This window comes from Bombus vancouverensis, chromosome 14, assembly GCF_051014615.1.
Source record: "Bombus vancouverensis nearcticus chromosome 14, iyBomVanc1_principal, whole genome shotgun sequence".
NCBI classification, from domain to species: Eukaryota; Metazoa; Arthropoda; class Insecta; order Hymenoptera; family Apidae; genus Bombus; species Bombus vancouverensis.
Window position 1 is genome coordinate 7,690,311 of NC_134924.1, and position 60,948 is coordinate 7,751,258.

The 60,948-nt window shown below is 41.1% G+C and overlaps 3 protein-coding genes across 6 annotated transcripts; all 3 read right to left on the bottom strand.

Annotated features, from left to right (window-relative positions):
* Positions 1–18,605: 18,605 nt before the first annotated feature.
* Srr (Serine racemase) lies at positions 18,606–22,884 on the bottom strand. Of its 2 annotated transcripts, none has more exons than XM_033329928.2 (6): positions 22,785–22,884; positions 21,861–21,980; positions 21,040–21,398; positions 20,573–20,735; positions 20,150–20,442; positions 18,606–19,927 (listed from the first exon to the last, which is right to left on the bottom strand). In XM_033329928.2, exons 1-6 carry the CDS (start codon positions 22,785–22,787, stop codon positions 19,570–19,572), a joined length of 1,296 nt encoding a protein of 431 aa, XP_033185819.2. In that variant the 5' UTR covers positions 22,788–22,884; the 3' UTR covers positions 18,606–19,569. The 2 variants fall into 2 exon arrangements, with proteins under 2 accessions (XP_033185819.2, XP_033185810.2); XM_033329919.2 differs by lacking the exon at positions 22,785–22,884 and adding an exon at positions 22,281–22,447.
* A 2,239-nt stretch (positions 22,885–25,123) lies between these two features.
* On the bottom strand, positions 25,124–53,153 carry LOC117154490 (uncharacterized). 3 transcript variants are annotated; one of them, XM_033329533.2, is made up of 9 exons: positions 52,875–53,153; positions 48,864–49,164; positions 48,032–48,126; positions 36,023–36,129; positions 35,455–35,732; positions 34,813–34,990; positions 32,070–32,239; positions 27,045–30,622; positions 25,124–26,546 (listed from the first exon to the last, which is right to left on the bottom strand). In XM_033329533.2, the coding sequence occupies exons 1-9, from the start codon at positions 52,919–52,921 to the stop codon at positions 25,352–25,354; spliced, it is 5,949 nt and encodes a 1,982-aa protein (XP_033185424.2). In that variant the 5' UTR covers positions 52,922–53,153; the 3' UTR covers positions 25,124–25,351. The 3 variants fall into 3 exon arrangements, with proteins under 3 accessions (XP_033185424.2, XP_076480368.1, XP_076480367.1); XM_076624253.1 differs by lacking the exons at positions 48,032–48,126; positions 48,864–49,164; positions 52,875–53,153 and adding an exon at positions 46,549–46,583; XM_076624252.1 differs by lacking the exons at positions 36,023–36,129; positions 48,864–49,164; positions 52,875–53,153 and having other exon boundaries at positions 48,032–48,122.
* A 749-nt stretch (positions 53,154–53,902) lies between these two features.
* On the bottom strand, positions 53,903–57,043 carry LOC117155857 (odorant receptor 13a). Its single transcript, XM_033332325.2, has 7 exons — positions 56,755–57,043; positions 55,855–56,163; positions 55,187–55,473; positions 54,658–54,757; positions 54,495–54,599; positions 54,215–54,364; positions 53,903–54,106 (listed from the first exon to the last, which is right to left on the bottom strand). The coding sequence occupies exons 1-7, from the start codon at positions 56,914–56,916 to the stop codon at positions 54,050–54,052; spliced, it is 1,170 nt and encodes a 389-aa protein (XP_033188216.1). The 5' UTR covers positions 56,917–57,043; the 3' UTR covers positions 53,903–54,049.
* Positions 57,044–60,948: the final 3,905 nt, after the last annotated feature.

Consider the following 60,948-nt stretch of genomic DNA (forward strand, 5'->3'; position numbering starts at 1 on the left):
ATTCAGTTTGGTTCACAAGGTTTGCTTTGATTTTCGGAAACCTCAATCTCCGTCCAGTTGACACGTGTCCCGTTCGATTCAACTCATTAAGATATTAACAGAAGTTTGAGCTGTTGAAAGATTTTCAACAAGATCATAATTTTATTATCTGGGGCGTGAAAGGTAGTATGGCGTATCTATGATTAGAATTACTAATTTTAAGAAAGCTGTCTGGAAGAGATTTAATTGTAAAAAGTTGAAAAAACGAAGCTGCATAGCAAACCATCTTCCAAGGAAACTACTTCTATCTAAAATGTAATATTTATTTTGAATAATCCTGTATACATCGTCGCCTCGGCGCCAGTGTTATTGCAAATGCTCATGAATTTGCATAATTCATCGCGTGATCGCTTTGACACGTCTACGAGCGAGATAATCGTGAATCTCAGATTTACAAAAGAAATCCTGCTCTTTTCAAAATATTTGCGCGGAATATTGATGTTTCATCGTGGCTTTGTGCGATTCATCATTTAACGACACTCTTAATCGGTCGATAATTATCCACCAACACGAAACTTCAACGTGATTTCGTGCTGGAAAGCAAACAACACACTCGGTATATAAATCAACGTTTTCAAGTAGACCAACTTTCGATTAGTTCGAAATGTACGAGTATCTGTTCTTCTAATTTTTTGGTTTTCTTCTCGAGAGGAAACATATTTAGTTCGAGAATTCTGTAGAAAATATCACGATATTCTACTATTGAAGTTTCGTTTACCTACCTAAGTTATATTTTGTTGGTTGTCAACGAGAAAATTAAACGTCACTGGGAACATTTTACGACAGTGTGGCGCGATATCGAGCCATCAACGCGTCATTACGCAGAGAAATAGAGCGAACAGATGGGCTTCCGGTTGTCTTCGTTCTCAGGTCGCTTCCGTGGCGAGCGCCATCTTCCACAGATCTCGTCGCTTCGCACATTATTTGTTCGCGTCTTCGACGTTTCGAAGCCGTTAAAAAGCGATTTCCCTTTGCGAACGATCCATTTCTGACGTTCCTGGTCCGTTGCATCGCAAACACGTGTCCCTATCCAAAAGGAACTGGTCCTTCCTTTCATTCCTAATCTACTATATATTCTCTTTGTACAACTGTTCTTGCTTCAATATCTCGAGGAAAAATATCTTCTCTAGCTTTTTAATAATTCATACTTTACGTGTCGTTTAACCAGGGCTGCGGTTCATTCGTTAAAATTTAATTGCAAAACCAATTTGGACGTCAAATATCACCAAGTATTACAAGAGAAATATTTGAATTTCGCTCTCCAGTCGATACGAATAATCAGAATATTCAGCCGATTTTTCTACTAAAGATTAAATTCAAACAAAATCGCCAGAAGCCGTTGAAAAAATAAAATTGAAACTAATTAAACGACGGGATGAATGCATGAAATTCCCTCTATAAAATTAATTTTCGTTAAATACATGAAGTTTTGAAGAAAGTACGTGTGGTTGAAGTTTTATTTAAAAGAACGTCATTTTATAACATTAAAAATGGTAGAAACGAATTCTAAAGAGCACAATGGTAACAATGGCCACCTTTAATGCTTAACCCAAACGTTCTACATATTTTAATCGTATAAAATTCTCTTTCACGAGAACTCTTATGCGCTCTTATGCGCTCTTCTGCCGTTTCTTTCGCCGATCCAACGCAAAAATTATGCAGAGGATTCACGTGTTCTAAACGTCTTTTCATTCTGGCTCTCGAAATGTTAATTCACAATTGAACGTCATCGTGCAGACTGCGAGAAACAAGCAGGCATAAAACGAACCCGACGCAGAGGCGGACGCGTTTATTTCGTCACGTAGCGAACGGGGAACGAGTCGCGAATTTCCCCGATCCGCCTGCTCGCATGCGGCTCGAGCTGCGTCTTTTGTCGTCGCGAAGAGCACCGGCGTTTCCCCGAGATTGAATCGTAATAAACCGGAACGTGACGAATTTTATGAAAGGGACGCACGCCGCGGCGTGTACCGGCGACGAACGCGCGCACAATGAGCCCAGCTCACGTACAAGTTCAAAGGAATTCTCCAACGAGCAATTAAGTCTTCGACAACGTTAACAACGTCCCAATTCGCGACACCAAAAAAAAAAAAAAAGGAAGACAAATCCAACCTGATGTTCGCCTCTCGTCGAACCTCGATCGTGGTTTCCGATTATTTTAATTCGTCGGTCCGATATTTTTCGGTTTCAGAATTATACGTACACGTATATGGTACGTTAATTGGAGTTTATACAAGGCAGTTATGATGGTTATAGAATAGATGATATAACTCAGATGTTATTTGAGACATGCGCTATGGAAGCGAAATTGGGAGATTTTATTGAATAATCCTTTCATGCTTTACGTAACTGAATTCGTTAAACGATAAATATACATACGAAAAAGTACTGGCGCGTAACCTCATTTGCCAATGAAACGTTTTTCAAACGAGTATCGTGTTTTTAAAATCGTATAAAAGTACTACTATATAATACGAGATTTAATCTACTTCGACCTAATTAGTTAATACGTAGATGTTGTAACAGATGTGGCAATTGTTATCGTAACCATGGTATTCATCGTCGGTGAAATTCTGATCTGAATTTTTACAAAAGAAGACTCAAAAAGGATGTGTTTCTACGATCAGAAACCGATAAAAATTTTTCTACATAACTTAAAAAAATTCAATCTTCAAAAGGCTAATCATTTGGTTTCTAGAAAAATATATTAATTACATCGATGCCATCAGGTGTTTAATCGAGTCGTCAAAACGGTCAGAGCTATGGAAGTCTATATTAACCGCTAACCATCCCGCCAGGATTAAAGCGGTACATTTGTCAAGCTTTAAATATTCCTCTGACCCCATCAGCATTCCCGTCAGACAAACAGGTTACTGTGCTCATCCGAGAACCGCTCCTCCTTCTTCCTCCCTTTCCAGTCAACGAGCGGAACGATTCCGAAAAACAAATAGCCGCGTTGGCTCGTTTGATTTACTCGCGTCAATTTGTTCCCGGCCTTATTAAACACGTGCACCCGCGTCCATCCTCTGGGAACGAGAACCGAAAAACCGGCCACCGAAACGACCGGGCAAATGATCCAGATGCAACAGAGAAAAGACACCGTCGCGTCGTAGTCGTCGTCGTCGTCAGACAGGATCTACGAACCGCTTTGATCGTGCCGCGAAACAGACGTTGCCATCCCCGACGTTAATCGAACGAATCAGCCAGTGAACGCCGCTGACACGACGATGCCGCACCGATCCTCGAACGCAGACAGAACATTTAACATGCGAGTAACCAGCACCGTGGCCAGAAATAAACGAGCTTAGAGAGGGCCCTGTCGACGGCTCGTCGTGTAACGCCGCCTCGCAATTAAATCGCCACGCGATTCCTCCCTCGGATCACGTGTTTACGAGGCTTCGCGGAAAATCGTCCATGCAACGGTGAAAGATTTATGGAGAGCCTCGACAGGGTTGACGACGTATCGGGAGCGTTATTAGCCGTTTAATGGAGATAGGTGCGATGCCGGTGAAACGCTGAATTACATTTCCCAGAACACAATGTCTGAATACTTATACGTACACATGTATGTGTAACGATCTTTTTGTTTGTTGAACTATAAATTTGGAGCATAAGTGTATCGCGACCGTTTGTGCTTTCATTTTAATATTTGTCTTTCCTTTTTTTTTTTAATAATAGTTGCCTTTTCTCTCTAATTTTAATACTATATTTAACAATTTCAACTGCCAGTGCGTCATCCTCTCGCGGTGCGGTATTTTGCTCTGTTCAAACTCTGACGGAACAGTGAACGGTGAATCGAAGCAAAAGAGAAAGAAAGAAAAGCTATGGAGAAAGCTGGGTAAGACGCATTAGCTGGGAAACAGTGGCGACGCTCTATCGTCTGGCGCGGCGCAGTTAAATAAACCCCGAGAAAATGCATTTCTCCGTGTGTCCCGGATAGTACCGGATGCGGCTGTCATCCCCGCAAGCTCGTGCATCATCTTCCAGAGACTCTGGATCACGCCTTCTCCTTTCCTCACCATCCTTACCACACTCCACCAGACTTTCTCCTTCCTTCTTCATCTTCTCCTCATTTTCTACTTTCTTCTTATTCTTAAATTTTCTTCTATCTTTTCCCTTCTTACTCTCCTACGTCCCTCTTTCCGGTAGAACGACAGGATTATTAATCCTCTGTTTCGAAGCAGATATTTTCGTTCTCCTGCGCAACGTTAATTTATTTATTTCAACCGGTATACCACCCTTGCATGTTGACTTATTGCTGAATCTGCTCGTCTTTCACACGTGGTCGCCATTAAAAATGTTTCCGTCTCGTTCCTCTGATATTAAACGATTCGCGTTTTCGATTTCAAAGTTTCTTTTAGAGAAAAGGAGAAAGAAGAAAGGTTGATGGTTAACAGGACACGGGTTAAAAATATTTCCAGCAGGTGTTAAATAATATTTTTAACAGGAAAGAGCGTGGCGTGTGCGAGGATCTAGCTGGTTGTTCGCTAGGTGGACGACTTTATCTACGCGTGACATTTATTAATAGCCTTTCTATCTTTAAAAGGAAAGATGACACGTCGTCGTGTCACCTCGACGCGCGAACTAACGAGACTAAAAGCTCGTAATTGATTCTCTTCCGGCGAGCGCGCGCTCGCGCGCGACACCCATCCTCGGCCGCGACATGGTCCCGGCAAAAAAGAAACTACCTATTAGCGACGTTCATCGGCTGCCATTAAATTATGGCCCGCTACTGTCCGGATAACGATGGCGTCGCTTCAAAGCCGTCGCGCAATTTTTTCCGTTGCCATGACCAGCCTGTCTGGCCATTTCCTTCCCGCTTTTTTCGACCATGCTCTTGCACTTTACGCACAATGAAAGTTCGTTGCACGAATCGAGACTGCGTGCAGAAATTCAAACGAATTTTGCTTTCGTTAGAAAGAGCTTGGATATTAATTTGCTAGAACTAAATTTTTCTTAATCTGTTATATCTGTTATATTGCTATCGATATGTAGATATCGTCGATATTTCAAGATTCTCAACTAAAAGGATAGATATGTACTGTCAATACGATATGGCCAATATTTATTCACAAACCGCATTTTCGTTGAGAACATTGAAATATTGACGATATTATTGATCTTGCGAAAGCAGCCGTAACAAACAATTCGTTTACTAGACTTCCAAGTTTTCAAATATTTTAATGACAGAGATATAGAACCCTACAAAATCATAAATAATATCCGCCTTTAGCGATCTTCGAAGTAAATGCTTACAAAAAATCCTCATCAAATAAAGTATATTCCGATAAATCGGATTTTTTCCTCGCAAGTCTTCGCTTCCCAAGTTTACCTGAAACCATCTAAGAATTCCACATACATATTTATAACACGATAATCTTCCTTCCGAAACCAAAATCCCAAAACAATATCCCATGATGATCAATCCTGCGCGTCGAAAACTTCCTTCCGTCATCGATTTCGCATTACAAGCACAGCAGTTCTCCTTCCAAGAGGGAATTGCAGCGTCTCAGGCGTCGCGTACGCGACTCCGTGATTAAATCTCATTCAATAACAGAAACTCATGGTAGAACTCGACGAAAGTTTCGCGCTTCCTCGCAAGATCTAGCAGAGAGGAAGCAGGAGGAGGAGGAGAGGTGTCGTTGATCGCGCTCGCAAAATCGACGCGTCACCGTCCCTCCGCCGGAAGCAGCAGACGTAACTGTCCCTTCGGGGACGTTAATGTCATCTCCATAATCACCGTAGAGCCGAGTGACAGGAACGTGATGCGGAAGCTCGAAAGCCGGTCGCTCAGCCGACCCATTACTAGTCGCGCCATCAATCCCTGCGATTAGGCTAATAATTTCTCTCGGTCGCTACCCCTCTCGATGGTAGGAGAACACGTCCCGTTTCCGGGCCAGACCGCGGTGTTAACCACGGAAAGGACACCGTGAATTATAACGCGTCCGTGTTCCGTCGTGTTCGATTCCCCGGCGAATTATTTGCGTATTAAGGACGCCTAAACGATCCTCGATCGTCTGCTTGTTCTTCGTGTAAACCTTCTGTTTGCAGGAAGAAGAGTTGGTATCCCTGAATGTAAGTGGAAACGGATTGCTCTTAAATATCTATAAGTTGATTTCTATGGATGGCGCTGCAAGTAAGTGAAGTTAGTTCTTCGAGTTTCTTCGCGATTCATTTGTATCTCATATATAATATAGAAACTGGGAGAAATTTGTAGCGTGGATCTGTAGCGGCACGCGAGCAGGACAATTCAAATCCTGTTGTTGTTTTGTTTCGGAGTATCATGCCCGTTAGTAATGCAAGGAGTAATGAACGCCGAGCAAAACAATGTTGCCGCTACTTTCAACCGTCAAACACAGTCGAGTTCAAATTTTCCGACTGTGCCCCCGACCAGTATAAATAAACAAACGAAATGACGAGCATGAAGTTCATCGATCGTATTCGGACGCATAAGACGTATATACGGAGTTTCTCTTTAAAGCGTATTTATTTCGTGAGATTTATCATACCTGGACGTGTGCTTTGTGTTGAATTAATTTCTATAGACAAAATATATATTTAATAAATTGCTCACAAAACAGTTAGTCTATTATTTCGTGATATCCGAAAAGATCAATCCACCACAGATCAAATCGTATGGATATCTACGCTGCGATTGTTGTATTGTAATTACGTCACGTTCCTGAGGAACGTTCATCCTTGAGAAAACAGAAAATATCTCATAGAATAATTTCTAAAGTAACTAGGAGAAATTACCGAATTCGACTCTTCGAATGACAGAAGCATCCCACGATGTTTCTCGTGAAATCGTTCACAAGAGGATTTTGTCCGTAAACGAAAGAAAGGGGAAGTCTAATTAAGGCGGAGGTCAAGATTCACGTTGACTAATAGCGCGATTAGCGTTCGCGAACGTCGTCAACTGCCCGGTAGCGAGGAGATTCCACGACGTATCGTTGAGCTGGACGCAATTCCTCGTTAAAGATAATACCTTCTGAGCCGACAATTGCGCTCGCACGAAGACGTAAGAACGGATTGTGAGACTGGCATTCCTCTTAATTAGGATCGCGGCTGGTGCCGGCCTGCGAACGGTGAGATACAGTCCTCGCGGACTGGTTTGTTAAATAATCGCCCAGTCTTTCGTAAACGTGTCGCTCAAGGCTGTTCACCATCGTTTCGCTATCCCCTTCGAGTTTTCCATGTAATCGACCTTCACACTAATTCACTGGAAAATCCTGATAAAATTGAATTTGTATAAGATCCACGATGTTCCTGCGATTGTAACTTGTACGTTATATTTTATATGTACTTTGTACGATGTTTACATATTAACAGCCCCAATTGTGGTTATGTATTGTTTGTTCGGTTTTAAGATTAAAGGTAATTTTATTCTTCGTCTTATTTTACTTATATTGTTTATGAATATTTTTCTTTGGGATAAAGCAATAGTTACAGTTACAATTTTCGTAAATCTCTCGCTGTGAAATTCTTTCGTAAGAGGATTTGTTTATTGATTTGTCGTGTCGCGCGAGTACTCGAAGGAAGTAGCTGGAGCTCGATCGAAACAGTCGCCGGAAACGTACACGTGCGATGTCCTTCGGCTCTCGTAACCATCCACTTTGCAACTCTCGAGAGTGTCGACCGAGATTGGATGGCTATCGTTGCCATTTGCAAGGTCGATTGCACCAGTCATTTGGAAAGTCGAATGGTTCTTCCGATGTATGCCGTCCAACATTCGGTGCCCCTCAAACCGAACATCGGATCGACGTTTCTCTCCAACATTTCTGCATATTTCAGTATCACGACATCTCCGGACTTGTCGCGCGGATCTGTTGAATTATTATCAACCATAGCGTCACTCATGAAACTAGGCAAACGTTTTCTACCTTCTCCGATGGAGAACAATTGCAATACTAGTTATAAAATGATGCTCTTGTTTTGCTAGTTTGGACACAGTTCAGATATAGTTCTGTATTATTTATTTAGTTTTTCGTTCGCCTATTCACGTTTGATTCATTTATTCGTTGTATAACACGGAACGTGTTAAATCTTTTGGGAATAGTACAATTTTTGTATTGTTACTACTTCAGAATTATTGTACCGTGCTACGAAAACCGTATTACCACTGTGAATATTGTAAATGTAAATATTCCTATGAAAAAGTGGTAAAACTATTCTTCCAATTATTAAAAATGCAAAATATACAAGATACAAAAGGGAGAGACCGAATATAATTATTTCTTGAGCCAGTAATATTAAAGCCTGTTCTCTATACTAGAAGAGATAATGTTAAAGGTATTTTCGTTCCATTAAATTCTTCTCGAAATTATTCATCTAAGGTACCATGGCACCGTCAACGAGGCCACTCGCAATATCTTAGCATTCGTCTTTCTAAATATTCCAGGATATCCCTTGAAAAACCAAAGCTTGCTCTCTTGAGTCGCAGCTTTTCTTCTTACACACAGCGTTGCAACAAAGGGATCGTAAGAACAAACGAATGTAGGTCGAGCGGAGACCAAAGAGGCCGTCTTCGGAAATTCGAAATACCTTTTTCGAGGTATCGATCGGCCGTTTCAGCCGTTCAAGTAGACGTTTTTCCGGTCGCGTTTCGTCGTCTGAGTCGTTTCAAACCGAGCGTGATTGTTTTCTGCGAATCGTACGACCTCGATCGCGGACAGACACACCTGGCCGCGTGGATTGCTCAAACCAAGTGGTAACAACGCCGCTCATTAACGGATGCCAGCCGGTCTTTGGACCAACGACGTTTTGTCTCCGTGTTTTCCTACCACGTCCCTTCCGTCATACACGACTTATAAACAGGACTGCATCGATCATCCAGTCTAACAAGCCTGTATTCTGGTATTATTACCTAGACAGTTGTGTTACGGATTCTCAAGCTTTCATAAGCTATATATGAAAAAAGTATTTCGATATTCGGAAGCATAGAGATTTCTCTATTAAAGTTTAGCTTTATCCACAATCTTCCCCAATCGAAGGTTTTATCACTGGTATTACCTTCCTCCTGAGTTCCTCATATTGTATCCTAATCGCTAAAAAACTGCACACTATGCGGATGTCCACACAACTTCTCAATCTGAGAAACGAGGTTCTCAGCATTTAATAAAGCATTTCGCTCGATAAAGTATCAACCATAATTATATCTGTAATTATATCTATCAACAGAATCCCATCGTGAAATAGAATTCAACCGATTAATATATCTTCTCAGAGATATGAAAGAATTATTTAGGTTGAAAGAATCACGAAAACAGCTCTGCGGAAGCAAACGAGCGAAACGATTTACCATCCGAACAGGACACCTGCAAGCAGTTAAAACCACCGGCTATCCGTCTCTTGACGAGCCACCATCGAACCAGGCCGTTTGTATCGGTGTTGTTGACATAGAATAGTGACAACAACGACGCCGACAACGATGATGACGAGGGAACGAGGTCCGACGACACGTAACCAACGGTCACAGTGGCCGCGGAAACCAGGATGGCCATGGTGGAATGCTAACGTCCGCATTAATACAAATTCCGTGTAATTAGTAGCAGCTTGGGTACAGGGGACGTTATTCTAATGTGCTCGCCGGAGTCACGTCGCGAATCCCGTCGTTTACTTTCGACACCCTCGTCAGCTTCGTCACACGTGCCTTTGCCTGCTCCCTCCACTGACACGTCACGTTTTCCAAATATTTTTCGGCTTATAAAAATTCCCCGCTACTGGAAATTATTGTGGCAAAGTAGAAGAATCTGCTGAGTTCTACTTAAATAGAAAAATTGTGATCGAAAAAGTATTAGGTCCACAGTGATCTCAAAATTTTATAGAGTCTGAAAAATGTTACACGCTACGTAAATTCGTACTGGTGAAGTCCCTTCTAATAATACGTACGTGCAAAAACGAAACACAGCACTACGGGAAAACATACCCTAAAAACAATCTTCGGCTCTACAAGCATCCGTCTTTAAAAACGTCCATCTTAATCTCTAAGTCGAGAGGAAGGATGAAAAGCGAGCTCCTGGAAAGGATGAGCGAAACTCGTGCACGGAGTGTATCACGGGTCGAGGTCAGTTTCGAAAGACACGGTTTCTCAAAGGTGTTTCATTTCTCTACGTTCGAGGTCCGCGATGTAACAAGAAGAAATAGGGAGGATGAAAGGATGTTCGAGGGAAAGTTTTGATTGAAAGACTGGGTCACCGAAGGGACAAGTCTGACAAGGGCAGACTTTTGTCAACGAGTATCTCGGAAAATTGAACGAGTCGTAAAAAAGCTTGCTCGATGGAACTGCATCGTCCGCGACTTACATTTTCCGAATACGATACCCGGTTTGTTTTTTTCCTCCTCGACTGTCATACGACCCGTTTCCTCGAGATTTTCGTCGTGGAAAACAGTAAAGCTAACTCGGATGTGTGTGTGTATATGTAAGTTTTTAAGCAAAGAGAAAAGAATAGACAAAAAGTAACAACGACGAGAGGAGAATCTTTCTCTTGATTCTTCGCGTTTCGCGTTTCGCGTTTTTCCCCACGGTGCGGTGCCCGTTTCCTCTTCGAGGAACTCGACGCGATCTCGTGTTCGTTCTTTTGGCGCCAGACTGGAATAAATGAATGATATGTGAGACGATTGCGAGCGGCGGTCTCGAGGATACCAGCCAACCCGTTTAACAAGCCCCGGATGCCTGGACTTTTCTTTCGCGAGGCAAGTTCGTTGCCTGGTGTATAGTCGCGGTGTATACTAACTTCTGCTTAAGATCGCTGTATTCAACATTGAGAATTCGTTCAGCGACCAACCGTGACTGCTTGAAATATAATTCTTATAAAGATAATGTAAACGGTGCTACGGAAAGCGATTGAATTGTTCGGAAATAGTTCATTAGTTTGTGAAAGATTGTGACTCGACACAGAGAGGGACAAGCGCTCGAAGGAAGGGAGAAATTCGTGCAACGAGAGGCTAGAAAACGGTGATCTCGACGAAAGCAATTTCCAGGAGGCATTAATACGTTGCAGATAAGATTGGCAATTCCTTGGATCTTGGTGGTGGTGGCGGCCATTACGCCCGGCGCGATATCATAAAACAGAAGCGATTTTCAATAACGACCGGCGATAATATTGGTAGACAACGAGTGTCTCGTCTTGTTCCCTTCCAGCCTTTTCCTTCCTTTTCCTTTTCTTTTCTCCATTCTTTTTCTCCTGCTTCTTCCTCTTTGCCGCTAATTTTCAGCAGCCTCTTCTTTCGATTAAGCGTCGCCTTTTCTCGAACAAACGTTCGAGATTTCTCAAAGAGATCAGGCCAGAATCGAGAGTAAATAATGTCGTATAAATGCAAATTGGTAGCCATCGAGTCGTGCTAACAAGGAAATATAATCGCCCTGTTCTCCCGTCGTTTAATTGTTCCGTACGATCCGTAGACATCGTTGTCCATCGGCCTCTTCTTCTTTGAGAAAGTGTTTCCTCTTTGTTCGATGCTGGCCGTTGACCTTGAGACAAGTCAGCTCTCGCGTAATTAGGAAAGATCGATAGGGGACCATTCGAAAATTTAATCTCGAGCGGGTTGATCAATGCCTGGCCAACGTTGAAAGAACTTACTAATTATGCCGCGCCTAAAGCCTGGCTGACTCCCTCTGAAACCGAGGATAAATGAAGATTTAGAGCGGACGGGGCGAGCGAAAACAAACTGGCACCAGCTCTTCCTTCCCCGTTACAAATTGCGCTTCATTTGACGGACTTAGCGCCGGTGAATTGCGATCCCTCGCCTAAGATTCTTTTCAACGAAGTCAAGACAGAATTTTTCCCGGAGATTCTCCTACAAACGGATATGAAAAATTTTTAGCATCCGCAGTAAGGATATGATTACAAGTTGAAAAGTGGCGATATACTTTGTACGAATGTGAGGAATTTAGCTTGGCAGAAAGCTTGCTTGAAGAGATGTAAAGGTAGAAAACAGTAACAGGAAACTTGTTTGAAAAGATGAAATAGAAATTGGAGATGGCTGCTGTAAAAAATCGCGCATTCAATTTCTGATGTTTAACAGTTCTCCCTTTTGATGACCTTTTTGTATTTAAATATTAAAAAACTATAACTGAAGTAGGAATCCTGAAACATCTGAAAGATACTAATATAATAAAGAGCAAGTCTTTGAACCAAGGTGCAAAAACAATGTAGCTCCAGACAATCTCACCACCATTTTCGAGAGCAAGAAATACCACTTCCCCGACCCAAGGAAATTAATTTTACGGATAAAGGAGTTGCAGGGACCAACTACAATAAACAAAAAAGAATTGGATAAGGTAAGGTAAAAAACCACATCTTTATGACTAAAAAGGTATACAAAGGGAGTGCAAAAGTATCAAAAGAAGGACAAACGAAGAACCGTAACAGCCGCTTAGATTGAAAGACAAAAAAAAGTTCGACAAAACGAACGGCTAACGACGATGTTCATCCGAAAGGACGAAGAAAAAACGGTGGATGGAGAAGTGGAGAAAATTCCAGCGGCGATCAATGAGAACGCATTGAATTCACGGGAAAAGAGAGCGAACAATATACATTACGGAAGAACGGTTCCGCAAGGGGTGTGTACTGCGAAGAATCGTAAAGATAAATACCAATTTGATAATGTACAGCGAGGGGAAAAAACGCGTAGAAAACATTCCCGTTGTACGTCTCACACACACGCGCGCGCGCGCAAACTAGGCAGTGGAACACGGAGGATGGAAAAACCGAGAGAAATGCGAATGGCGGGCGAACTGGTGGAAAAAACGCACGTACCTTATCTGCCGGCCGCGCCGCTACCGTTACGAGCATTGTTTCAACGCGGGAGAAGGTGAAAGAGGCTGATAACGCGAAGGCTGGCCGTGTACGTGTGCTTTTAACGAGCAAACTTTCCAACAAATAAATTTCGCAAATCAGCGAGCCGCTCGACTCCTGAGAAGGAACCGACTCTCTCGTAGCCGAGGGCACGAGTCGGACATCGTATCTCCCAGCTAGCTGTAATTCGGAGGAATAAAGCGAATAAACTGTTTCAGAGGACGGAGTGCTCGACGCGTGCCACGACTCTCAGCAAATATTCCGCCTCCAATCTGGAATGAACCGCGTGCGCATTTCCTCCTTTTTCTCCCCTTTTTCACTGTGGGACGCCGATTGGATTGGTGAAAGGATGGAAATAATTTCCACCAGTTACTGTTGGATAGGTTGCAGTGGTTACTTGATGCTAGGGTGGCTCAGAATTTTGTAACGATGTATGGAGCACCGCACGGCGGTAAATTACGAGTTTAACTCTTTCGTAGCCTTCTCGCTAATTAAAGGGATTTATATGGATAATGTGATATATAGTACTGAAGTTACACTACTGTTACTGATTACATATATTATTATAATCGTAAAAAATAGAAGATTAAGTTTTGTTTCTAGAGAAATTATTAGCACAGTAAGGAAACTTCGTGCAATTCCCATAGAACGAATGAGAGATCCCTGTTCGCAGATTAACCGAATAAATGGCACTTCACGACACGGTTCATTCCTTTTTCTGGCAAAATTTCTCTTGGTGAAATTGATGCTATCGAGCTTTAAGGGTCGCTGATTGTTTCCAGAGCGGTGAAAAGGCACGGTCCGCTGCTCGTAACCTATTTCGAAATTAAGGTTGAACGGCTGGAACAGAGGGGTGGTGGTAGTGGTTTAATTAACGAAAGTACAAAGGTAAAGCGACTCCCTTCTTGTAGCTCTCTGCCATTCCACGCCGAAATCTCTTTCCAGGTCTGGGTTAGGTCTAGGTTAGGGTCTCTGTGATCCAACCAACTTTCTCTCTACGATTCTTCTTCCCTTTCTTCGACCTTTTCCCTATCGTTTCGAGAAAGTTTCCCCGATTTGACATTTCGGTAACCGTTTTATCGAGCGCTCCTTAACGTCCTATTAATTAAAGAACTTTCGAACAATGGCTTTATTTAACCTTCGATCTTGGTTGTTCAATTTCAGTGCGCCACGTCACCCGCTCGCGGTGTATTTCCATTAACTTTAATGCTCAAATGATTCAGACGGATCGACAAGTGCTACGTAATTCGTTGTTCAAAACGATAGATCCAGTAAGCTGGAGAAAACACGAGGCTGCGCGTTAATTATCGTGCTTTTAAGGGGAGCAGGGCTTCGTTCGACGAAATCTGTCCCTTTCCACCGGGATTTATTTGCTCCTCGTTAATTCCACGGGGATGCAAGCGGCTTAAAAACTAATAAGTAACTTCCACGGGGCCCTTTCGTCTTTCTTTTTCTTCCTACCGGCTCGTCCTTCTGCGTTGAACCGAGTTATACCCGTACTTGAATAGATCTTTGCTTAAATCTCCGACGAAGAGACGTGTTCGTACTCTTTTTACGCAGGGTCGTTCAACCAGAACATTTCTACGAACATTTATACGAGATCCTTGATATATACTTTCTTAGTTTTCACCAGGAGACGCCGTAGGGAACGATGCTTTTTTTCTAGACTTCTTAAAAGGTCAGAGCCTCGATGTGCGGATCGATTAATCTGCACCGGTTGATCCACCCTTGTAAACGTTCTTTTTGTCCCGACGCTTTCCTCGCCCCTTTTTACTTTCGCCTCATACTCCCTTTACGTAGAATGTTTCTGAAGTAAATGACTAAATTTCGGCGGAATATTCTGTTCAGGGGATGAAAAAAGTCTTATGGACTTGGCGACTCGAGAAGACGCCACCCAAACCAAGTTATTTGCGACAAAGTTTCGCTACAACGTCTGACAAGTTCGCTTGGAAAACCTTTCTCTGATGTGGCTTAGGCTTGCTAGAACTCGAGGACGTTTAACGACCTCTGTCTGAAAGCCTTCGATCAGTCAATCGCCGAACAAAGACCAATTACGTACCTGTCTTATAGAGAATTGACTTTCGTCTACTTATTCCCTTATCTATCGATTTTCAGGAATTTTTTACAGCTTCCCAACTACTTCGGTAAATCTTCGTTAAACCAAAGAACGAGACATTGCAACGCTGATTTCGATACGAACGAAGGTCTTCCAACTCTCCGCCAAGATAAATAGGGTACATTTCCCAAAGGTTTGGCCAGCGATTTTAGAAACACCCAGTACATCACCGGCATACAGACGGACATAGAGGCGGGGTTAGCTAATTGCTGGGAATGTGTCTTCCCTTGGTCACAAAGCCCGCTCGCGGTCGACAAAATGGCTCGACAAAGTTAATCCCTTCGCCGAGCTCCAACCCCCTTCTCCCTTCCATTCCGTCGACCTCTTTCCCCTCGGACTAGCCGCGCTTCGAAACCCGAAATCTCATAAATTCGACGAACTTCTCGATCCGGCTCGCAAGATTTAGCTGAAAAAGGAACGAGGAGGGGTGACAGATCTTTCTTCGCCCTCGTTACGCCCGGCCCCACCCCCGTGCGTCCAAGCTGGATTATCCAGCGGAATTAACTTTCATCTTGGAAAACTCTGGCCCTGCACCGCTCTCGAAAATCCTTCCCCTACCGACAACCGTTTCCCTCCGACTAATTCCGAAAAATTCACCGACGATTCGTCGATACCTGTTTCGCAGCTCTCTAATCGCCGTGTTTTACTGTCTGCCCTTGGTAACTTCTATTAATCTCTCTTTTTATTCATGCTTCTCTCTTTCCTAGTTCCACTTTCTTTCGTATTTCACGATAACGACTTCGAAATTTCGACACGATTAGTCTGAAATTAAAATTCTTTTTTAAAGCAGCATAGTACGATCGAAGAAGGGTTCGAGCTTTTTCAAGTAACAACGACGTATACTAGTGGCCAGACGTGATAGGAGTCGATATGAAAATTAATTTCCATTTTAACTGATTGCAGAATGGGAATTCACGAGTTTTATAAAAACAATATCGGTCATGAAGTGCACGATTTAATTAGATGCAGCCCATCCGCGATATGTTGACAGCGATTGTAAAAAATTAAAATGTATTAAACAGACATTAAAGATACTATCAGTATTCTTTTACTTTCCTAAAAGGAGACGGCGTGTATCATTTTTATCATGAACGCTTCGATTCTCTAGAGTATGACTGGTACCTTAAACCAATCGCAATCATCATAAAAATCCTCTTCTCCCCCCAAAAAAAACAAAAAGCTTCCGGTTACACTGCATGAAGCGCAAAAAAGAGGTGCTAGTACTCGATTGGGGACGCCATGGCCACAAAACACGGGTATGTACGAGGGGGGACGAGCGCGAGGGTAGCGAATAAATAGCAAAAAAGTTGGTCCTCTCGGTGCACCGCGAAAAGAGGGGTCGACTGCGCGGGTTGCTGGCCCTCGCATTGGTTTTTATTCGGTGTTTGTTATACACTGAGAAGACATAAGAGTAGGCAGGCTACCGGTAACCGTAGTCAGACCGCCTACCTACAAGCCAGAGCAATAAAATGGATTTATCGATGCCACAAAATGGCGGCTCCTTGCCCGCTCTCCGTCGTGCTCGTACTTCATTTTGCCGATATTAAATGCTGTAAATTCAGGTCGCCGCCACTTTCACTATCTCTTTCTCCCTTGCCCACGACCCTTTCCTCTCTTTCTCATTTTCGTTTCATTCGTAGCTTCTCCCCTCCTCGGCGTTGAAAAAACTGGGAAAAAGAGCGCGAGCAACGAACGTGGGTGGGTTAGAAAAAAGATTCGGCGAAACTTTACCCACGCTTAATCCGCGCTCCCCCGCTCGATGTAAATTCAATCTCGGTCGGAAGGTGCCAGACTGAACCAAGAAATGAGGGAAGTTGCGCTTGGTCAATGCTTTAAGGTTCACGGACGGAGCAGCAGCAAAAGGATAAGAATTGGTGTCAGTAGAATCGCGTGATTGAACTTCTTCAACTCCCCTGGAAAGGTAGTTGTATTTGTAGAATATAGATTTATGAGTTGAAAATATTGTTTACCTGGGAGGGATTGAACCAACGTGAAAGACGAGAGTATAAGTTTCACCAAGGCTGTTGGATGGTCTGTAGATGTCTCGAGTTATAAACTATCACGGTAACTCTGTTGCGATATTGGCTAGCTGGAAGTATGTTTAGTGTCCATAAGGGAAGCGTAGAGTCGAGCGTCTGACAGGCAACTTCAACTTCCACTTTCAAGTAGTTTATACCGCCTTAGAACTGTTCTTTCTCCACTATCCTCACTTCTTTACATATACGTGTATTTCTTATTTCAACATTAACCTGAAGCAAAAACAAAAGTAGTTAGTATCAAATGTACGTATGTCATTAATCTACTTGAAAAATTGACTAATCAAAGTAATGAGTTCGCTAGCGAATTCAAAAAATTCGCGTCTCTTCATTTCCTTTCCAACAATCTCACAATGCTTCAGTAGCCACGAAACCAGCATTCCCGGTAGCACAATGATGTTCCAGTTTTCCCTCTTTTCCTTTCTTCCTTTTTTTTCCACCGTCTGAAACGAGATGCGCGAAAAGATGAAGAAAAAAAGCGGATCCGCGGATCTTTCATTGCCGGCGAAGGCTGTTCGCTACTTTCCTCTTTGGCTGGTTCACATATCATAACTCATCCGGAGCAGTCCGATATTAGAAAGGTGACACATCGTCGTGTATTGTCAACCGTCATTGAAAAGAAGCTTCAGAAGGGGAGAAGAAGTCGAGTCTTTTGAAACCAGACACGGGAAGACCTCCAGTGTAACGCGTGCGATATATTATTCGAGCGTGTAACGCGACGAAACCGAGCAGTCGCCCCGGCGTAAAGATGCATTAATCCCCTGACAGCCGCGTGCCTCATGGAAATGCTTCCAGCAGAAACGCGAAAACACGCGGTCCGCACGAAATTTATTTTGCCAGTCTGCCCCGACTCATTTTTTATTCGACGCGACCGCGTTGAAATTGACCCGACTTCCAGAAAAAATATTAACATTCCCTCCCTGTAAGAAGAAGAATGGTGTAATATCGTTAGAGTACAGTAATATTTATTGCAATATTGTGAATATTTTATCAAAAATTCGTCCCTCTTTCTGCTTCTTAAAATTGACTCCACTGGCTGAAAAATGTTAAGATCGTCATAAATTATCTTAACATCTTTTTTCTTCGAAAAATTCATCTTTCTGCTTCTTAAAATTGACCCGATTCGGCGGAAAATATTAACATTCCCATCTTTAAGCAGCAGAGTACCGTAATATCATCAGAGTAGAGTAATATTATCGTGACATCGTGAACTTCCTTCGAAGAATTCATTCTCCCTTCTCTCGTGAACAGACTGAAATTGACTTAGGATAAGAAGAAATAATGAAATTGGTTGCTTTAAGAGAAAGTCGGAGCTTGTAAGCTTGAGAGACAAGAATTCCAAGCGAGTCATCGTTAGGAAACGGAATACAACTTTATTTAAAGGTGGAAATGTGTATATCCAGTCGATAAAAGATAGTGGTTGTATAATCCCTGGTTCGAGCTACATTACGATCAATATACTGGAGTCCAAAAAGTTATCAGCGAATGTCTGAAACAAACTTATTGGAAATTTACTTGTAAATTGTTCATTGCTCACTTTTAATAATTTATACGCATTTTTCAACGAAGCGTGCGTGGAAAACTTTGCATACAGAAATATTTCATTTTCTATTTGGCTTCGAAGATAATGAATACGTAATTTACGCATTTTATTATTAATCACAGTAATACACCATGTAGTATTTCGAATATTATATTTTTTATAGTACAAATGATCTTCTCAACCACCACCTCCATCCAATTTTTGCACTTCACGTTCCTTACGATTAGAATAATGCGCAGTTCGTCGAAAACGAGCAGCTGCAAGTTGTCAAACAGCCAGTCATCTCGCAATAAGGGGTTGCGTCGTTATTGAGCTCGTAAACGAACGCTTTACGATCCTCCTCTTACGCAAAAATCCAATCGTATCCGTACGGTGGCGGTAGCAACACGTATCCCCGACATAAAACGCGACGAAAGCAGCGTATGAGCAGAAGGGTGAAATTTTGTTCCTTTTCATCACTTCTCTCTCTCTCTCTCTCTCTCTCTCTCTCTCTCTCTCTCTCAAACTAACGCGAAAGCATGGCAACAGTAATAAATTTCGCGAGTGTACGTTTACGCCTCGGTGTGACGCGCGTTGCGTAGAGGCTGCTCTCAAATTTCGAGCCATCGAACCACCCTTCTTCAGATGCAAATTACGTAGAGGGGTTGCTCGTTTGTAACGCGAGCAGCTCGCTTTTTGGAACAACCATAGCTGTCGTGTCTTTATCGATGCATAGAAACTTCCCTCAGTCAGGAATATGGGACAATAATTCGAGCGTACAATGGAAATCGATGCGGAACGTTCGCGGTTTCCTCTGTTTCGTGGCCAGGACCTAGTTCAGTATGACATATACAAGGATTCGAACTGTATCTGAACTTCAAACAATGAGATAATTATACGATATTCGTATAAATAGTGCGTCTCTCTGTCCTATAAAAAAAAAGATTATTTCGCTCACAGAAATTAAGAAGCTTCATTAAGTAATACTCAAAATCGTGTTGAATCCTTTTCTTTGGCGTCATTCGACGATCGCAGAAAGTTCGAATTTAGAACGACGTGTTACATGCTCAAAGGTAAGTTCAGAGCGGACATGTCACTAGTGCCGAACACAACCCGCTGATAATTTTGATGCAACATGTTCTTCAATTGTTCCGCGTGATCTCGGTCTCTAGTCTCGCAGACCACTTTCACGTCCACGCTGAAGATGTCCGACATAATCCAAGCCCGCTCGTGCATGATGTCCTTTATCGAGACACCGATGCTGGCCAGCATTCTACAGAGCTCTGCGATTCCGCCCGGTCGATCGGACACAGTCACTGTAAACTTCAAAAGCCGGCCTTCCGCTGCTAGTCCACGCTCCAAACACCTACCTAGGATCGTTGTGTCGATATTTCCTCCGCATAGAAGCAACACCACTCTAGAAAAGAAAAGCAAAGTTATTGTTAGAATTATCGAATTTGTGAGAGATTTTTTTTTTTAGTTTAATCAATTATCTTTTTCACTGATAAATTGACAAGAAATGTTAAAGAATTATAGCTTGAAATTAATTGAAGGAAGGAAATCGAGGAGATACAGGAAACGCGACAGAAAGGTGGAAACGCTCTCGTTCTTGAATTAACTATGTGCAACATCAAACGACCTTTTGCCTTTCAGTTCTTCCAGCTGACCAGCCAAAATGGCGGCGAGGCCGGTCGCTCCAGCACCCTCGACGATACATTTCTCGTTCTCGACCAGCTTCAGGATCGCGATTGCTATCCACTCTTCCTTCACCACGACCAATTCGTCGATCAACGGATTCGCGGTGGCAAAAGCGTTGTATCCAACCTTAGGAACAGCAAGGCCATCGGCCAAAGTCGAATCTATACGAGTGTAGGTAGGTCGATCTGCCTTTCGGGCCTTATAGAAACTGGGACATCGTTCCGACTCAACGCCCTGGAACCCGACAGAAAAACGATATTGGTTTACATCGAAAATACGTTTCATACTCGTCGATGTGGAAAAAGAAGTGTTAAAAAGAGGATGAACGAGCTTGAACGTTCGTTTAATTCCCATGATAACTCACGATGATCTGTACATTTGGTTGGAGAGTTTTCACGGCCAGAGCTACCCCCGCGATCAAACCACCTCCTCCGATGGGAACGACCACTGCATCTATGTCGGGTACCTGCTCCACGATCTCAAGACCTAGAGTTCCTTGTCCTGCCATAATATCTGGGTGATCGTACCTGAAATAATATAAACGAGGTGCTCTTTTGCATGACCAGCTCTTGTAATAGACGATTTTCTTATTTTCAAAATTTAACAAATAAAAATCTCTGAATACATGTTAATCTCGCAAAATAAATTTTTTAATATCGTAAGAGAAAGATGTTAGACGTCGCTTTCGCGTAAAAAAGAAACAAGCAAAAGACATTTTCCATTCACTATAGATTCATCAATAACACGTGTCGAATATTCTTTTTATTTTACGTTATCCGCGAATGAAACCAGCAGCAAACTGTTATCATCGCAAGTAGAATATGCCTTTACCCATTTATATACGTCAACCCATTCTCTTTCGCCTGTCCCAGCGCGATACGCTTTGCCTCACCCATATCCAGACCATCGACGATTACATTCGCACCGTATTGTCGACAAGCGGCGATCTTCATGATCGGTGCCACCACCGGCATCACTACGGTCACTGGTATATTAAGCTTGTACCCGTGATAAGAGAGAGCGAGTGCGTGATTTCCCAGCGAGGCCGAGATCACGCCGATCTTCTTCTGTTCCTCGGTCAGCATCACTAGAGCATACCTCGCGCCACGTTCCTTGAAACTTCCAGTTGTTTGGAGGAAGTCTTTCTTCAGATACAAATCGATACCCATCGCATCTGACAGGCGCGATTTCTGACAACAAATGGGACATATTTTAATTTTTTCCTTTTTTCGTGTTAAATCGAGAAACTTTCTGGCAAAGTATCCATCTGACGAAATGATGAATTGAACAAATTGCGTTGGAAAATTTGGTTCCACTTTCGTAATATTAGCTACATTTCGATTGATAATTTTAATAGTTCTGAAAGATAATTTATAATAATTATAAACGATCTATAAATAGTTTATAAATAATCTATAGAGAATTCATAATTATTATATAATAGAAGCCCTTTTTCAGAAAGCTTCTCAATTGTCATTATACTGAAAATTGAATATAATTTGAGTTGAAGCTATTTGTCATGTGAGTATGAATTACGAAATAATAGGAAAAGAAGAATTCATTTGAGATTGTGACATAAAGATTCGAGTATGGTGGTAGAACTAGTAAACATTTTCTATGGAAATAACAAATTTGCAAATTTCAGATCATACCACGCAAGGAGTGTTAATGATTCCACATTTGATTTTGAACGCAGCGGAAGTGATGTCCTCGAAAGTAATCTTTTGGGGATTTTCCTCGACGCAGTATGGATCAAGTATGTCCTCGTTGTTCTGTAGACAGAAACGCACATGATTCGAGACCTTTCGGTTCTTTTTGGAGCTAACCCATTCGAATCGATTGAAACCGTGCACCAAAAGAATAGATATCGCGGGAAAGCGCGATCTTGTCTTGTCTTTTAAAGAGACAAGATCACCGAGATGATCGTTTGGTGACATTACGTTTTCATCCCGATGGTATCCGAATTCCATCTCGTGTTTCGAGCCGTGTCGACTCGAATAAAGCAAATACGACATTCGACGATTCTTATCACGATTATTGCCAAATGATCATGATATTATAACGATAATTACGTAAAGCGTCGATGGGTTGATATCGTTGTTTCTACTTTCCGCGATTAAATCGAAATCTTGACCGTTGCTATGGTCCTCTCCGTTAGACTTTCGATTCAGATCCCTCATGATCGTCAGATTGAAAGCGGACTGACATGTGCCAAAAATCAACTGCACGTTCACCGATCGTTCGAGTTATTTATTCGATCGGGAAACGTCGTGTAATCGCGGTAATGTGCTTTATCGTCGCAACCTTCGACCTCTTTTCCACGAGAAGAGAGCTGAAAGTCTCGTGATTGTCATAATTCCGCGGTAATTTCCCTTTTCTTTTTTGTCGATAACACAGCTCGTTATTAATATTCCACTCGCCATACCACCACGATCAAACGCCAACCAATCGATCGTTTGTTGTCGTTTCGAAGAAATAAATTGCACGAGTCGCGTAATGAAACGCGTGAGAACAAATGTGCACGGATAAATCGACGAACTTTGACTCCGGTTTCCAGTGAAGAAACAGTAACGAACCATGATTAACGTCTCGAAACTCTTGTTGCAATTTTTGTTAAGTTCAGGGAGAAACGTACTCCTCGACGTACCAAAATCAACTGGTGATCATGAATCGTGATGGTAACTAGCCCTCAATTTACAGATAACCCCGACTGAACCGATAATACTCAACGAAACAGATAACGAATGAAATTATTTCGTCTTCGAGTTTTCTTTATTAAATATTTCATCTATTTCTCGCGATACTCTTCTCAAGATAACGTTAAAATTTCTACAAAAGGTACTTTGCTTATCTTTTCAGTTAATCTTATAATTTATATGTATAACTATACGACGAATAATTTATTTCAGAAAAAAGAAATCGGACTGTTTATAAAATGTAACAGTTCCATAATTGTCAAAGGTAACGAATTAAGTGATTATGCGAAACAAATGGAATTTAGCTATATATATAATGATGTTTGTCATAGACGATTCTTACAGACGGCAGCCTTATTGCTTCTCTCGAATCTCGTCACGTGTTGAAACGAACTCGGCTGCGCTCACTGACACGTCGCTATCTATTGTCTAATCGTGAAACCTTTTACGCGATAATTTCAGTTTACAAACATTAGTAAGCGGAGCAAAGTCTTTGCGAGTTACCACTGCAATAACGAAACCTCTTTCGTTTCACGATGATCACGTCAGCCTAATAACTTTGGATCGCTAGAATGCGACACCGTTTGCAAAACGGTGGTTGGATATTGAAATTCTAGCGACCTAGAAGAGCTCAGATAACAGAGTCACCACCTCTTTGCGACATGCACTCAAACTGTTACTAGAATTGATATACTAACCTAATTTCCCTTATCTGCACTAATAATTGTACCTACCGGTGGTGGGTATATAACTCGCGTGTATCGTGTTACATTCTCACATCGGTAAATTTGTAGTTCGACTCCACATCATTTAAATGTATTATTTTCAGAGTTCTAATACCATTCGCCTTATAAAAGTTCCAAGGAATTCCTAATGAATATGAAATTCGCTTCCGCTGGAGAATACTTTAGAACAAGTTCATCGTATTTGATAAAATATCACGACAGTTGTTCAACGCTCGCTCAACGAGGGTTAATATCTTAATTCAGAATTGCTGAATTACATCATGAAGAGTAGAATATGTATAGCAATGATCGTTCAAACGATCCACGAACAAATTACCCCTTTTCAGCCCTAGTTAATATTGCCTTTCCTGCCTCTTTGCCCTGTCTGAAACGGTATATACAGAAGCACCGAACAAGAAAAAGAGTGAAAATTGGCACGTGTTCCGCGTTTGGTGCGTCGTATTTCTCTACAGTGCTGATGCAAGCGTAACGATGCCTGTTTGCGAACATACACGAGAGGATATTCGACAAAAAGGCACGGCCCCGGTGTAACTGCATCAAAATTCTATCCTCGTCGATTCTTATAAGTTTACGTTTTCTTTTCCCGCCTATTGTAGCTTCGCCAGCGAAAATCATGCCGTGCGTCAATCTTGTAACAATATCGAAGAAAAAATGCAAAATTTGTCGTCGATGCTGGTATTTCTCGATGGAAAAGCGCGATCATTACTGTCGCGATTATGCCATCGATATCCGCTTCCATGTTCCTTGGGATCGAGGCGACACGTGCGTCAGCTCTTTGACCAAACAAAGCGCGAAACACGGTTTGTGTCAGCTGTAATTCACTCACAGCTCGTGTCGCGAACCTTCTGGACCGCGAAATCGTCGTTAAAACGTTGACGAACGCGCGTCGATTTCTGCCAGATTGATCGGTGAAACGAAAATAAAAATATTGTTGTTCTGTGATTCAACGTGGAAAAAGAAAAAACGAAGGATATTAAGATAAAATAATGGATTCATTCGAAAACTTTGTTCGATTATCGCAAAGTTCACGAGTTTCAGAGTAATTATCCCCTAATTTCGAGTTCCACACGTATCAGCATTTAATCGCATCAGTATTTCGTAATACCCTCGAATTATGCTAGAAGCTAAAGGGAACGTTTCCAGAGAGATTATTCCTTAACACCCCATCTTAACCAAAATTCGTGAACTCTGCCACATATAGAAAGTGTAGGATCATAATGGCTGTAAATCAGTTCACTACGTAATTATCTAGGATTATCGTTATAAAAAATTTATTTTATCTTTTCGAATTATAAGAACGAATCACGGCATAGAATCGGATTGTAACTTGATAAATTATAAATCTGAAGAAATTAAATTAAAATTCTCAAAATCTTGATTTATGCCACTATGATTTTCATACATATGAGCCTGTCATGCACGTATGAATCACCGTCTTAATCTTTGGCTTACCACAGGAGAAGAGAAGAAGAATCATAAAGAAAGTAATTTAATATTACGAACAGGGGCGAATTACACGATCTTAATAGAATACTCAGAAGATAAATAAGTTAAATTTCGTCGTGGGTGCGGTGACAAACGTTACAAAAGGTTCTGAAATCTATTATTTACAAAGAGGACGTCGTCGTCGACATTGTGACGACGCGTTACAATAGAAAAATACATTTTACAGTTGAAAAGGGACGACTAGGGAAGGCACGTTCAAGAGGCACTCGTGCCACGGCTGCACTCGACTATTCGTCGCCTCTCCCGAAGAAGCTCCAGAAATCTTGCCCTGGGACTTCCGGGATATTTCAATTTATCCCTGAGATGCATGATTTCGCCGGGCGTACTCTCGATATCCGAGTGATCTTTCGAACACGCGCACACCCTGCAACATCCGTCCCTGGTTCTTCGCGAATAATCGTCCGTTTCTTGAAATCTTTTCCGCGCGCTGTCGGTCAACACTCGTTGCTTGGGGAAGCTTCCCCTTATATTGTACATTTTCCCCAAAGAATCAGTGGTATCAGAGGTCCTTGAATCGTTTACTTTGTATTTCGAAAGAAAACTGTACTTGCTCGAGTCGTCCTGTCTATCTGTTCTAAATGTTGGACGATCTAAATCAGTTGACCAAGAGGAACGATTAAATCTTCTCAGAGGTAAGAAATCTTCTTCCATAATAGAGTCCAAGTCATCGTTCTTCTGTTCGGCGGAACAAGTCTTTTCAACGGATAGATTCCCTGTTATTTCGTACGTGGTGAGATCTTTGCGATCGTCCGAAGTCTCTTCCAAACTGAAATTTCCTTTAACATCCCCGCAGAATGGTTCTTTCATAGCGTAACGATATTTCTCACGAAATTTCGAGCCACAGCTAAGACTCTTCGAATTAGATTCGGATGAAGCGAGTAAACGAGATTGAAGTTTATTAGAATTTCCGTAACGGATGGAATTGGCGACATTCATCAACTGATTAAAGATTTTCTTCTCCAAATCGTCTTCTTCTTTCTGCTCTATAACACTGGGACTCCTTCCCAAAGGACTTTCCGTTTCACGAAGAATCTCGAAGTCATCGTTCGTCTTCGACGCGCGAGGCTCTGTGCTAGGACTCGCTAGATCCAGTCTAGCGCCAGCAGATTCGCAATTAATGCCATATTTTTTCCTAAGCAGCTCGTTGTGCTTGTCGACTCTCCGAATGCAATCCTCCAACCTCTGGATGCCCTTCATACACCTCTCGTAAGAATCCGTGCACATCATTGTATCATCGTCCTCTCTTAGATAGTCATCGTCGTTCTTTGGATTGACCTTACGACCTACGAATTCTGAGTAATCACGATTCCAGGAGGAGAGACAGCCCCGTCGACGACCACCTCGTTGTCCACCTCGCCCACAACCCACAGATGTCCATAACAAGGGATTTCTTGAAAAAAATTGATCAATTTATTTATTTAGAATATTTCCATTAACTTTAGACGGTATAATATAACATTGAAATATCATGTATAATTTGTATTAATAATACTTCCATATTTCCATAATTAAATAATATTTCCATTAATGTCAAATTATACAATAATATTGAAATATGATACATAATTTGCATTTTATAATATGCCATCTAAAGAACTGAAACTAAATAGAGTTCGATCTAAATGTAGATAAAAATACAATGTTTCTTTATTAAATCAGAGCTGTATCACGGATATCTAATTAATAAACTTAATGAAATAAAAATATATTTTATAAATAATCTACGCACTCAATCCTACAAAAACAATCGCTGCAGATTCTTTAATCTAAAAATCGAAACCAGCAGAGTCAAGAGAGGATCTAAAGCACCGTCAGAAATTCTCGAGAAGACTCTCGACCTATCAAAGACTCGGGGCCGAGAATGTTTCCCTTCGCGATTGTTCCTCACCTTTCGAGCATGCTCGTTCCGTTCACGTACTCGTTGATAGAGTTCAGATTTCGCATGAAGGTCACCGCCTCGCTCAGATACTCTTCGAGAACGTTCCTGCCCGCACGATCGAGCAGGATCTTTTCTGTCTCGTCGTTGTCGTCGTCGTCATCGTCCTCCTCCTCCTCCTCCTCCTCCTCCTCCTCCTCCTCCTCCTCCTCTACATTCTCGTAGCTGTCCGACTCACTGCACGTGTTCTCCGATGATTCTTCCACGGAGAACTTGACCTTCTTGCGATTCTGCTTCGAATTTCGCTCGAATTTCACCGAATCCTGATCTTCTTTGTCTTCTTCTGAACTCGCAGACTCACCTTTCCGTTCGCTTTCCAAGGTTAAATTGATCCTTTCCTCTTGCTGAGAATCGTCAGTTTCATCGTTGGAAGAATGTACCGAGTTTAGAATTTCGGACATGTTTTTCTTCATCCTCTTTTTAATGATAGACTTCAAGGTTCCTGATGGTTCACAAGTTAACTTCTTTTCGAGAACGTTGGAGTTGGAGAAGGATACTTTCTTCTTCCCCGAACTTTTCGCATGATTCAAGTAAATATTAGATTCGTCATTGGTTTCTTCGTAGTTATAACAAGGCCTACCCAAGATCAAAAATTTGTAATCGTGTATATTAATAGCTTCTGTTGTCTCTGTAAGATTCTTCTTAGGGAATTCCACTTGATTGTCTTCGAAATCGTTAATAGATTCGTTCTTCTCTTCGATAGATTTCGAACAATCTTTCTTAGTATGCGCTACTACGTCAGGTGGACAAAAATTCTCACGCTGTTCAACCATCTGTTCGTTTTTTAGTATCATCGACTCGCTACATACGTTACTGTCGTTATAGTCCAAACTATCATCTGAGAACCCATATTCATGATCCATATTATTATTTAATTTAATATTACAAGACTTCATCTTCGAGATCTCTTCGATATTATCCATCTCAAAATCCACCTGTGATTCCTCAACGTAGTTTCTATGCGACAAACTTTGTTCGACCAGCGGAATTTCACTGACTTCCGGTTGCCAAGAAGATGGGATAACTCCCAAACCCTTCGAAGAATCTATCGGATGGATCGTGTTAACCAATGACACAGGAACTTGCCAGTTCCTCCAAGGATCCTGGTAAACGGCCGAACTAGGTGTTCTTTCCAAATTAAAACTACGCTTCCGGTTGATAAACGCCTCCGTGATTAATCCATCCCTGATAAATCCTTCAGCGTGAACTTCTCTCGGAGAGGGCTCGTGCTTCTTCGACTGGGGCACGTACGATGTCCCTAGGGAATTCCTGAAAGTAATGGAATTCCTTATCCTCGTCCCCTGCATTCGATTCGGATCAGTTCTCGAATACTTGGCCGCGTTGTTAGGGTCCTGAAAGATGTTCTCGATTCGAAATACCCTGCTATCAGTTTGGCTAGGCGTCGATGTGGTCTGATCCTTCGAACAGAAGATCTCGTTACGAAGATCGTTCCATTCGTTGGTTTGAGCTTCCTCGTCCTTTGTAGAACGTTTCGCATTTTGTTGCGATGCCTCGTTGTCCGGCACAGCGATCCTAGAATCTACGGTATTTATGGTTTCGATGGTAATGTTGATGGTATCCGGTAGTGAAATAGAAATTACACTTTTCTCAGAATTATTAATCGATGAATGACTTTGAGAATCTTTGATGGAGTTGCAACATTGTCTTGAGCAAGCAGGAGCTTTGTTCTGCGGTAATGATTGACCAAAGACTTCCGATCGCAGTGTCTGTACCGCAAAGCTACGACAAGAAGAGAACATACTCGTATTCGTCGAACTTTCTGCGTATGCCACTCTTCTGTCAGCTTCTTGACATAGATCAGACACCTCTGTGCTACTTAAATTGCTCTCCGCGTAATTTTGAGTGTCGTCCGAAAGAATTCCAGAGTCATTGCGCGGAGACTGAATTTCGTAATCGTATTCTTCGAGATCGTTCGCCAAACTTCCCACGTCTTTACATCTGACAATGTTCGTCTTAGGTTTCTCCGTCGAAGTAGCAGTCTCTTTCACTCTCAAAACAGGTGTCTTTTGACCCAAAACGTATTCGCAGTCTTGGTGATAATCTGTTAGAACTGCAACATCCTGACAGACTATCCGTGGCGTTTCTGTAAGAGACGCAGTGTCCTTCATGCGAATAGTCCTCGAGCAGTCCGTCTGAGTGTCCACGCAGACTCGTCTACGTTTACCCAGCATCTTCCTCGAGATCTCCTGCAGCCTCAATTTGGCCACAGACTTTACCTCGCCTGTGTCTGGAGGAGACCGCATCCCTGGAACATCCTCCACGTTTTTTCTACTCGAGTACAGTCTCTCCGTAACTGCCGCCACGATTTCAGCGCGTTTGACTCTTTGAATAGGCGTGTGGCTCCTGGTGGAAGGCTCTTGGTCTAACGAATTCTTTCTACGCAATAGTTTATCTCGAGTCAGACTCGAAATCAGAATCTGTTCGTCTTTCGAACTACTCGAACTGCTATCCTTGCTAGTCTTTCTCTTCAGGTTCTCCAAACTAGGCTTCCTCGCGTAGTTTTTTATCTTCGATCCAGGTTGGTTGTTGGATTCTTTTAGACTCTTATCCGAATCGTTGCTACCTTTTCGTTGAAGCTGTTCTTTGGACCAGTTACCTCTATTCGATATCTTCTGATCATCGATCTCCCGGATATTGTTTAACTTCTTCACTCTATCAGGAACCGTACAACGTTTCTCTAAATTTGTATGAGATCTTTCCAACGAGAATACAGGATCTCTATTCTTCTGGATCGTCTCCACCGAACCAAATTTCTTCAACGTGTGTAGATTGGAAAGAACAGAAGTTGGAAACACGTGCACCGAGTCCTGCTTACGAAATTTCGGCTTTTGCTTAGGTTTGGAAGCTGATTTTACTTGATGACTTTCAGAATTTTGATAAGCCTCCGCTTCGATGTCCCCAAAAGTGTGACACGAGTTCACAGAGCTGCTTCTATCATCGTGATCGATACTGTCCAGTTTCTCAAACTCGCCGAACGCTTCGTGATCGTCGTTAGCCGCCTCGAAATCCACATCGATCGATTCTTCTTCCACAACCTCGTCCGAACAAATCTCCTCGATCTGAACCGAGGATTCTTGCAGATTGTTATCCGGCTTGATCAAAACCGCAACCAATGTGGGGATGTCGACGAACACGGACTCGTGGATCTCGCTCACTTCGTCTTCTTCGTCGTTCAACTCCGTCACCTTTGCTCGGTTGAAGCGATCGCTCGTCGCCAAAAATTCTAGCGAACCGAATTTCTTTTTGGACGAACCGACCTCGTACGTGGTAACGCTGTCGCTGGAATTGGATCTTCGAACTGAAACGACGCTCTTCGGTCTTTTTTCTTCTTCTATCCTCGATCCAGCTACTATTGCTTCCTCCTCTTGGGATTTTTCTCCCGAATTTCGCCGGGTGGATCGTTCAGTTGACTCTGCCTCGGCTTCTTTTGATGATCGATCTGTATTCGTATTGCAGTTTGGTCGATTCTTCTGGCAACAACACAACGCGTTCGTAGCTGCTTCTGCGTTCTGTAAAATATGATTTTTTACGACGAAAATATAACGTTGGAATCTTAGGCAACGACGTTCATCCAAATCTTTCAGTGCCCATGCGCTTCTCTCTTTTATATTCAAACACGCATACTTACACTCAAGTGCGTAAACACATAAATCTTTGAAACTCAACTTCTCACAATAAGCAAGCGCACAGAAAATTCATGCTCTCGTAATAGTGAACAACGTGTCATCGAAAATCTACAATTGCCAAATACCTTTCATTCACATATTCTATTCTTAAACACTCGGTTCTTCCACATACATAGGTATAATTCAATAAATTGCAATCACTTTCAATCAGATCCAATAAACAATCGGAGGAAATTCCTGTCCCCAGAATAATATATGATTGGCAGGTGTCATTTTGAAACTGTTACCACGAAAGCACGCGCGAGGGATTGATTAAGATAATTACGCGTCCGAAATGAATCGGAGAAAATCGATGACTGGCAGGAATAACGGCGATCATAACGACCGAGGGAAATTCGATGAGGCTAATTAATGACCGATTACATAACGCATAGCATGATCGAAGGATATTGTAAAATCTACTCATGCCGGATAGGCGAAATGGAAATGCGGATCACTCGTTAAACGCACGCACCTGCGAACTGTATTTTATCAGCAATCGTTCGACCAATCCACAGGAAGGATCGGGCGACCGGTCAATGAGTATCAAATAAACGATTCATGCATTTCATTTGCGTAATGACGATTCGACGATACGAGTTTATGTTCGCTTTGGGGTTCGATAATAAACTTGGTCGATTTATCCTCATTGCTTCGTGAACCAGATCCTGGACTCCTGGGCAACGCGAGATTTCCCGTAATGGCGAATCGATTTCGGTTATAAATAAAACCCCGATCCCCCTGCCCCCTCCACTGATTTTATCCCCTTCCTCTCCTCGTCTTCGGTAACTGTGAATTTATTTTTCTATTTGCTCCGGTTCCTATTAATATTCATGCCACGAAAAATACTGTTATTGCCGTTTGTTTATGAACACACATACCGGTATAATGTGGAGAAACGGCATCGTCGATCTACCGAGAAACGATTGAATTCCGAAGTCAATTTGGGGAAAATTGTTCGCTCGTATGATCGATGGAAATGGAAATTTCTTTCATACAGTTCGCATTTATCTCTATTATCTCATCTACATATATAACGTGGACAAATGTCATCAAAATAGAAAATCAGTTCCGATGAATTTTCAGATGTACGGTCAACTACGAGATGCGTGAGAGTACTTTGGAAAATTCATCGTCAGGATGTCCAAGCTTTCCTCCATCAAACTTTTCTCAAAATATTCTATGGGTATAAACAAAATGATTACAAGCAAAACGCGTCTCCAATATGTATTCGAATCTTTCAAATCACTTCGCAATTTTTCATTTATTATACGTTATAAATTCGACTTACCTTTTCTAACAATAAAGACTTTAATCGGGCCACCTCAGCTCTCAACTCGCGGATGATTCTCGCCACGGGATCCTCGTTGACCACCGGCCGATTGACCACGCTTTGCGCTCTCTGCGCGAATCGCAGCGTGTGCGCGGTCTCGTTGTAACTTCCGCTTGCTGGCGAGATCGCTAAAAACCAAGCACAGAAAATAAAGCTCGCTATAATCAACACCTGTACACCATCGCGTGCGTGTTCATTCATCTACCGTCGGCTTTTTAATTTGCCACCGTATAATCCCTCGCCATTTTTCCCTTATAATTAATCGCAGCGACTAGTCCCACGAGGTAAAATGTCATCAAAAATTGTTTTCCCTTATCTTCCAATCCGCTGCAACATCGATTAATCGAATTTCAGGGTGGAATCGATCGAATAAATTTGTTTTAGCCGTTGGTCTGAAGCGCAAAGCGACGCCGTCGAAAAAAGAGGCAGGCAAATTTTCCTCCGTTTTCCATCATTCGAGGCAGGTCTTGCGCGAAATGAAAAACGTCACGTTTCAACGGAATTTTAAATTCGATCAGGTGTCATGGGAGAAAAAGGGCCCGTTCGAACGTCTATCGTATACTATATCCGCGGTCAACCATTAATGCAGACACTGAATATTAAACGTCCTTCTCCCCTCCACCATCGACACGATAATAAGCCCCGAATGCTATTAGCAATTCAATTGGACGTCGATGATCATCGGTTTGGAATATTTCGCCACGATTAATTATACGCATCGCGGCCGGCCTACGAATATTTGCCGATTCTTCCGTTTAGGTGGTATCGAGCCGGCCGTGCTAATTAGTCGATCGTTTTTCCATCTGGATTCCAGCGATTATATACCACGTTGGATGCATTAGATGAATTTCCAGTCGTCCGGAAATATTGGAATAATTCGAAGAAGAGGTGATCACCGTTATTGTTTCACCAGATAAATTCTCATTTGCCCGTTTAACCGAAAAGAGAAAGAGTAAAATGTTGCTTTAGCGAAGGGCGGGTCGAAAATCGTGGTAGAGCGAAACAATGACCGGACAAGCAGGGGGATCGGTATTTTTCAGGTTCAACAGTCAGTGCACTTGTCATGTATGAATATCAAAAAAAAAAAAGAAATTTTTCCATGTCGATAAACTGGAAATTGCGAAACAAAAATATTTTTCAATTGGGTGGAACTGAATCTCGAAACTGTTTGACGAGATAAAGAGTTGATCCGTGACAAGGCAATAGTCGCGCTCTTCCGATTCGATTCGATCAGTAAAGTATTTTGTTATAGAATAAATCAAGAGATCTGCGCTCTTTTCCCAGGCTGTACGCGGTCAACGAATATTTTATTCTACGTTCCAGATCTGTGGTCAGATTTACGAAGGACTCGGTCTGTCCTAATGTACAACTCACCCTTTGTACGGATGGCCACGCAAAAAGAATTTCCCATTCTGTACCGTAATTTCTCTACATGCCACATTTAACTACAAGAAAAATTCTACAAGACTTACGATCGACCTATTTACGAGAGTTACTACCGAAACTTCGTTTTTCAACAAAAATACCGACTTTCGTTGCTACCAGCCACTACCGAAAAAGACTTATCGCTGACTTCTTTTAAACGAAAAACTGATCGAAACTGGTGAAAGTGTGCCGTGATAATATGTATGCAAGTATTAGGTTGTCCCAAACGTTTCTTTCTCGTTTTATAAGGAAATAATGGGTGCACAATATTTTTTGTTTTGTATTACTTTATTGAATTATGCATCATCCATTTTGTTCTATTACTACGAGTAGAAATATATAATATATAATAATTCGATAGAATGATATAAAACAAAAAATGTTATACATCTGTTATTTCCTTGTAAAACGATAGAAACTTTTGGGACTGCCTAATAGTACAGGCCTATCTACGAGTAATCTACGCGCTAGAATTGTTGCATTTCTTTCCATCGAGTGGACATTTCAACGTCAACCAACAGGAGTGAAACGTTCAAAGAGCAGTGCGGAACTGCGACTTTGACAAGCTTAAAGGATTTCGTATTTACCGATTCCCGTCAGTACGCTTTCGCACCGGTTATCGAATTTTAATCTCCGCGCCTTAGCTCGCCTGGAAAAGCATTTAAACCAATTACCATCCGGGCCGAGTCCGGACTCCGGTATCGCCGGGATAATTTCATGAATCAGAGGCTCGCGATAATAATTCTCCTCTGGCAATTAACTGGAATTTATGGAAAGCTGGAGTTAAGTAGTGACAAAGGTGGGAAAGGACTGGGTGAGTGGGTGGTAACGGAGACTGAGAAGATAAGGAGAGGATGGAGAGCGTCGGCCAATTTTTTTTTTTTCGCGTCCTGGAAGCTGAGTCGTCTTCCCAAATTAAATATCGCGATCCTGGTACGACCGGGCCTCGGGAACAGGAGTGTAATGGAGCAGTAACTGCGTTTCGAATAGAACAGGACAAAATCTGGAGGAGCGAATCTGGAACGAACGGTATAAACGGATTAGCGACGAATCAAAGTGGAAAGAAAGCTGTTCGTTCAACGTGTAAATCATCGTTTAACTGGATACACAACGGAAGAGGCGTCTAATAAAAATAAATACGAGCGAACGAGGAGAAGAATGAAGCAGAAGTAAGAGGAAAAGAGATATAAGGAGGGATAGCTTGAAGGCTATGTATATCGGGAGGGTGAGGAAAAGTGAGAGCAGGAGAAGGGAAGATCAAAGGGAAGACACTTACTGGCGAGCATAATGGTAGTGGCATTTCCGCCAAGTGCGTCCTTCAACAGCCAAGTAAGCGAAGAATCTCTATAAGGGATGAACCTCCTGCCCGAACCACTTCCGGTCGTGCCTCTCTCCGCAAGGGCTGATATTACGTTCCCTAGAGCCACTAGACTCTTGTTTATATTCGCGCCCTCCTGCAAAGACACGTGTCACGCACTGCTTTTTTATTTCGTTCTTGTTCATACGATCAGTCGGATGAAACCACTAGAACTGTATCGTGATTACGTAGAGCTTCGTTCAGATTGATCATTTATTGGACTTATGTACTTAAACTCACACGACTTGATTAACGAGGATAAGCATAGGAATTCGGGAGTATATTTCAAGTCAAATAAATAACAGATTTACGCTGGTAAAGTGATTTTAAATTGCCTGAATCCATCTGAACAAAAAATAGATTATTTCAACGATTCGATTCTTTTTCCACATTTCAATTTATCGAATTCCGATTCGTCGAAGATGAAAGCATCCTATACGATCGAATCATCCGAAAGGGAAATCCCGATCATGTAGCTTTCCGATTTCTACCTGCTCAAAAAGCTCTATCGATCGGTTCGTTCGTTCGCGCCAACGATATTATTTTTAGGAAGTGACTCACTTTCAGTCGATGTACACCGCTGCACGTGGCCGCGCTCTCGCTGCCCGCCAGATCGACCAACCGTAATTTACTACCACCGCGTGGCGAGATCTCTTTCTTCCTCGAACAGACGCTGTTACCGACACACTGCGATTCCTCTGCAACGGCGATCGTCAACAGAGCGTGGCTGCGACTACTACTAGGATTTTGCAACGTCGATGCTGTCTTCCGGGCTTTCGTTCCCTCGTCCACATAGGACATCAACGACCCCAGCGTGCGAACCGCGTGATGGGTCAGTCCTGTTACGGAAAACATTGAGCAGAAGAATTACAAATTTGGAAACTTGAAAGACAAAAGAATGGATAGATGAGCAGGTGATGAGGAGTTTTATAGATTTGAAGAGAAAGATGTTAGAAATTGAAAACTTGAACTATACAAAATTGACAGTAATAAATATCCTTAGAAAAGCTTGTCAAATGCTGAAGAAACGAGTCAAGTGGCAGGAAATCTCCGTGACAACAATTATTTTAGATAACAATCATCGAAGTTGTAGGATTTCGAAGCGAACTGAATGTTCGATTGGCGGTACCTTGAACATAAGGGCCGAGTCGAGGATGCTCGCGAACTCTCAATCCGCTCGTGCTCGAGGACGGCTTCAAAAGATCCCTCACCTTCTCGTTATATATCTCCAAGTAACTGAAACAGAATTCAGCCAGCGTTACACTCCAACTCTCGCGTTTGATTGATTGCATTCATTTCAGGACGCCGCTGATGGATTCGCCCTCGACGTTGAATCCGATCGATTTGCGACGATTTTACACATTCACCCTTCCAAATCAACATTCTAGTCTGAAACATCTCTAAAATACCAACTGCAACGCCATATTTAAAAAATATCTTTCTCACTATCGTAAACCTAAGCCTAACAGCTATCTATTTTAAACGTATAGACAACAGAATAATAGCTTCTAAACTCTCTACCAAAACAATTCACACCAAGAGAATTTTCCAAAGTCCTCGTCCAACAATCCCCTCCATACAAACAGCTCTTCTGACCTAACCTTTACTACCCGACGTTTAAGAGCCTGGTGTGCTACTTTATTGATGAGTCCACTAGCAGCTCTAGCACGAAACACATCTTCCTTTTCTTCTCCTTCATTCATACATTCTCTTCTCTCCTTCTTTCTTCTTCCTCCTCTTCATTCAGAATCACAATAGCAAATTGATGGAGTCTACTTTGTCGTCTATCAGCAGAATATATAATAACAATTCCAGTGATATATGGCAAACAACGTGTCACGTTTGCCTTACTCCGTCCAACACGAAAATCCATGAAAAGAGCTGTCGCGGTTAACCAATAAATAATTCCATATCGTCGACAACGGCGTATCGCATTAACCATAGATATTCAACAAGTAACCAGTAGCTGGTGTAATCGGGAGTGACCCGCACGCGACACACGCCGAATATCAAAGAGATAAACTCCACGTAACACGGTCGATAATACGATTCACTAAACTGGACACGTGAATATTCAACGACCATCTAAACAGTACGATATCGAATTGTAGGCGCGCAAGAAAATCCGCCGGGGACCCCGGGAAGGTCGGGCAAATTTATCGGGTGCACAGCCAGCACGACGCATACTTTTCGTCCGAACGGTGCTCGCAGCCAGGCCACCGCAAGCTCCCGGATCCTCTTAACGTCATTATCTGCTCCACTGTGCTCGTGAAACGTCCGCACGTGCCATCGTAAATCCGCTTAACAGCGATCGGAGTTTCAGAAACACTTTCCACTCCTGGATCTCGTCCCACACCTTTTGTATCTTTTCACTCTTGCTTAGTTTTTCGACAGGATACTTTGTACGCGCGTGTGTGCTTTCTGATTTTCTTAATTTCTCAAGATTCGAATAATACAGGAAGAGTTGAAGTAAAGTAACGCGGTGTTGGACTATTTCACTTAAACTCTCGCGTCAAACAATCCAACCTCCGAAACCCGACAGCTCTACGTGATCTTGAATCTCTAAAGTTATCCTCGGATATCTGCATTTTAATTGGCCACATGCAGTTTAATTGTATTTGCAACAAATCGTTGAACAGCCGAAAAGCGTGCATCTATTTCCCACGGCTGTTGAAAATATCTACATCATGATTAACACATCGAATGAACGTAAAATGTCGATACGAAAGTTCCACGTGTAAAGCGGTCACTGTTCAAAGAGCAAGAACAAGTACCGATGGAAATATTTCTGTTAGAAAGAGTTGAAACACGGTTTCACAGGATCACGATATCGTTCGTCGACTAATCAAAGCTTGCAGGTCGGAAAATCAGCGGAACAGGCGTTGAAAAATTGAAACTGTTTCGAATTTCCTGCGGAACCGTCTGAAATTCTCATCGTTGAGCTGACCTAAAGGATTCGGCTCTTTTGACGTCACGTATCCCATCCGTAGACCACGGACCGGGCGTGGAATTGGACTCCAAGTAAATAGGGTCGTCGGTGGTCTGACTTCTAGCCGCTGCAAGTATTCAGGAATGCTTGGAATACCCGTGAATAACCGTGGCCCATCGTTCACCGTATGAATGAGTTCGTGAGCCGCCATGGCGTGGCTGACCAACACGCTTCCGGAAATTAGAAAATCGAACGGACTCCTAGAATCAGCCTGTTCACGCTGCTTTCCTTGACCTCAAAAACCGTTCCACCTAAGCCTTTTGCGCTGGTTCGCACGCGTGCAAGATGAGAAACGACGAGGAGCAACAAGAACGAAGAGGTGCATCTAAATTTACCGGGATCTTCTCCTAACTTTCACGGTTCACACGATCGTGCTTGGGTCACACGGACCGTGTACTCGTGTAGTTATCTATTTAGTTTCGTTTCTTGGTTCGAATAGATACAGTCTTTGAGTGTTTTTGGATAGAAATATTTCACCTTAAAGGATGAACATGATATAATCATTTTTATTAAAGGACTACTCGATTAAAAACTAATTTTTCCACGACAATTATTCGTTCTGTGTTTCGTAGTCGGAATAACAGAGTAATTTTCTTGTTCGTGACCCTTTATTTCATGCCTCGAAAGAAAGTTTCGTAGAATAAGGTTATCGTAGCGAAGGAACACAGCTGTAAATTCGATTTTCGAATAACGATCGAATGCTCCGATTGTAAGTTATTTGCATTTACGATCTCGAAATTCGCAGGAGCGAGCCAATAAGAAGAAAACTGGCTCGGCCCTTAAAAGAGTAAACCAGTAGCTTCGCGAAACTCGGTTGTTTTTATCGGCGTCGTCGACTCCCGCGGAGCCGAGCGAAAAAGCTATTTAAAGTTTCGCCAAGATAACCGGCTACCTTTGTCCGTTCAGCGTTTAACCCGTGATCTGTTGCATTCTGTTTTTCTCCAGACACGTTTATCTACGAAATAACTCTAGTTAAACACGCTGTTGACGAGTCAATATGTTTAACAGAAAATCAAAAAAAAAGAAAGAAAGAGAAGAGAAACGTGTAAATTGAGTCGAAGGAAAGATCGACAGAGATAAATAAAGAAAAGCGGTAAGTACATTTTACGAGAATTTGGGAATTTTTCTACTGAGAAGTTTGTGCCACTTTTTGGCCTTCCGGAAAGATTAGAAGCTTTCGTCCAGGTACAATAGGTCAAATCTATCGTGAATCAGCTTTTCTGTTTTAGAATTACGCATGGATGACTCAGATCTAGTCGTACTAAATTTACTCGTGTCCGAGAGTATTCTAATCTGCACTGAGAAAAAGCGAAATCAAAGAGCGAAACTGATTAAAAAAACAATTCGCTGAGAAGCTTATCCTTTTTCGTTCTTTCACAATAATTAAAATACCAATAAACGATATTAACATATGTACAAACGACACCTACGTTTTTAATCTAATAAATTATATAAATTAACGACAATTGATCTAATTATGTTTACTAAAGGAAATCGATTCTGATAATCGTAAATCTTGAAGCAAACAGAAAGGATCAATTGATTTGTGTTAATTAACGAAATTCAGGCGAAAACCTGAGGAAGTCGTTCGTCAGAGGCTTTAAAGTTGTCGAGTGGCTCTCGTTTTCACCGGTGTCGGCGGGTGCAGAGGAAACGAAAGCTAGCTCTCGTGTTTGCCGGATATTACGCTGGCGAATGATGTCGAAATAAGAATCGATCCATCTTTTATCTATTCGTGCAATGTCAAGAATATAGGAAGATTTCTCTCCAGACTATGACTATCTCTAGACTCTAAGATTTTAATAAAACAATGAATATGTTGATTAATCGTAATATAGAAGGGAGTCCCGTCTAATTGAGAAAATGATCCTTTCTTCGATGCCGACTCGATGCAAAGACCGAGCTCTGACTTTTAAATCTCATAGATAGCCATACTGGACTCGATCTTCTGGCACTCCTTGCTCAACGAGTTCTTTTTTGAATTTCAAATACGAATAATTCGGAAGAACCCAGTCGGTCGAAGGAATTCCCCTGGATAACGTTTCTTTAAATTCAACCGACTGATTGCTTCATCGGCCGGGATCCACAGATTCTTCGTAATCACGCGACGTTTAACGAGTCGTCGACCCACACCACCCTCGGTTGCGCGAAAGCCTCGAATTCAAACGGAGACACACGCGGCGGCGTTCACGCGATTCCTTGTAACATTAGACACCGTTAGACACCCGCTCCGGTGAATATCGACCCTCGATTACTGGGTCACTGGGAGCACGACCGCGAATCGGCGTGAGAGCTCAGAAATCCGCGAGCTGTTGCAATTTTCCATCCCAACGAGGATAAGAAGGTTCGCCGAGCACCGTTCACTGGGAACTTGATATTTTTCTAAATATTTCTCAAGACTGGTAGCAAACTTTTGCAATACCACGGTTATGCACAATTTTGAGATTCTACTGAATCTACCGAAGAATTTTACTTTCAAAAATAGTGTAATTTTCGAATGATTCGTTAATACTTTCATACGATTACCAAAATTTGATACTACGGAAATGAAATGTGGAGCCTGATAAAAAGACGCTCAAATACATTTTATAGTCTCTGTACATCGTATCTTAAAATCAAATCTTCTAAGAACGAGATTAGGTACGCCTCAGCAACTTTGCTACAGTCCGAGGGAAAAATGTTACAGTGTAGAATGTTTGAGTACAGCTCCTCCGCCAAAGTCCTAGTTTACTCTGCTCCAGCCACTCGGTTCTACGACAATTCAGAGCTAAGAAGATTCCATGTGTACACGGTTTACGATAGCTTTTAAACCGGACATAACTAACACTCTGCAGCAGGTGGGCGTAAAACGGCGAAACGACGCAACCGGTCGACAAACAGAAACTGCGAAATGCAGGTCGAATTGAATTTGCGATCCAGACCGAGATCGTAATGACTGGGAATCGAGAGTGTGGTCGTAGTCGAATTAAAGCTTTTGCGAGGCTTGCAGAGGGGACTGAAACGGGAAAGAGTAAGGAACAGACGACGTGGATGTGAGAAAGAGAGAGATAGAGAGAAAGAGAGAGAAGCGGTAGCGAGCGGCGGGGCGAAACAGAGAGGAGGGAGAGTGTTCTATCGATCAATCAGCCATAAGTAATGCGGAGCTTTTGATCGGTTACCGTTTCATTGCGGATGGGAAGAGCGGCACGGCATGCTATCGCGTACGAATTCGGCGACTTAATCACGTTAAACGCCCGATGCCTAATGACGATGGTTCCTGATCAATTGACGGCCAACGAATCATCCAGCACACCGGCCGTCGGAACATTTCTGTACGGCATCACCATGGGGCCGGCGAACGAACGTTCACCGTGCAAATTGATTGCCCGGCCGCCTGATAATTGGCGAAAATGAAAATATCGCGTAAACGGCGATGTAGCCGATACTTTGATTTCCGACCCCCAGCTTCCCTTTGACTCGGCCCTATGAACTTTATGTATATGTTACACCTCTACCTTTTCGTCCAATATTTTAACGTTCGAACGTGAATGAAATCTATTTGGAGAAGTGCAACGATTTCTTCTCATAATGAAATTAAACCATTAAAGACCAAACGATAGTTTATGTTAATAAATGTTTATATCCTATAAACATTTCAAGTTCTTTAAATTTTATATTTCTATAAGTAAAACATCCACCTCCCCTGATTTTATTATAAACCGATAGTTAGTTCGTGTCGGAGAGGAACATAAGTGACGCACTTAGTGCGTCGTCGGTTTCAAATTAACCTTAACCCGTCTCACGACATTTTGAAAATTTCCAGAAGAAGAAGTTGATACAGGGCGTAAAAAGAATATTATGGACACGGCCCGACCGAATTTCCCCTCATCGCGAATTCACCCTGAGTCGAGGAAATCACGCGTGAATTAACGATTGTGCGTGAAAGTGCGACAATTTTCGCGCGACATTAGCCAGTACCGCGTTTATTACCGGAACGTGTCAATTGTAACAGGGTGGGATCGTTGTTAGATCGTAAATTAAATTATGCCCGGGATCGTGCTGGCGCGTTTATTGACGAGAGTACGATTCGCTAATAGGTATAATTAATTGCACAACAAAACCTGAATATCGATCCGGGGGCGCGTGCATATTCCCTGCGTGTTTATTAGGCGCGCAACGTGGAGGCCGATCGCACGAAACAATCGAGGAAATATTCGTGGAGATATTCGCGGAGATATTCACGGAGATATTCGCGGAGATATTCGCGGAGATATCCGCAGAAATATTCGCGGAAATATTCGCGAAAAATCGGTTAATCAGCCGACGCGTTCCTTTTCGCCGACTGGCTTTTGCCCGCTGATTAATGAATAAATGTTTCGTGCTTTCCTCTTTGCCCCGACTGCCAGAAGGCTGATGTTCTTTAAACCCGTTGTTATAGCCAACTTTCCTCTATTAGCCATTTTTTTACCAGTCAATAGACCAAATAACTGTTATGCAAGCTGAGATTTATGGAACTTGAGGAGTTTCTTTCGTTTCTTTCCTTTTGCGTTGAGCAACGGTGTAAGGTGATTCTCAAAGTCACTTCCTCTGCTTTAGAGAAACTTTACAAGTTTTCTACTTTTCCGGGATTTTCCTATATTCTCTATAGAAACAGAACACGTGAATAGAAACACGCGAAAATTCATGTTCGCGTTATGAATATTCGAACTTGCGTACGTCTCTTTCCTGATTCTACCCGGTAACAATCTGATCGCTGCTAATTCTGCTTACTGTGGTTCCCCTTTTAGTTTTTCTGCCAATGCAGTTTATTTTCCTATCGTCCTGCACTTCCCGTGCTTGTGATTCATTTTAGTTCCCTGGTTCACCAGGCTATCGATAAACTTCCTTTTCTCCATCGTTCTGTTCCTTTCTCTCTTCCTCCATCGTCTCTATTTTCTCCCCATTTCTTCCTAATTTTTCTTACTTGTTCTCTACTCCTCTACACTTTGAACTTCTTTCTCATAAACTTTTTCCTATATTATTTTCATTTTTATCTCTTTACCGATATAAACTTTTACGTTCTGCTTCATCATGGTCGTCACCTTCTGAAAAATATTTCCAAAACTTGGTCATACCGTCGTTATCAGCGACATTTATTCTTTTCCTTGTAGCTTTTACAGCCGTCATTGCGATAGTCCGTGTAAACGTTACCGTAACGCACAAAGTCTCGTTCTTTTGTGTTTCAGATGCATAAGAGAGAATTAAGACAGCCACAGGAAGCTCGTAAATTCGTTTATACACCGTCCTCGACGTTCACGGTGTAATTCGCGACACGCAGCAGCGTGCAATCGTAAAAAGCCCGTTTTCAAAGTGCAGCACGGTTGAAAATGATTCACTGGGCGAGAAGTTAGTCGCGTAAGGAACCAAGGAAGCTCGCAGAACGACTGTCCTTCCCAGTCGAATGGCTCAGTTTCGAGCGTAAAAGCGGCAACATTCTATTATTCGCGTTATTAAGCAACGCGAGATTGGTTTTAATTGCGTCAGAGGAGCTCGCGTTTTAATGGACAGTCGCGACTCGAAAACGGCAACCGCTTTGACCGGGAAGTCGTCCCATCCTCTTGCGAAAAGCGACGACAAAAAAGGAAGAGAGTTTTATGAGACAAAGTGATGGTACTTTGAACTAAAAGCGATGAACTTGGATATATTGAATCTTGAACGTTAAATGGATCAAAAGAGGGTGGAGTTTAGCAGAAAACGTATTAATATTGCCAAAACTTGGAAGCGCGGTAACGTTTCTTCGATTTGTATATCGTAAATTAGAGATAAATTTTTGGTTTATCGTTTGAGCGGCTAAGTTACATGGAAAAATTCAGCCATTTTGTTATACGCGTTGCGTACGACGCCAACTTTCGAGCCTGATGCACGAATAGAAACGAACAGAAGACAGAATGCCATCGCGTTTTATCGTTCGAGTTCACGAGATTACGAAGCCGTGATATACCAAGACATCGTTGCTAATATTCGATGACACGGACAGCCTCGAATTCGACACGAATCCTCCCTTTACTTCCAACTTCCTATTTCTTACTACTTTATCTCACGAGAACGAAATAAATGTAGAAAATCAAGACCGAAGCCCCATAAAGATTAAAAGCTTGAAAGAAAATATTTATATGTATACGAATCTTTCACGGCTCAGTCTATCAAATTCTTCACGTACAGACCCAACACCATAGCCAAATGTAAATCCTTTAATCGTAAAGAACCCTAAAACCACAGGACGTTCGAAAACTCTCCCGTAAAAATTTATATTTTATGAGTCAGTCCATTAGCGCGAATTTTTTACGCGGACGCAGTCCTTGCGAGCTTTTAGATGCGCTTTAATTTAAAAGGTGCGCGAAATATTTTTCAGAAGGCGCCGCCATTAGCACTACCAGGATAAACACAACGAATGAGAATGGCGGATCGGTGACTGTGTTAACGTTTTGAAAAATTTCCATCCCTAAATCCGTCATGACGAGGCTGTATTTTCCGTTCGACTCGTGGCAAGGAAACATGAATGGACGATGTCGGAAGCTTTATCGTACCAAATCGTAACAACCGGAACAGTCACGACACAACGCATATTTTTGCCTAGGCGAGCAACGAATTTCCGTGGCACTTTTAATAACTGCCGGTGATCGTATAAACGCAAATTTATAGTATTCGGTCGCGGGGATGCCGGCCGATTCTACTGGACGTGCGTAAATCTGTCGTTTCTTTTTCCCGACCGGTCAATACGGAACAAAGGATGATTCACGATGCCAGTTATAGATGATGAACAGCTTAAAGACACTCCTCAATGATAAAAACGTTGTTTCTTTGGAATGCTTCCGGGGACGGTACTTTCTTTTTAGCCTGCGCTGCGCGGGAAAGAATCGGCCATCGATGTTGATCGACGTAGGACCCCTCGGAGGAAACTATTTATTTAATTTGAAAATAAAATGGTGTCAGTGTTAAAATATTGTTCAAAATCGGCGAATTGTCATCAACTTTTTAGGGATGGAAATTTTAATAGTTACGTAACAACGTAATTATGTACCTGTGTACAGTAGCTCACGATACAATAACTAGTAAATATACAATAGTTAAAACGTTTGGTGGAAATGTAAAAACGACATAGCTCGGAATATGTAATTCAAAACATTTTAGGGACGTAGAATTATCCTTCAATAGTCGGCACACAGAGTTGTCACGAATTTCATTCACGGTTCAAAAGGGAACACGTAGATACGGAACTTTCTTCGTCGACCCACTTAACGATTTTACGTCGCGAACTGACAGAGAGGCGGCCCAAAAGAGGAAACGCCGCTCGAGCTGACCGATTCGCTTATCCGGCAATACATCAAGCGAACTTTCTCGCGATTCTTGGTGCACGTAAGCGAAAAAATCCATGCAGAGAAATACAACGAACAGATACGTTGCTGTCGTGGAGCTTTCCTTCGTCGTTCTCTATTCCCCCGGAAAGACGATTTTCCCCTGAAAAGTGCTCGAGTTACAAATGCAGATCTATTCGAACACGACGTTGTCCTCGGAGAATGTCAGAACCGTCTGACGACAGTTATTTGTCAATAATTTCAAAGATTTCCATTATACGACAATTATTTTATATCGCGGTAATTCGTTCATTATTTTTATTTATCACTTCGTAATAAATAATATTATCGACAAGATTCGGTATCAAACAAGAAATGGGACAACGACAAAGTGATTTACGAAGACACGTTAAATTCGGAGCAACGTGTTTCCAAGGGGAATTTTATGGTGGTCTTGCAGTTGGTTTTACACGGTCCAAAAAACCACGAGCAATGGAACAATTTTCCGCGGATCCATCCTCGTTTCGGTTACACGTACGAATTTCAAAGTGCCGATAAAACTTGCGTGGAACGACTGGTACGCGGCAACCGTGCGTTTTCCTTCGTTCACCGATGAAACGACCAAAAAGAGATAGAGAGGAGGAAAAACAGAACGAAAAGAGAAACAAAAAAAGAAACACAGTGGAAATGGCAATCGATATTTCTCGTGAACGGTAAATACAATTTTTACGAGTGTTCCAGCGCAACGAAGCTCCTCTGCTTTTTATTTTTACACCAAGCTCAAGGCAATCCGACGAACGTTTAATACAGGAATAAAGCGGTGTTTACGAGGGAAAGTGTGAATCGAAGATCGGGGGTGGATCTGTAACGAGGGAAAATTTGTACACATGGAACGTGTCTATTTTTTTAGAAATCTTCCGCTTCTTACTTTAAGGTACCTTAAATTAATGCAGTATATTTAAATAACAAAATCTCGCGTTTTACATTCTACTATCAGACGCTATTTACCATTGAGAATTAATTATTCATTGACAATAAAATTTTTAATCTACAATATCTTAAGAGTTTTATAAGATATCTATAATATCTAGAGCTGAAGTTAATATAAAAAGAAAGTTAATAAAATGATGGAAATAGAACTTTAGAGGGTAGTAATTTGAATATTGTCGAAAGAATCCTTCTACAAATTTCAATAACCAAAACACTATTGAATTCCTACGTTTTTCTCCTATTTATCGTACGATACTTGGGCAAAACTGAAGAAGTTAAATTGATCAGCGAGCGAAATGTTGTCATGGGATGAAAGTGCGAACGAATATTGGAACGGTGCTCTGCAAGGGAAAAGATTCTTACCCAGGTAGAGCAATGCTTATACGTCCGCCTACGATTGCGAGTCACGGGGCACTGAGCTTACAAGACACATCCAGGCCAACACGGCGCTCGCGAACCTCACGACTCCTAAACTCGACTTACACGTTTACCTACCCCCTTCCAACGGCGTCAAACCACCCCTAGCCATCCCGTCGACGTATAATATTTTCACAGCTACTGGACGCGACCTCCTTACTTCGATGTCTGTTCACTGATTAAAGACAATTTTGTCTAGCGACACCTAAATTTCCAGTTATTCGATGACTCTTTCATTTTTACAATATAAAACCATCGAAAAGGATTTCTTTGACAGTTCGATGTTTGATACCAAAATCTATCTTGTAAAGCAAAAGGAAATTAACAGATAGTGACAACATTGATAATGACGCATTAAAATACATTGCAAGATAACAGTTACTATCTAACAAAAAGGTCAAAAGGAGAATCAATTGCATAAGGTGGAAGCTATTATCTCCAGAACAGATTCTATTAAGAGTTTCCTCAGAACTAGAACTTATCCTGTTGCAACAGTGTTCGAAGAAAATGTTTCCACAGTTCAAGATAAAGTCAGGTCTCGGCTAGTGTTATTTAAAATCAAAGATTCCTCTTCCCAACCTTACCTCTTCCTGCGATTACCATTTTCAATTAACCAACGCCGGTTGCTCCGGCAAACTGGAGGCCAAAGAAAAAAAGTATAACGAAGGGGACGATAAACTTTTCATTCCAGTATAGTACGACATAGTACGACAGAAGCGCTCGTCGATAACGATTTAGGAATGGATTCTTGAAACCCTATAATCGCTGGAATGCGGACAAGACGCACAACAGAAGGATTACATTTTCAACTTGTCAATCCATCTAATCATTGATTTGACTGGGAAGAGGCGAATGGAAATTAAGACGACCATCGACACGAAACAACTTTATCGTGCGAAAATGACGAAGAAAATTGACCCGACAGCTGGACCTTGACCGACAACCGCCAATGTCTTGATCGTCTATTGGCGTATAGCTCGTCGATGCGCCCCGTTTCGCGAAAAGACGCCGCGAATGGCAAGATTCCCACACTTATCAATCCGGATGCGCGTTATCGCCACGTTGCTTCGCATCTACGTTCAGTTGGCTTCGAGTAAAATTCACGTGTTTGCTCCGTAAGCCGAGTAATTGGATCGTAGAATATTTAACGTGATACAAACGAATATGTGAATGTGAATATTTATAGGATTCATTGCTTTCAACAAGATATTGAATATTATAAAATTGTTTTTTTTCAAATTGGCAGATGAAATAAGATCCTTTATTAACCTACCGGCCATTTTTAGAAGATGACTCTTTTACATCTTCGAATCTGACAAATTTAATCATAAAGTGATATTAAAAACAAAAAATCAACAGAAATGTACTTATCATGTTTTCCTCCTATCACTCGGAAGAGATAAAACGAGTTATCTTCCATTCTGGTTACCTGACAGAAACACCATAGTTCCTCTCGTTTTTCCTTTCCTCCTCGATCCTAGCGAAAATTCCTTCGCAGAGACGCGGCGTGAGTCCAGGATCTTCCTACGGACGAATAAAATGGAAACATCGTTAACCGTTGTGCTCTTTGTTCCGTTTCTCAAAAACGAATGCACCGAAATCGCACGGAAAAATTACGTATCGTTAACTCTATCGGTCATCGAAATGTCCCGGAGCGATCGAACGACTCCGTTCCCATAATTGAAACTGAACGTGCTCGACGTATAACCGCAACACGTGCTTCGCTTTTAAAAAAATCGCTCGGTCGTTGTCCCTCTCCTCGTCCCTCCTATAATGTAGCCGCGATCGGCTACGGAGCCACAGGGCAATTTAATTAAGCGCCGTCCGAGCAAAAACAGTTTCAATTTACCGGTCGAAATTTGCCGGAGAAACCGGAAAAAAGAACGCCTCTCTCCGTTGCCCGCCAATTAGAGGCTGACCTACCACGGAAATCGTTACCTCGTTCCGAATTATGCGCGTTACCCTTTGATCGTTTGCCGATTTGCCGTTTGCTCTTGGATTCTAAGCGAGTAAACGTGCCGTGACGCGGGTTATCCCAAAAATAATTCAATTGATCTATATTATAGGAGGGAGAATTTTTATGGATAACGAATAATTGTGGACTTTGAGATTTGGCGTACATGATATCACACAAAGATTTGCAAAAGAATCATAGGATACATACATAATGTAGCACATTCAGAAGTCATAAAGTTCAAAAATTTTCATGCTATAATTCTTCGCGGATGAAATCTTTTAAAAACCAAAAAATAGTAGGATACCTTGGTTCCCATCACGGTGTAGGTTTTTCCTGACGCGCTTTGTCCGTACGCCACCAAACAGGAATTATAGCCAGTGAAAAGAGCGTCCAAGACGGTTTGGCCAAGCGTCTGGTAAATCCTTGCCTGGTCCGCGAAACTCTGTGCCTCTGGATTCGACGAATCGAAGCAGTAATCGAAACCATATTTCCGTGTTCTTTCACGACTATCTCCAGCTTTGCTTGAAGATACTTTCACGTTTGTTAAGGAAATCCCATTCGACTCCGTATGAACAACCACCTCTGATCCAGTTAAATTCAGCTCCCTATATGAAAGAAAAAATGTCACGTTTTACTTCGCTTGCTACGAAAAACAGAAATGAAAAACGACAAAGAACTCGTAGGCTTCTGTACAAAAGCCACAAATTCATTTTTTATTCATTTTATCGAACAGAGAGGCACAAAGATTCTTTCTCCTGCGTGCTTCGTAAAAACATTTTTCCACGTTCCCTGAGTCGAAATCGACTCATCGATGCATATACCATTTACACGAATCGCTTTTGTATTCGAACGTGTTCCAAAATTCTCTCGAATTCCTATCGGTGGTCCGATCCTTCCGCTATTTTCCATTAGCGTTTCCGGTTTCCTTGAGGCGCTCGATTTCGTCATCGATCGATCAAGGCACGGTCCATTAACGGATCGTTCAGCCTGTCTTACCAACATCGGGCAATTCCTGCCATTTAATCCTCGCCACGAAACAACGATCCTCGTCCGATTATACCACGAATGGTTTTTCGATTCGGCGACGTAGTTCCATTCGAATCGCTCGGTAGGTCGAGCAGATGGGATTGCTAATTCGTGGAAAAAGATCTTGGAAGGGGAAACCGATAACACCAAGTTAACTGTCACAAACTTCCGTTCTTCCAGGCCAGATTCGGAATTTCCAGAGACATTCGAGTAACTTCCTCGCGGGATTATCAGATCCTACTGCGGAAGATCTATCGGAAAAACGCGTCTGGTAATGTTATCGATGATTTTCGTTCGCGGATTTCCAGCCAGTCCAAAGGATATACTGGATACAAGGGTAACCGATTTCAACCACGTTCAAATGAGTTTTTGGTTTCCCTTGTGTCCTGTGGTGTGACGTTTAACGTAACGCCGGATAAGTAGTAACAGTAGCCTCCATGATAGTTATATTAATAACTTTGGTGTTCTTGCAGTACCGTTTTTATTCCTGAAACGCACCATTTTTAGACCTTTTTACGTTACTTCCTTTTATTTCTGAAATGATTTTTTGAGAGTTCCTGCGCTATCGTTTTTAATTTCACAAACTCTATTTTAACGTTTTGTACATTGTCTTTTTCATCGCAAGAGTTGGTTTTTCGAAAACCTTCCGTTTTTTCATTTATTACTGCGACTATATTTTTAGTTTTTGCGTTAGTATTCTTTTTGTATTCTATTTTATTCTTTCTTTAGATTTCTTTATTAGAGTAGAACATTCCTTAATATACACACCTTGTTATCTTTTCCTGGTTGAGATTTTTTTTATGACTTTATGGCCTCTGAACTTTCCTCGTAATAATCAATCAATGTGGAAATTGTCGAAGAAGTTATTTAACAACGTGGAATACAGTATGCAGTCCTATGTATCACTGAACAGTGTAACACTGTCTTAATTTTGAATCTACTGGAAGAGCGACGATTGTACACACGTGGGTATCTCGCGTGCGTGTGACGCATTCGAGCAGAGAAAGCAGTAAAGTTAAAGGTACTTTAACCCCGGTCCTTGCGTGATCCTATCATGGCCCTGTTCGCTCTCTAATCGTCACGATTTCGTGCCCCGTATCCGCGTTTTTGCGAAATTAATACCTACTACCTGTTCGGTAAAACGCTTTAGCTCGTACGAGTTATTTGTGAAGATCAGAAATGATTTCCAGGTTTGTTCTGCCGAAATTGATCTATCTAGATCCTGTGCAATCTTTGTAGCTACGAATGAAGTAGGTACGAATTGTTGTCGTGATTTTTCAGTAAGTCTGTATGTGACTTAAATTATCTACACATTTTAAATTATCATCAAATTAAACAAATTAAGACATAGCGTGAACAAATTTTACAAAAATATTGAAAATTAGTGAACTAACACCTTCATCAAAGGCTTTTGCACAGTTCTATAAGAAACCTCCGCAGAATTCTACATTTCAACTTCTGTTTCACTACTTTCACCACAATTAAAACGAACCTAATCATATCTTTTTCCTACACAAACTCAATAAACAAATCAATTCCAAACAAATAAAAAATATTCGATCCTCGACAATCGCATCATCGATCCAGTCAATAATTCCGGAACTCTATTCAACTCGGTTCAATACAGGGCCACTTCACATTCGCATCGATCAACTCCATCAATCGTCGATTCGCAGGAAGCTCGTGACAGAGATCCAACCCGCCGATCCATCCGTTCGTGGATAGCCCTTTCATCGTCGAACAAAATGGCCGACCAAACAGCTCTGAATGAAGCGTACAAGCATACACGTTCAAGGGAAGACCGTTACTCGTTCTGATCAACGCAAAAAGCGTCCAAGAACGCATATGGCTGGGTCCAAGGAAACCTCGATGAAGAGAGGAGATCTTGAATGAACCAAGGCAGCGTACGCGAATAGCAACAGTCCGCTTGTTATTATCCTCTTGGTCCTCTTCCGTTGCGAGAAGGCGCCGCTTCGAGTGTTATTCTCGAACGGATGCTCCTCTCTTTCTCTCTCGCTATTCCTGTTTCAAGTCGTTAAACTGTCTGGCCGTGTGTCATCGGCGTATCGTGCTGCTCGTACGTCACTCCACGGATCGGTCGATCCTTTATCGCGAGAACATCCCCCGGATCGGCAAGGGCTTCCTTAGGAAATTTGCTGCTTTAAATAAACCCAGCGACGACACTCTTCGCAGTGGTCTTACTCGCTGCAAAGGTGGAAGCTTTATTATACTTTATTCGGTTCTATGTTGAATTATCGAAGAGCTTCTTTTTAATCTACATCCTTCATACTTTTTAAACTACATCTTTTCGATCATTTTCGACTTAATCATGTTTTAAATAAATTTAAGAAGAATACATAAGAGTCCTAGTTAACGTGTACAATTCCTCGCTTTTTCTTATAAAACATTAAAAATGTTTAATTCGATAACAGAATTGGGACATAAAAATTCGAAGACTATGATAGAGTTAATCATAATGTCGTTAACTTTACATCTCTGCCATTATAATAGCATGTTAATTTATTTATTTATTCTGGACGGTCGAAAAATACATAAGTTCAGAAGCTTTTAAAAGTATATTTACAATAGTTTGTCAATGACCCTAATTTCATTCTCTTCGGCCAAGTTTATTACGTTTCCTAGCCGAGAGCAATTGTTAGTTTGTCTTACTTTCGCGCTCTGGCCTCGTCTTCTAAGTATAGAAACGAGTTCATAAGTAGCGACTCAAAGGCGCACCGCGTATCCCTATAAATCTGCCTCCAGATTTCTGTCCCCGTTCGTTTCTCGCTACGGCCGTCTAGAAATATGTAATTATTGCCGAGACGAGCGTTTCTGTTTGCCTTCCAAACAGACACCCGTCCATTACCGAACGTTCCTCGTAAAACCGTGGAACGAAAGAAAATTGAATTTACAAAAATGAAATTGCGGTGTATAAGGAAGCAGTAAACCTTGACCTTAAGTTCCAAAGAAACATGTGTATATCGGGAACATGGGGAAAGGGAGAACGTGACTTCCGTCGATTTTTTCGCCTATTCCTTAAAATACATTTACAACTTACCAACAGAAATGAGTTTAATGGCAAAAGCAACTCGTAACGTAGAATTTTCAACTAATACTTTTCATTAGTCAAAGCACCTTCCTACCTTACAGTTTCGTTCGATTTTCAAAAACGCTTCACTCTGTCGCATGCAGATCCAGTCTGTTCGAATCTGTGATTAACTTCAATTACAGTTACAAATACTTTCTGATATTTCTTTTTATCATGCGATTAATCCGATCTAATACTCACCTGGCAGAGATCGGTCTTACGCGAACTGCCACCTTGATGTTCGCCATATTGCCATCGCGTGGACAACAATAATTAGCATCAGCTGGCTCCCATCGTAGTTAAGTGGCTTGTATCCGTGGTACGTCCAAGCAAGAGCGATCGAGCGAAACCGTCCAACAGACGACGCAACGTCGAAAGATCGGCCACGTTACATTTTGTACCGTCACGTTAAACGACCGAACGACGATGCACACGGAGAAGAGAAGTCGAAAGGAGCTGTACGTGCACTGGCCGGGTGCACGTGTTGTACTGTTGCGATGAAAATACCCTCGAGTCGCTTCCAAGACCATACGCCGCCGATGGTTTACCCCACCCAGAGAGAGAACTCGGCCGAACTCGTAACATTTTGCCTAAACTCCTGCGGACACTCCGCTACTGTGGTTTAAGTGATGCCGCATTTTCTTGTCGCATCCTTGCTGGCAAATTGTTGCGAGTTATTGAAAATAACGAAGGATTACTGCCCTCTACAGTAAATACCCTGGATCAACGCTTATTTTGATTATAATTCTATTATTCTCTCCTGAAATAATCTCCTCGTAATCTTCAGCGTTCGTAAACTTCTTGAGATAAATCGGTACTACTTGAGGTAATTAAGGAACCACGCGTGGTCTAGTAAATGTAGCGTGTCTCGCGATACGTACATATATACTCATAATAAGCCGGATGTTTGGTAAACACGCTTAAGTAAATATCCTGTTAAATTATAAGCATGAGTAGTAGGCGCGTCTAATTTGTTCAATCTGTGCGCGTTGTACTACACAGAAATAGATCTCCTTCTTGAAGAAAGATGTAATAAATAAGAAAAGACGTTTTCGGCAGTGATCATGAAAGGAAATATTCCAACGATTAGTATTAAATCAGTTATCGTTAAAAATCCTCTGTTTTCTAGTTTATTGTAAGAGTTTCTATCTCGATTCCAATTGTCTTTGGATGCGATCTACACCAGAAGATATCCATCGATCTTAAGAACGAGAAAGAAAACACGAACTTTCCGTCGACACTTTGTTTTACACGGATATTTTTAGGCTAGTGGAACGACTAAAGTACTTATATTCTCTGTAAGTTGAGTCATCATGGGATGCCGTCTACAATCGTAAAGCTTGTCGTACAAACATCTACGTTCATTGGTGAGACCATTAATCGCCTTCGGTGGCTGTAAGGACCGTGAAGTATGAGAACGACGTACTCAGAACCTGCAAAACAGGCAAGATTCCATAAGAAAAAGCTTCAGGTGCTCGAGCGAAACGACCATCTCTTTCTCATAATAAATAACGCGGATCCTTCAAAAAATTTTTATTCACCGCTGAGAAGCTCTCCAAGGACATGGCATAGAACTTTGCCGCGGTGATTTTGCTGGGGATCCTCGCGCGCATCATCATGATTTGAAGACTCTGGCTGAATCTGCTGCCGATCCATCCACTGCCATAAGCGGAGTCACCCACTGCTCCGCTCTATATTATCATTGGTCAGCGATCATTTCAATACGACTTTATAATTTAAATTCTTGAAATTCTTCTGAATTTTCAATAAAATTTTTCAAACAGCTTCTTTCATGAAAGCGACTATAATTTTTAAAATCACCTCGTCGATCAAGCCATTTCCACTGAAGCTGAACATGAACAGCTCAAGAATGGCCGAGTTCAAGAAGGTCGAATATTTCATCAGGCGACCCTTGTCCTTCATCATCTAGAAAGGTCACTTTTTATCGACGATGCCTTGACTCGTGAGCATCGAGCGGACGCACCGAGGTAATCTGGAATCCCGCGAAGCAGATCAGGCCGGTGCTAATGATGAATTGCCCCAAAGCCAGAACATTTATGATCCTTTCCAGTGCATCTGCGTACCTGCGAACAGATTATTCCACGCGAACGTAGAGCAGTATATCTTACTGGTAATTGATCGTCTAGAAAAATGTCTGCGACAGGATTACTAAAAAAAAACTCAATACATATTATTACAACGATGATTATAGATAGATATATAGACTGAAAATGTTTATGCATTTATGAGAAATTTAAATACACATAATATGCAAATTTATACAAAATATAGAAAATAAATGTTAATATATGAAACAAATCTTTATTTAGATTTCATTTCATTAATTATATTCATAAAAATGGGCATTTGCATAAACATTCGTAATCTAGTATAAATTGTAATTTAATATAGTTCAGAATAATAGCAACTGATATTGCTCTATCTACCGTGCAACAACATCATACATCCAACAAATTAAAGTGCAAATTCGTGATAGGACAAGTGACGCCCACTCTATCGCTTTCTGGTGACGAATCACGTAATTGCTCAGGATAGCGGTAGAATTAGGATCTTCTCCACTGAGAGCCTCCAGCCTTTTCCGCAAAACTGCAAACTTGCCCGAACCGTGCATTATTACCACCAGATTGAAACTGGTAGCACCGGCAATCATACTTCCGCCAAAGCCACCCGCTGTTACGTTAAAGAAATAAAGGCACTCAAACACCGGTGATATGGTATGATTGACAAAAAAATACCCTCGAAACGGAAGTACCCTTTCGTTGCTACCAAACGCGTAAATCTGCAACAGAATTGTGCTTGTTATTATTATTTAATGTTTCATCGAACGTTATCATCATATGTAAAATTACACAGATGTAAATCTAATGTATTTTTAGGTTGAATGAGAGTGTGAACAATCTATCTATGTAAATCAACCTCATTTCGTAGCTGGCAGGCGGAAATTAATAATATATACAGTACACGTTATAATATTCAGCAAGTGAAACAAATTTGTGCTCAAGTTCCATTTCCTTAATTATATTCATAAAAATATGAATTTGCATAAGCATACAATTTATCCATGAGCAGTTTAAGTGAAACCATTTTCAAGCTTTAAAATTCTGTCATTGAGTTCAGACATTTTCAAACTAAAATTCTCCAATTGAATTCTCACGCATACCTCTAAAAACGGGATACACATGAACAGTACAATCGTCATAGCCACGGTACTGATAAAATATTTCGCGAGACGAAAGGCAAACATCGTTTTCTTCGCTAAAATTGTTCGATCTTCGTGAGAGGACAAGATCCAATCCTCTTTCATCGTCTTCACCACGTAGAACATGTCCTTCTGATGGAGCGAATACACTAGCAAACGGACTACACAGAGGTAAAATGCTGTACAAATCAGTGCGCATTCGGTCGCTTCATTCAAGTCATCTATATTGTGAACTACGTCGGCTGTCACCGCGATGGACATCACTACCGCCTGAAAATTCAATCTCTCAATACCATTCTCTTAATTCTGGTGAAGTATTGGGTTATTCGGAAAGTTCGTAGCGTTTTGAAGATTAAAAGTAAAGATTAATCGATAATTCTACTTGAACATCAGATACAGTAATGAACGGGAAGAATTCGAGATTAATCAATGTGGAAGGTATTTAACGACATAACGTTCACCAACGTTAACTCGCAAAAAGCTTTTCTTTCAATAAGAAAAAATAAAATACTACAGAATCTATAAAAACCACTTGAAACCATTTACCGTTGGAAGATTGTTTGGAAAAGCAATCTTATAAAAGAAACAGGCTATGTATAAATTGTTTAATAAAATTCTAATTCTATAAAAAAAAACATTATTTTTAAACATTTTTCTAAATTTCGCTACGAACATACCGAACAAATTAATAAATTATCAACTAACCAATTCTCCACTTTAAATCTCGGGAATATAAATAGCGCCGAGACTTCCATTTAACTCGAAGTTAATTCTACTTGATCAGAGCTTACATTTACTGTTTGATTTTATTGCATCCTAATACCTTTGTTAAATAATACATCGATATATTGCAGCACTTACCAGAAGAAACATACAGAACAAGTGGAATCTCCTAAATAATATTGTTCCCTTGCCACTGTCCTCCTCCAATGGCCAGATGGAAATTATTTTTGCGGTTATCATGATTGGTTTAATCAATTCATCGTACTCTTTACCAGAGAATTGTTGATCACTCATTTCCATGGCTCGATGCGAATTTCAAACGAACTTGTTTCTTTGCCAAATCGTATGACTTACGATAAAACAGATTTATTCTAGCACGAGTTCTAGCACGACTTCTAGCACGAGTCGCTTGGACAAATGCGACGACAAAAAATCGCAAAAAATGTCGCTACAGTCTAACGCAAAATCGATCGAAAACATAAATGATAGTTATCCTACTGCAATGGGAGGATCGTGACAATTCACAGTGATTGAAACTTTATGATAGTTAGGTACTTCGTGTAACTTCTTTTCACTGGGACTGGCGAAATAGCTTACCGCGTGGGAAAATAACTGTAGTTACGAAAATATGCAACTTTGTTAAAACTACTGTATATGATTTTCCTTCTATATTCGATGTAATGTTCTTCCTTTTCTTTTTTCTCTCTCTCCTTTTACAAGTCAAATTGCGGTCTTCGCAAAAGTTTCAGTACACACCTATAATTTCGATGAAATAGTATAAAGGACGACATATAATCGTAATTATGATATGCAGAATGTAACTAAGAATGCTGAGTGTATTTTTCTTATACCTCGTGATATAATTTAAAATTATTAAAAATCTGCGATTTGTATTCCCGGTTTTAAAATACGAATATCACGCCATCTTCCACAGAAAGTTAGAAATTTCTGAATATGAAACATCATAAACTTCTATTGATAACCATAAAAATACCATGGATAATATATAAACGCACATGTATATGTATCGATAAGATACAGAATAGATGTGACGTTTAATGCTTTTTCGTGTCTCATGTTTTGGGAATCACCTAATTCCCTATACCATTTTCGTATCGCATGCGACGTTATCGATCCAGTATAGTAGTGATATGTATACCATCATTGACTAAAAACAACATAAACGCGATATTAAATAAGTCTTCGTGTTTCGCGTTCTGAAATACCGACTTCGGAAAAAGTCAGTGTTTTTCACGCCTTCTGCAATATATAACGTCGTGTCACGACGATTATAATTATGTCAGAGTAGGAATTTGTTTACTGATCCGGTGAAACTTTTACATCATATAATATCAACTCTCATTTTTCTTGATATACAATATATATATAATTATGAAATAAGATTATTTATAATAATTTTAAATAATGCAACAACAAATTAAAAATATTCATCGGTATCGAACAGATATATTTTTCAACAGTATTTCCATTAACGAACGCCCAGAGGGATGCTGAAAAAGAAATAAATCCAATAGCCAGAAGGGCGATCCACTCGATAGAATCCCAAACATACCACGAGTGGAAAATATTTTTCTATTTCGCAACACTAATTTACTAAATCCATAATCATAAAATAGAAATTTCTCGGAGTGCTTTATCATATTTGCAATGCTATTTAATTTGTTAGTGACAAAAAAAAAGAAAAAAAAGAAAGAAAAAATGAAAAATCTCGAGAACATACACCGCAGTAGGGTGTTTTAATCATTCAAGCAACACTAATAAATACTACGTATGCACTCATACTTCACATACGCAACGCTAATATCGAAATGTCGAAGTGCAGCTATATTAAAAGCTGCCGATGCTTGACCACCTTTTTGCAACTGTTTTCGTTGCATCAGGTGATCCAGGAACGGGAACAGGTTTCCACAAGTGGAAGAAGTTTGGGCATTTCATAGACGCAACACTACGCATAGGAACGCGATCATTCATCAACGCAACACTAATCGAAAAAGCTATTTAAACAATCTCGATGAAATATATCGCAACGCTAATTCTTAAAATGAATCTAATGTAAAGTTACTATTTATAAATGAAAAAAAACTACTTTAACTATGCGCGATAATCACAAATCGCAACGCTACAAAATTAATTCAAAACTAACGTCATTTGAATTCAACTTAAAATAAAACAAAGCGCAACAAATTTAAATTCTATTCTTTAATAAATTCTAATAATTATTTACAATAGAAAATACTGAGTACAATGGCGACATCTTATAACTCGCAACACTAAAGCAAACGCGATCGTCTTTTCATCGCAACGCTAATCCAAACCGAAGTGAGTATTTTCTCGCAACTCTAATTCAAACCTTAATTAGTCAATCGCAACGCTAATTAAAAAACCGCGATTAGCCCAATATGACGATGGGCCGACATGTACGTCGGCAAATAAACAAATCACAACTAATACTACTACGAATACTAAAAGCGAGTACAGTGACAAAGTAGTAACGAGAATGACTTTCCATCCTCTGGATGATCCAAAAGATGAAAAGCCATTAGTAGTTGCCCTCTTGCATGGCAATTTGCCGGGCCTCTTCGGCTCATAGCCTCTTCTTTCTTCGGGCGCGATGCCCGCTGAAACTTACATCTAAGCTCGAGACTTTCTAAATCGCAAACCAAAAAATAACGTACAAAGGTGAAATAAAAACATAAATCGCGGAAGCTGATCCAAATACACATGGATGAACAACGACCATATAGAGATCGCTATCCGTTCGCATGTGCATGCTCGAGCAATATTAACGTTCGTGTCGAAACCCAATCGCGATCGCGACCGCGAAAATCAAAAAATCGATGGGCGAAGTCAGAGACGATGGCATGTTCCATTCGTGCCAGCTTCGCCGTCGATTTTTCGAATGAAATTTCCTGAAACAGGTTGGACACGCGAAAACGCGCCTACCCGACGAGAGACTGTGCCAACCTGCCCGGCCCTACCTACTTATAGTTAACAATCATACCAGAAAATATACTACCTATCCTACCCGGAAACCTCAAAATTAAATATTAATGCAAACAACCTCAGGCAATCCCTTCATCAAAGCACATCTTCAAAAGTACGAAAGCAGTGTTCAAAACTTGTTGCTTTGATTCTAAAATTTGCCTGTCGCGAAATTTCTTCTTACACATAAAATTCAATACATTTTTGACGGCAGCATTGAACTTTAATATCTTTATATTTATATTTTAAATCAATAGCCAAACTCGAAAATGAAGGGCAAACAATTAAATCCTTTGAAATAATGTCATCAGAAAACAGAAGGTGAAATAAAAATGACTTATTATTATCATTACCATTAGATATGCAATAATTGCAATTTTTGATGCAACGAAGTCGGAGTCAGTAAATAGACATTCCGACTTTAAAAATAATTATAGTGAATATATCTTCAATCACAAATATTCAAATTAATTATTAATATAATATCGTTTATATCAGTTAGTACCATTATCGATATTATTAATATAAAATTTATCAGTATCATGTAATTGATATAAAAAAACGCGATATGCAAGAAGACCTATCCTGAACTAATAAATAATACACAGAAGAAATGTTACTACTCACGGATATAACAAACATCCGCGGTCACTGTACGCGCAAAAAATTCTACGTAAATTACAACCAATCACCCGTGTCGATTCGAACCTTTCGTCCTACGACATGATTGAGTGACCGGAGGAACAAAAATGCATGCGACTTACGATATGATGCGAAGAACGTAATCATCGATGGTAGACCATGGTGTAGGGTAGGTAGATCATGGCGTAGATCGTCATCAAGGAGGAGCCACGTAATGCCATAGAAGAAAACTGTAACAAAACATGGAATATTATAATTTGTTCTGAAAGAAAATGTTAATTATTTGAAAAATTTGAAATAGTGGAATATTAATCTCTATTAAAATTATAATGACAATATTCATTTCAAAAATAACAAATTTAAATAACAAGGAATAAAATTAAGTACAGATTACAAAATTATTTACATTCTTGACTTTTGAAACCCCACTAGGTTCCTTTCAGGAAACAGGAAGAAGAGGAAGGAGTAATAAACCTTTAACAAAATATGAACTATTATATATAAATGATACATATGTATGAATAATTTCTTTTCATGACTAATTTATTATGAAAACTAAGTGATGATTGATCAAAAAATTTGAGATAATGAAATATGAAATATGAAATACTCTATGAAAACTTTGAACTTTAATAATAATAAAAAAGTTAAATTGCTAATAAACTTTAAGTACTATAACAATTGAAA

Coding starts and splice junctions, on each gene's coding strand:
- LOC117155857 (XM_033332325.2), bottom strand. CDS start 56,916: ATGGAAATGAGTGATCAACAATTCTCTGGTAAAGAGTACGATGAATTG. Junction 55,474..55,854: donor TGTGTATCCCGTTTTTAGAG/GTATGCGTGAGA, acceptor ATTCTGTTGCAG/ATTTACGCGTTTGGTAGCAA. Junction 54,365..54,494: donor GAAATGGCTTGATCGACGAG/GTGATTTTAAAA, acceptor ATGATAATATAG/AGCGGAGCAGTGGGTGACTC.
- LOC117154490 (XM_033329533.2), bottom strand. CDS start 52,921: ATGGCGAACATCAAGGTGGCAGTTCGCGTAAGACCGATCTCTGCCAG. Junction 49,165..52,874: donor GTAAGACCGATCTCTGCCAG/GTGAGTATTAGA, acceptor TCTTTCATATAG/GGAGCTGAATTTAACTGGAT. Junction 34,991..35,454: donor GCGGTGTACATCGACTGAAA/GTGAGTCACTTC, acceptor GTGTCTTTGCAG/GAGGGCGCGAATATAAACAA.
- Srr (XM_033329919.2), bottom strand. CDS start 22,388: ATGAGGGATCTGAATCGAAAGTCTAACGGAGAGGACCATAGCAACGGT. Junction 20,443..20,572: donor AACCAAATGTACAGATCATC/GTGAGTTATCAT, acceptor GTCGGGTTCCAG/GGCGTTGAGTCGGAACGATG. Junction 19,928..20,149: donor GAAGAACTGAAAGGCAAAAG/GTCGTTTGATGT, acceptor TTTCTTTTCTAG/AGTGGTGTTGCTTCTATGCG.